Source organism: Salmo salar, chromosome 05 (genome assembly GCF_965601325.2).
Source record: "Salmo salar chromosome 05, fSalSal1, whole genome shotgun sequence".
Taxonomy (NCBI): Eukaryota; Metazoa; Chordata; class Actinopteri; order Salmoniformes; family Salmonidae; genus Salmo; species Salmo salar.
Genome location: NC_138295.1, coordinates 55,580,960 through 55,653,048, shown reverse-complemented (window position 1 = coordinate 55,653,048; position 72,089 = coordinate 55,580,960). Strand labels below are relative to the sequence as shown.

General features: G+C 43.3%; 1 protein-coding gene across 1 annotated transcript; it reads right to left on the bottom strand.

Moving 5' to 3' along the window:
* Positions 1–48,490: 48,490 nt before the first annotated feature.
* Positions 48,491–53,624, bottom strand: LOC106605134 (putative U3 small nucleolar RNA-associated protein 11). The gene is made up of 8 exons (XM_014200480.2): positions 53,244–53,624; positions 52,944–53,005; positions 52,701–52,803; positions 52,172–52,294; positions 51,754–51,847; positions 49,630–49,760; positions 49,249–49,359; positions 48,491–48,849 (listed from the first exon to the last, which is right to left on the bottom strand). The coding sequence occupies exons 1-8, from the start codon at positions 53,301–53,303 to the stop codon at positions 48,766–48,768; spliced, it is 768 nt and encodes a 255-aa protein (XP_014055955.1). The 5' UTR covers positions 53,304–53,624; the 3' UTR covers positions 48,491–48,765.
* Between the last annotated feature and the right edge of the window lie 18,465 nt (positions 53,625–72,089).

The window sequence follows — 72,089 nt, the reverse complement described above, 5'->3', positions numbered from 1 at the left end:
GACGTTGCTTCCAGAGGCAGTTTGGAACTTGGTAGTAAGTGTTGCAACTGAGGACAGACGGTTTTTACTTGCTACGCACTTCACCACTCTGTGGTCCCGTTCTGTGAGCTTGTGTGGCCACTTCACAATAACAGCACTTACAGTTGACCGTGGCAGCTCTTGCATGGGCAGAAATTTAACAAACTGACGCGTTGGAAAGGTGCCATCCTATGACGGCGCCACGTTGAAAGGCCATTCTACTGTCAATGTTTGTCTATGGAGATTGCATGGCCGTGTGCTCAATTGTATATACCTGGCAGTAATGGGTGTGGCTGAAATATCCAATTCCACTAATTTAAGGGGTGTCCACATACTTTGTATATATAGTGTACAAGGTACACAACAAAATAAATTATACCTATAATCAGCATGTGACTGATAGGTCCTAAACATCTCATTAAGGGGTTCTGTAACAGAAGATTCTATGCACATCCCAAATGGCATCCTATTCCCTAAATAGTGCACTCCTTTTGACCAGCTCTGGTGAAATGTAGTGCACTATGTAAGGAATAGGGTGCCATTTGGGACACTGCATGTGCTCAAAACCCAACTAAACGACCTGTCTAAATCACATATCCACATTGGGTCCACACTATACACCTGGGATTCGGGAGTTATTAGTTTCAGACCTGTACAAATAGTTTAACTGCAGAATAATGGTTATGATGTATTACTGGTCTCACAGTCTTCCCTATGTCCTTAGAGATCTCTCCCGCCAGCATCACTCATTATCTGGTGGTGAACTTAAAATGGTGCCACTTTCGGACATAAATCATGCAATACTGATCATACTTTTGTACTGGAATATGACTTTCAAAATCCCCACAAAAATCATGAAGCACAGCCTGGATGATGATCAAACTCCCCCATCAGTCGTCATCCAATAAGCCAGCTTCAACTGATGCAAACAGAGAAAGTGTATTATGCATACAACAAACACAGTACGACCTTTGGAACATCGTCAGCTGTCCATATGGCCAAAGTGCATGCTGAACATGCTGGACCTGAACTAAACGAGATGCACCATCTGTAATGCCATATAGGCCCGTATTGAAGTGTAGTTGCATGGACCCAGGAAGTGGATTTTAAACCAGCCCACAGCTGATGCAGTAGGAAGGTCAGCGATGACATAATATGACTAATTGCCTTTCACTAGTTCCCATTTGCTATTTAGCTCTGCTGTGTGGCATGGCACAGAATGGACATCACCAGCACTAAGGACTTCTGCGTACCAAATGGCACCCTATTCCCTATATCGTGCACTACTTTTGACCACAGCCCTATGCGAATCAATACACTATATAGGGAATAGGGTGCCATTTGGGAAGCACCATCACCTTACGTAACAACGTAAAACAAAAAGAAACTTGGTCAATGACGGTGGTGTGTCCAGTGGAAGGAAATGCAAGAGACATTTCACTCATTTATGACAGTTTGTCAGATATTTTCAGATGTCGTGGCACATGGTTTCATCTTGCCATTAGACTACTTTATAAAGGTGTGGAAAACATCTGATAAACTTCTAGTTGAGAGTTTAATGTGCCTGGTACTTTTCGGACTGGGCTAGTAGAAGATGTGTCAAACTAGCCCACCAGGCGAGTAACATTTCATATTTTCAGAACATTTCATATTGCAAAGATTTTGGACCTTTGGCTTAGTTGAATGCCATCGAGGCTAGTAGAAATTGTGGAGTAGTTATCTGTTTGGGTCATACAATAATCACCACCATTTTGGCTCATTAGCAAAGTCAGAAGTTACTTATCTCTCCTAGCCTGGTCCCAGATCTGTTTGACAATGACCATAGGTTGGACATAGAAAGACAGCACAAATAGATCTAGGACCAAGCCCATTCTCTCCCTGTTATCTCCTTCCCATAACATACAGTACAGACTGACTGGTGCCAAGCACCATTTCGAGAGTAGTGCTGGAGCCAGCATTGGGCGTTTGAACACAGCACACAGATGCCTGCCTGCCTGTCTGCCTGCCTAGCTCCTTCATCAGGGAGGTATCATCAAACACAGGAGATGTGGATTAGCGATGATTAGCAGGGATTAAAGCTGGTTAATGGTGGAAAAATACATTAGAAACCAGCGGCTCAGGGGGGGATTTTGCTCGCACTAGAGGATTTGCATTGATCCGCAGCAAATGAATGAGGATTAGCCGCATCTATCTGAAAACAGATAAATAACATTAAGCGTATTATACGGCGTCGCCTGTTATTAACAACATTACAAACAAGCACAACAATGCCGGCAATTATGGAAATAATGGGCTTGAATAATGCTCTTCAGTGCGATTCTCTCCCAACTCGCTGCGGAGGAGATATAGTAGCTAAGAGGATGCTGAAGACCGATGCTCCTGAGAAGGCTAAGACCCCCAATACTAGGTTGATACTACTACAAGGCCCTCAGGTATTCATTGTATGGTATTGCTTCGCACAGTAAAGTGCTTTTCGCATTACTGAGCCGAGCTGAACCGAGCAGAGCTGATTTGACCTGGTTACGCATACACTATATCTGGAATCATGCCGGAAAGGACAACGTGAAAAGAAAATATCAGAGCCAGCACAGTTCGGCTGGGGACAGCAGTACTATGGGGCGCTCAAGTGTCCATTGTACAGACTCTTTGGTGCGCTAAGTTAGCTAAATTGATCATTCAGGAAGACAGTCACTTTAGATGTAAATTTGATATTATTCACTCTGAACTACAGTAACAGACAGTGGCGTGTATTCATGGACGCCAGGGGAAGCCAGGCTTCCCCTAAACATTTACAAAAATATATATATATTTATTTTATCTCTCTTTGTTTAGTAATTTTCCTTCAATTTGCAAGAAGCCGAATGTATCTCACAGGAGAACGCATCTAAGCGAGCGAAACAGCGCCCCTCTGTCTCTCTACGTGTAGGCCATCTACCTGATGCTGTCTGGTCCAAAAGAGTATGACATTGTTGCCGCCCGTAGCATTAAAGGCAAGGGAAGCCAACGAGCATTTGGCCTCCCTTGATAAAAAAGTCAAAAAAATTGGCCATTCAGCGTTGAGTTAAACTGAGCGAGCTCAACATTGAATGGTTCTGGCGCACCCAAAAAGAAGTGTCAAGGGATTTTGGCATCACTCCTAGCAAATCCTATTAAGAGCATACGTCATTGACAGAAACATTTGAATTGTTGCATCTCGTTGTGTTGTTTTCCTCCTGTGGCTAGCTAGCTATCTAGCTAAAATTGTCCCTTTCCTAAATTAGCCATGGATGGAAATAGGGATTTGGACTTGTGGTTCTACTTAATTCTCCGTACTGGCCAATGATTATAACGGCGATTCCTATCCACCCATTAATTCATAGATTGTTGTGCCCCTGGCCTGAGAGGATGGAAGTTCAATATATAGCTAGATGTAGAAAGCTAATGTTAATTAAGTAATGTAGCCCATGAATGGAAGTTAGGCTAGTGAGCAAGCATTTTAGCCAGGAAGCCTAGGACAACTAAAAATAAAAGCGTGTACTGTATGATAGAGTGACAGACCATTTCGTCAACATGAAAGAGAGGAGGACGGCATTGGTGTTTCTCTAGAAGGAGGGTGAGTTAACATGTGTTTCTGCTTGCACGAACGAACGCACACACACACACACACACACACACACACACACACACACACACACACACACACACACACACACACACACACACACACACACACACACACACACACACACACACACACACACACACACACACACACACACACACACACACACACACACACACACACACACACACACACACACACACACACACATACACACACACACACACACACACACACACACACACACACACACACACACACACACACACACACACACACACACACACTCACAGAAATCAGAACCATGGACAGCCACATCAATTTAGCTTAAATAGTTTTTGGTATTTTTTAGTTGTCACTGTATTAGACTAAGCAGAGGTGATTTGATCATGTTGAAATGTTGAAGTTGAAATGGTGCTGGAATAGTAGGGGCAGCTCCTGTTTTCTTTGCTACCTGCGGTAACTCTCTGTGGTTCTAAATCAATAGTTGTTTAGTGATCCGAAAATGTCGGAAACATTAACTTGCTTGACCATTTGTTACATGCAATATGCTTTGTGGACTTCACTGGACAAAGGTTGCTATCTGGTTTTGTTATAAAACAAAGATTCTTATTGTCTCGGCCTTTATAGGCCTATACAGTATATCACAATCGCAAGGCATATGAATTAACAGGTTAAAGAGCAAACAATGAAATTATCACAACACGTAGGTTGTAATATGGCTTATTTTTTTGTCACAGTTAAGAGATTGAGTGGAAGAGAGACAAGTGGGAAAAATGCTCCATATAACCCTATCCTCTAGCCCAGGCAGGTGAGAGTTCCAGTGGGTTCCTCTCTCTTATCCTCACACTTCTCTTCCCCCTTTCTCACCGTTTATGTAATAAATGCTGCACTCCCACTTTGAGATCTACTGATGGGAGGAGGGTTTGGATGCAGAAAGATGGAATAATGCATTTTTTCATAAAAAATTGATTTTTCTCGCACCTCATGGTTTCTTCTCCTCTGAGTGACATGAAAGATGGGCAACAATGTGGCTACACAGTGAAACCCTAGTTACCATATGAAACGCTCCATAGACTCAGTGGTGAATCGGAAGAAAGAGTAAGGAAAGAAAAGTGCTGTGTTATTTATGATGTTGGGCCTGTAGCAGTGGAGGCTCCTCAGAGGAGGAACGGGAGGACCATCCTGCTCTGTAAATGTCAGGAAAATGTAAAATAATATTTTGTTATATAAAACTACACTAAATATTCACTTCACCAAATACCTGAACCTGTTGTGGATAGGGGGCAGTATTTTCACGGCCGGATTAAAAACGTACCCGATTTAATCTGGTTACTACTCTTGCCCAGAAACTAGAATATGCATATAATTAATAGATTTGGATAGAAAACACTCTAAAGTTTCTAAAACTGTTTGAATGGTGTCTGTGAGTATAACAGAACTCATATGGCAGGCAAAAACCTGAGAAGATTCCATGCAGGAAGTGGCCTGTCTGACAATTTGTTGTCCTTCTGTTGCATCTCTTTCGAAACTACAGTATCTGTGCTGTTACGTGACACTTTCTAAGGCTTCCATTGGCTCTCTAAAGCCTTCAGAAAGCGGAATGACGCGTCTCCTGTCTCTGGGCAGATAACAGGAGCAGAGTTTGTAAGTGGTCTGCCTGGGGACAGTGAGACTGGAGATGCGCGTTCACGAGACCTCGCCATTTTTTTCTTTCCCTCTTTGAATTAATACAACGTTGTCCGGTAGGAATATTATCGCTATTTTACTAGAAAAATAGCATAAAAATTGATTTGCTTCTAAGTAGGGTAATGGACTATTTTGAATTTTTTTGTCACGAAATGCGCTCGCGCGTTACACTTTGGATTGTGACCTGAACGCACGAACAAAACGGAGGTATTTGGATATAACTATGGATTATTTGGAACCAAAACAACATTTGTTGTTGAAGTAGAAGTCCTGGGAGTGCATTCTGACGAAGAACAGCAAAGGTAATCCAATTTTACTAATAGTAATTCTGAGTTTAGGTTGCCCCGACATTGGCGGGTGTCTGAATAGCTAGCCTGTGATGGCTGAGCTATGTACTCAGAATATTGCAAAATGTGCTTTCGCCGAAAAGCTATTTTAAAATCTGACATAGCGATTGCATAAAGGAGTTCTGTATCTATAATTCTTAACCTCTCTAGGGTAGGTGGGACGAAATCATCCCGCACTATTCAACAGCCAGTGACACATCAGAGCGCCAAATTTAAAACCACAAAATGTCATAATTCAAAGTTCTCAAACATAGGACTATTTTACACCATTTGAAAGACAAGACTCTCGTTAATCTAACCACATTGTCCAATCTCAAAAAGGCTTTACAGCGAAAGCAAAACATTAGATTATGTTGGGAGAGTACATAGCCAGAAATAACCACACAGCCATTTTTCAAGCAAGCATATATGTCACAAAAACCAAAAACACAGCTAAATGCAGCACTAACCTTTGATGATCTTCATCAGATGACACTCCTAGGACATTATGTTATACAATACATGCATGTTTTGTTCAATCAAGTTCATATTTATATCAAAAACCAGCTTTTTACATTAGCATGTGATGTTCAGAACTAGCAACTAGCATACACACCGCAAACTTCCAGTGAATTTACTTAATTACTCAGAATAAAACGTTCACAAAATACATAACAATTATTTGAAGAATTATAGATACAGAACTCTTTTATGCAATCGCGGTGTCAGATTTTAAAATAGCTTTTCGGCGAAAGCACATTTTGCAATATTCTGAGTAGATAGCCCGGCCATCATGGCAAGCTAATTTGACACCCACCAAGTTTGGCCCTCACCAAACTCAGATTTACAATAAGAAAAATTGGATTACCTTTGCTGTTCTTCGTCAGAATGCACTCCCAGGACTTCTACTTCAACAACAAATGTTGTTTTGGTTCGAAATAATCCATAGTTATATTGAAATAGCTCTGTTTTGTTCGTGCGTTCAGGTCACAATCCGAAGGGTGTCGCGCGAGCGCATTTCGTGACAAAAAAATTCTAAATATTCCATTACCGTACATCGAAGCATGTCAAACGCTGTTTAAAATCAATTTTTATGCAATTTTTCTCGTAAAATAGCGATAATATTCCAACCGGGCGACGTTGTATTCATTCAAAGACTGAAAGAACAAAATGGAGAATTCACATGAACGCGCATCTCCAGTGTCACTGTCCTCAGCCTGACCAGTAACAAATAGAGCTGCTGTACTTAGCCCAGAGACAGCAGATATCTCATTACACTTTCTGGCGCCTTCTGAGAGCCAATGGAAGCCTTAGAAAATGTCACGTTACAGCACAGATGCTGTATTTTCGATAGAGAGGCTAAAGAAGGACAATAAATTGTCAGACAGGGCACTTCCTGTATGGAATCTTCTCAGGTTTTGGCCTGGCATATGAGTTCTGTTATACTCACAGACACCATTCAAACAGTTTTAGAAACTTTAGAGTGTTTTCTATCCAAATCTACTAATTATATGCATATTCTCGTTTCTGGGCAAGAGTAGTAACCAGTTTAAATCGGGTACGTTTTTTATCCGGCCATGCAAATACTGCCCCCAGCCCCAACAGGTTCAAATAATTGTTATGTATTTTGTCAACGTTTATGATGAGTAATTTAGTAAATTCACCGGAAGTTTTCGGTGGGTATGCTAGTTCTGAACATCACATGCCAATGTAAAAAGCAGTTTTTTGATATAAATATGAACTTGATTGAACAAAACATGCATGTATTGTATAACATAATGTCCTAGGAGTGTCATCTGATGAAGATCATCAAAGGTTAGTGCTGCATTTAGCTATGGTTTGGGTTTTTGTGACATATATGCTTGCTTTGAAAATGGCTGTGTGACTATTTTTGGCTGGATACTCTCCTGACATAATCTAATGTTTTGCTTTCGCTGTAAAGCCTTTTTGAAATCAGACAATGTGGTTGGATTAACGAGAGTCTTATCTTTCAAATGGTGTAAAATAGTCATATGTTTGAGAAATTGAAGTTAGAGTATTTTTAAGCTTTTTGTATTTTGCGCCATGCTCTACCATTGGATATTTGGCGAGGCGTTCCGCTAGCGGAACGTCTGTCCTCAACACATTGTTTTGCAATTAAATTCTACAGTAGTCTCAACAGCACCCTCTAGCGTAGCACAATGGTGTAGCCGGAGGACCGTTATTTTCCGTCCTACTCTGGCTACATTAACCTGTTGAGGACAAACGTTCCGCTAGCGGAACCCCGTTCCGCCTGCGGAACCCCTAGCCAACAGCCAATGGCATCGCACGGGGCGAAATACAAAACCAACTAAAATACCAAAATTAAATTTTCTCAAACAATCAACTATTTTACACGATTTTAAAGATAAGACTCTCGTTAATCTAACCACATTGTCCGATTTCAAAAAGGCTTTACAGCGAAAAGCCGGAGGTATTTACGGAGGTATTTGGACATAAATATGGAGTATTTCGAACAAAAACAACATTTCTTGTGGAAGTAGCAGTCCTGGGAGTGCATTCTGACGAAGATCAGTAAAGGTAAGAGAATATTTATAATACTAATTCTGAGTTTAGTTGACCCCAGAACTTGGCGGGTATCTGTATAGCTTGCTTTGATGGTGAGCTATGTACTCAGAATATTGAAAAATGTGCTTTCTCTGTAAAGCTATTTTAAAATCTGACACAGCGGTTACGTTAAGGAGAAGTATATCTATAATTCTTTCAATAACTGTTGTAAATTTTATCAACATTTATGATGAGTATTGTTGTAAATTGATGTGCACATTCACCGGAAGTTTTGGGTGGGAATACATTTTCTGAACATCACGCGCCAATGTAAAATGTTGTTTTTGGATATAAATATGAACTTTATCGAGCAAAACATACATGTATTGTGTAACATGAAGTCCTATGAATGCCATCTGATGAAGATCATCAAAGGTTAGTGAATATTTTAGCTGAATTTTTGTTTTTTGTGATGCATGTCCTTGCTTGGAAAATGGCTGTGTGGTTTTTCTTGTGAAGTTTATGTCCTAACATAATCTAATGTTATGCTTTCGCCGTAAAGCCTTTTGAAATCGGACAATGTGGTTAGATTAACGAGAAGTTTATCTTTAAAATGGTGTAAAATATACTGCTCAAAAAAATAAAGGGAACACTTAAACAACACAATGTAACTCCAAGTCAATCACACTTCTGTGAAATCAAACTGTCCACTTAGGAAGCAACACTGATTGACAATACATTTCACATGCTATTGTGCAAATGGAATAGACAACAGGTGGAAATTATAGGCAATTAGCAAGACACCCCCAATAAAGGAGTGGTTCTGCAGGTGGTAACCACAGACCACTTCTCAGTTCCTATGCTTCCTGGCTGATGTTTTGGTCACTTTTGAATGCTGGCGGTGCTTTCACTCTAGTGGTAGCATAAGACGGCGTCTACAACCCACACAAGTGGCTCAGGTAGTGCAGCTCATCCAGGATGGCACATCAATGCGAGCTGTGGCAAGAAGGTTTGCTGTGTCTGTCAGCGTAGTGTCCAGAGCATGGAGGCGCTACCAGGAGACAGACCAGTACATCAGGAGATGTGGAGGAGGCCGTAGGAGGGCAACAACCCAGCAGCAGGACCGCTATCTCCGCCTTTGTGCAAGGAGGAGCAGGAGGAGCACTGCCAGAGCCCTGCAAAATGACCTCCAGCAGGCCACAAATGTGCATGTGTCTGCTCAAACGGTCAGAAACAGACTCCATGAGGGTGGTATGAGGGCCCAACATCCACAGGTGGGGGTTGTGCTTACAGCCCAACACCGTGCAGGACGTTTGGCATTTGCCAGAGAACACCAAGATTGGCAAATTCACCACTGGCGCCCTGTGCTCTTCACAGATGAAAGCAGGTTCACACTGAGCACGTGACAGACGTGACAGAGTCTGGAGACGCTGTGGAGAACGTTCTGCTGCCTGCAACATCCTCCAGCATGACCGGTTTGGCGGGGGTCAGTCATGGTGTGGGGTGGCATTTCTTTGGGGGGCCGCACAGCCCTCCATGTGCTCGCCAGAGATAGCCTGACTGCCATTAGGAAACAAGATGAGATCCTCAGACCCCTTATGAGACCATATGCTGGTGCGGTTGGCCCTGGGTTCCTCCTAATGCAAGACAATGCTAGACCTCATGTGGCTGGAGTGTGTCAGCAGTTCCTGCAAGAGGAAGGCATTGATGCTATGGACTGGCCTGCCCGTTCCCCAAACCTGAATCCAATTGAGCACATCTGGGACATCATGTCTCGCTCCATCCACCAACGCCACGTTGCACCACAGACTGTCCAGGAGTTGGCGGATGCTTTAGTCCAGGCCTGGGAGGAGATCCCTCAGGAGACCATCCGCCACCTCATCAGGAGCATGCCCAGGCGTTGTAGTGAGGTCATACAGGCACGTGGAGGCCACACACACTACTGAGCCTCATTTTGACTTGTTTTAAGGACATTACATCAAAGTTGGATCAGCCTGTAGTGTGGTCTTCCACTTTAATTTTGAGTGTGACTCCAAATCCAGACCTCCATGGGTTGATAAATTGGATTTCCATTGATTATTTTTGTGTGATTTTGTTGTCAGCACATTCAACTATGTAAAGAAAAAAGTATTTAATAAGATTATTTCATTCATTCAGATCTAGGATGTGTTATTTTAGTGTTCCCTTTATTCTTTTGAGCAGTGTAGTTGATTGTTTGAGAAAATGAAATTATGAGATTTTTTCTGTTTTGTATTTCGCGCCATGCTATTTCACTGGCTGTTGAATAGTGTGTCCCGCAGGTGGGACGGTTACGTCCCACCTAGCCCAGAGAAGTTAATGTATGTAGAGTCAATCACATACACAAACACAATCACATTATTACACATCAGTGTGATTTAAATCCTTGCTTGGACTAACTCATTCTTAGCTCTTTTTTCTAACTGTGTTGTGTTGTTGTTTCTTTTGTCTTCCTAGTCAAATCCTGTCCTGCCCTCAGTGGAAGAGTTGAGCCTGTGAACACCTCAACCACTGTCCTCCACTGAAGCCAAGCCTCAACTCGTGCCTCGTACCCTCAGCCAATCACTGCTGTGATCGCTTCCCAGCACTGTGTAAGTAGCCCTCTCATTCCCATTCCCCATAATATTTTATTATAAATGTCTTCATTAAATGTTTTAGGTTAAAATTATTTGTCTTTGATGATTTTTGAAACACGCTTTGCTGTCTCCGTGCGGTCCATGCCTATACCATGGGTCTCCCATCCTCCTCTATTTGTCAAGTCACCAGCCTCCGCTGGCCTGTGGCTATATGGTGCCTCCTTCATGCATACTCCCAAGGTATAGATCTACAGAGAGAGGGGTATAAATGCAGGTTTAAAAAGTTCCTCTCCCCCCTACCTCCCATCTCTCTTTTGATCTTCTCTGGGTTTTGAAGAAGAAGAGAAGACGGTATCCTGGCTTCATGACTGTGAGGGGTCCCTTTCAACCACTGAGCTGTCTTTCAGTGTGATAAACAATTGAGAGGAGAGGTCACGGCTATTACCAACCTTCCTATGGCTTGCAGGCTATACTGTAGATACAAGAAGAGATTCACAACTAGAGGAATGTTTGAAGTATTCAAAGCCACCTTTTTGACTAATTCAGCTAGATGTTTGGAGAATAGTAGTACTACTGTCCTGCCCTACAAAGGCAAACTGCAATAACTGCAAATTCGGTCAAAAATATTTGATCTGTTGTAAGGTCCAGGTGTAATATCTGATTAATGTGGTATTAGTTTCCTGACACAAGAACAAGCCAGACAATCAGAATAAATCATGAAGTACCAAATATTGTTCTCTGTCTGGACAGAAACAGACTATGAAGTCAGATTTTGTAGTTCAATATTTGACGTACTGCTCTTTGCATTTGTAGGGCAGTGTAGTACGCCATATAGCTACAACTGTATCTGTAAGAATAAGGAATAAGTGTAGGGAAAGTCCCCTTGCCCTCAGAGCAGCCTCAATTCGTCGGGGCATGGACTCTACAAGGTGTCGAAAGCGTTCCACATGGATGCTGGCCCATGTTGTCTCCAATGCTTCCCACAGTTGTGTCAAGTTGGCTGGATGTCCTTTGGGTAGTGGACAATTGTTGATACCATACCCCATTCAAAAGCACTTAAATATTTTGTCTTGCCTGTTCACCCTGTAAATGGCTCACATACACAATCTGTCTCAATTGTCTCAAGGCTTAAAAATCCTTCTTTAAACTGTCACCTCCCCTTCATCTACACTGATTGAAGCGGTTTTAAGAAGTGACATCAATAAGGGATCAAAGCTTTCAGCTGGATTCACCTGGTCAGTCTATGTTATGGAAAGAGCAGGTGTTATTAATGTTTTGAACACTCAGTGTCTAGTCTTACTAAAGAGCAATAGTAGAGAATGTTTGCGTTCATTACCCTGAATTCACTCCCTGACTCTTTGCCCCCTCTTTATTCCCACATGCTGAAGAGGAGGCCATTAAGACCGATGTACAAGGTTGCAAAATTAATCGTTTGCCTATAAGGCTTTTCTCCCCTAAGAGCCGCTTGAGTCGGACGTTAAAGGTTGCCCCCTTACTTCACCTTCAAGCGTGCCTTTTTTCCACGGCCATGAAGGAGTGACTTTAATCACAAGGTTTGCTGTGGAAAAGAAGAGAAGAAACAAAGGAATGAAAGAGGGGCTTCTTGGAAAAGATACGGCGGTAACCAATAAGAAGGTCATCCGGGTCTTGTGCACTATTTGTGCACAATTGCTCAGGGCCGATCCCCATCAAGGATGTTCACAAACATGGCAATCCAGATTTGTCAAATATATAGGCAGCCGCGACAACATGACAAATAACATCTTGTTGTTACACATGCTATGTGTGGGCATGCATATGTGTGCCAAAGGCCCTTCAGAGGTTCTATAGGAGGAATCATGCAATATAAGCTAAATACATAGAATTTACACACACAATTATAATACATAAATCTGAATGAAAGGTCTGAAGGTAATATCAAAAGCTACAGAGCATCTTTACAGTTCATAACCCGGACATTCGGTATATAATATCCCCCTAGACGAGTCTATTTACACACTGGTGGGTCAATTTAAGTAACATAATAAAAACATCCCCATCAAAATCCATCAGTTTAACTTAGAGATATCTGTTTTCTTTGCATGGGCATTCGTCTCGATCCTCTGCATCCGCCTATGGCAGTCTTCCGCATCTGCGGTGGAAGGTGGCTGAGCTACAGCTGTGTTTGTCAGACCATGTGACATCCAGAAAATCGTTCTTCGCACGAAAACGTCCGAACCATTTGGCCTACAAACTAATGTGACCCCACAAGTGTCACAGGACTTGTCTGAAGGTAACCGGTACCAGTTTAAAAAAATGAATGGAAGTATGGAGGTAGTTTTGTGCATACCCCAAAAAATGTGTTAAAATGTGTAAAAAAAAATGTGTGTGTGTGTATATATATATATATATATAGGGGGCATATATATATATATATATACAGTTGAAGTCGGAAGTTTACATACACTTAGGTTGGTGTCATTAAAACTCATTTTTCAACCACTCATGCATGACACAAGTGCATGACACAATCACTTGTGCAGGATACGTAATTTTTCCAACAATTGTTTACAGACAGATTATTTCACTTATAATTCACTGTATCACAATTCCAGTGGGTCAGACGTTTACTCACACTACGTTGACCGTGCCTTTAAACAGCGTAAAAAATTCCAGAAAATGATGTCATGGCTATAGAAGCTTCTGATAGGATAATTTACATAATTTGAGTCAATTAGAGGTGTACCTGTGGATGTATTTCAAGGCCTACTTTCAAACTCAGTGCCTCTTTGCTTGACATCATGGGAAAATCAAAAGAAATCAGCTAAGACCTCAGAAAAAAAATTGTAGACCTCCACAAGTCTGGTTTATCCTTGGGAGCCATTTCCAAACGCCTGAAGGTACCACGTTCATCTCTACAAACAATAGCACGCAAGTATAAACAACAAGAGACCACGCAGCCGTCACACCGCTCAGGAAGGAGACGCATTCTGTCTCCTAGAGATGAACGTACTTTGGTGCGAAAAGTGCAAATCAATCCCAGAACAACAGCAAAGGACCTTGTGAAGATGCTGGAGGAAACAGGTACAAAAGTATCTATATCCACCGTAAAACGAGACCTATATCGACATAACCTGAAAGGCCGCTCAGCAACGAATAAGCCACTGCTCCAAAACCGCCATAAAAAAACCCAGACTACGGTTTGCAACTGGACATGGGGACAAAGATCGTATTTTTTGGAGAAATGCCCTCTGGTCTGATGAAACAAAAATAGAACTGTTTGGCCATAATGACCATCATTATGTTTGGAGGAAAAAGGGGGAAGCTTGCAAGCCGAAGAACACCATCCCAACCGTGACGCACGGGGGTGGCAGCATCATGTTGTGGGGGTGCTTTGCTACAGGAGGGACTGGTGCACTTCACAAAATAGATGACATCATGAGGTTGGAAAACTATGTGGATATATTGAAGCAACATCTCAAGACATCAGTCAGGAAGTTAAAGCTTGGTCGCGAATGCTTCTTCCAAATGGACAATGACCCCAAGCATACTTCATAAAGTTGTGGCAAAATGGCTTAAGGACAGCAAAGTCAAGGTATTGGAGTGGCCATCACAAAGCCCTGACCTCAATCCTATATAACATTTGTGGGTGTCACATGCGTCGAAAGGGACAGACCAAGGCGCAGCGTGTTGAGTGCTCATCTTCTTTATTTAACGTATAAAGTGAACACTTAAACAAAAATTAACAAAATGACACACGACAGTTCCGTAAGGTAACATTGATACCAGTACCAGTATATATACAGTACCAGTCAAAAGTTTGGACAAGCCTACTCATTTAAGGGTTTTTCTTACATTTTTCTATTTTCTACATTGTAGAATAATAGTGAAGACATCAAAACTATCAAATAACACATATGGAATCACGTATTGATCAAAACAGTGTTAAACAAATCAAAATATATTTGAGATTTGAGATTCTTCAAAGTAGCCACCCTTTGCCTTGATGACAGCTGTGCACACTCTTGGCATTCTCTCAACCAGCTTCAAGAGGAATGCTTTTCCAACAGTCTTAAAGGAGTTCCCACATATTCTGAGCACAAGTTGGCTGCTTTTCCTTCACTATACGGTCCAACTCATCCCAAACCATCTCAATTGGGTTGAGGTCTGGTAATTGTGGAGGCCAGGTCATCTGATGCATCACTCCATCACTCTCCTTCTTGGTCAAATAGCCCTAATACAGCTGGAGGTGTGTTTCGGTCATTTTCCTGTTGAAAAACAAATGATAGTCCCACTAAGCGCAAACCAGATGGGAAGGCTATCGCTGCAGAATGCTGTGGTAGCCATGCTGGTTAAGTGTGCCTTGAATTCTAAATAAATCACAGACCGTGTAATCAGCAAAGCACCCCCACACCATCACACCTCCTCCATGCGTCATGGTGGGAACCACAAATGTGGAGATCATCAGTTCACCTACTCTGCGTCTTACAAACACACGGCGGTTGTAACCAAAATTCTCTGATTTCGACCGGTCTAATGTCCATTGCTCGTGTTTCTTGTCCCAAGCAAGTCTCTTCTTATTATTGGTGTCCTTTAGTAGGGGTTTCTTTGCAGAAATTCAACCATGAAGGCCTGATTCACGCAATCTCCTCTGAACAGTTGATGTTGAGATGTGTCTGTTACTTGAACCCTGTGAATCATTTATTTGGGCTGCAATCTGAGGTGCAGTTAACTCTAATGAACTTATCCTCTGCAGCAGAGGTAACTCTGGGTCTTCCTTTCCTGTGGCAGTCCTTATGAGAGCCAGTTTCATCACAGTGCTTGATGGTTTTTGTGACTGTACTTGAAGAAACTGTCAAAGTTCTTGACATTTTCCAGATTGACTGACCTTCATGTCTTTAAGTAATGATGGATTGTCATTTCTCTTTGCTTATTTGAGCTGTTCTTGCCAAAATATGGACTTTTACCAAATAGCGCTATCTTCTGTATACCACCCCTACCTTGTCACAACACAACTGATTGGCTCATATGCATTAAGAAGGAAAGAAATTCCACAAATTAACTTTTAACAAGGGACACCTGTAATTGAAATGCATTCCAGGTGACTACCTCATGAAGCTGGTTGAGAGAATGTCAAGAGTGTGCAAAGCTGTCATCAAGGCAAAGGGTGGCTACTTTGAAGAATCTAAAATATAAATATACACTGCTCCAAAAAATAAAGGGAACACTTAACCTGTTGGGGGTAGGGGGCAGTATTTACACGGCCAGATAAAAAACGTACCCGATTTAATCTGGTTATTACTACTGCCCAGAAACTAGAATATGCATATAATTATTGGCTTTGGATAGAAAACACCCTAAAGTTTCTAAAACTGTTTGAATGGTGTCTGTGAGTATAACAGAACTCATATGGCAGGCAAAAACCTGAGAAGATTCTGTACAGGAAGTGCCCTCTCTGACCATTCCTTGAGCTTCTTGACTCTGTTTATTGAAGACTGAGGATCTTTGCTGTAACGTGACACTTCCTACGGCTCCCATAGGCTCTCAGAAGGCGGGAAAAAGCTGAATGATGTAATTCCAGCCACTGGCTGAAAAACATTAGCGCTTTTGGCAAGTGCTCTATCAGAGGACAATGGGCTGAGGCGCGTGCACGAGTCGACCCCATATTTTATTTTCTTTCATCTTTGAACCTAAACACGCTTTCCCGGTCGGAATATTATCGCTTTTTTATGAGAAAAATGGCATAAAAATTGATTTTAAACAGCGGTTGACATGCTTCGAAGTACGGTAATGGAATATTTAGAATTTTTTTGTCACGAAATGCATCGTGCGCGTCACCCTTCTTTACCATTCAGATAGTGTCTTGAACGCACGAACAAAACAGAGGATATTTGGATATAACTATGGATTATTTAGAACCAAACCAACATTTGTTATTGAAGTAGAAGTCCTGGGAGTGCATTCTGACAAAGACAGCAAAGGTAATAACATTTTTCTTATAGTAAATCTGATTTTGGTGAGTGCTAAACTTGGTGGGTGTCTAAATAGCTAGCCCTGTGATGCCGGGCTATCTACTGAGAATATTGCAAAATGTGCTTTCACCGAAAAGCTATTTTAAAATCGGACATAGCGAGTGCATAGAGGAGTTCTGTATCTATAATTCTTAAAATAATTGTTATGTTTTTTGTGGATGTTTACCGTGAGTAATTTAGTAAATTCACCGGAAGTTTGCTAGTTCTGAACGTCACATGCTAATGTAAAAAGCTGGTTTTTGATATAAATATGAACTTGATTGAACAAAACATGCATGTATTGTATAACATAATGTCCTAGGAGTGTCATCTGATGAAGATCATCAAAGGTTAGTGCTGCATTTAGCTGTGGTTTGGGTTTATGTGACATTATATGCTAGCTTGAAAAATGGGTGTCTGATTATTTCTGGCTGGGTACTCTGCTGACATAATCTAATGTTTTGCTTTCGTTGTAAAGCCTTTTTGAAATCGGACAGTGTGGTTAGATTAACGAGAGTCTTGTCTTTAAAATGGTGTAAAATAGTCATATGTTTGAGAAATTGAAGTAATAGCATTTCTAAGGTATTTGAATAACGCGCCACGGGATTCAACTGGCTGTTGAGTAGGTGGGACGATTTCGTCCCGCCGACCCTAGAGAGGTTAAACAACACAATGTAACTCCAAGTCAATCACACTTCTGTGAAATCAAACTGTCCACTTAGGAAGCAACACTGATTGACAATAAATTTCACATGCTGTTGTGCAAATGGAATAGACAACAGGTGGAAATTATAGGCAATTAGCAAGACACCCCCAATAAAGGAGTGGTTCTGCAGGTGGGGACCACAGACCACTTCTCAGTTCCCATGCTTCCTGGCTGATGTTTTGGTCACTTTTGAATGCTGCCGGTGCTTTCACTCTAGTGGTAGCATGAGACGGAGTCTACAACCCACACAAGTGGCTCAGGTAGTGCAGCTCATCCAGGATGGCACATCAATGCGAGCTGTGGCAAGAAGGTTTGCTGTGTCTGTCAGCGTAGTGTCCAGAGCATGGAGGCGCTACCAGGAGACAGGCCAGTACATCAGGAGACGTGGAGGAGGCCGTAGGAGGGCAACAACCCAGCAGCAGGACCGCTACCTCCGCCTTTGTGCAAGGAGGAGCAGGAGGAGCACTGCCAGAGCCCTGCAAAATGACGTCCAGCAGGCCACAGATGTGCATGTGTCTGCTCAAACGGTCAGAAACAGACTCCATGAGGGTGGTATGAGGGCCCGATGTCCACAGGTGGGGTTGTGCTTACAGCCCAACACCGTGCAGGACGTTTGGCATTTGCCAGAGAACACCAAGATTGGCAAATTCGCCACTGGCGCCCTGTGCTCTTCACAGATGAAAGCAGGTTCACACTGAGCACGTGACAGACGTGACAGAGTCTGGAGACGCCGTGGAGAACGTTCTGCTGCCTGCAACATCCTCCAGCATGATCGGTTTGGCGGTGGGTCAGTCATGGTGTGGGGTGGCATTTCTTTGGGGGGCCGCACAGCCCTCCATGTGCTCGCCAGAGGTAGCCTGACTGCCATTAGGTACCGAGATGAGATCCTCAGACCCCTTGTGAGACCATATGCTGGTGCGGTTGGCCCTGGGTTCCTCCTAATGCAAGACAATGCTAGACCTCATGTGGCTGGAGTGTGTCAGCAGTTCCTGCAAGAGGAAGGCATTGATGCTATGGACTGGCCCGCCCGTTCCCCAGACCTGAATCCAATTGAGCACATCTGGGACATCATGTCTCGCTCCGTCCACCAACGCCACGTTGCACCACAGACTGTCCAGGAGTTGGCGGATGCTTTAGTCCAGGTCTGGGAGGAGATCCCTCAGGAGACCATCCGTCACCTCATCAGGAGCATGCCCAGGCATTGTAGGGAGGTCATACAGGCACGTGGAGGCCACACACACTACTGAGCCTCATTTTGACTTGTTTTAAGGACATTACATCAAAGTTGGATCAGCCTGTAGTGTGGTTTTCCAGACCTCCATGGGTTGATAAATTGGATTTCCATTGATTATTTTTGTGTGATTTTGTTGTCAGCACTATGTAAAGAAAAAAGTATTTAATAAGATTATTTCTTTCATTCAGATCTAGGATGTGTTGTTTAAGTGTTCCCTTTATTTTTTTGAGCATTATATTTTGATTTGTTTAACCCTTTTTGGTTACTACATGATTCCATATGTGTTATTTCATAGTTTTGATGTCTTCTACAATGTAGGAAATAGTAAAAAGAAAGAAAAACCTTTGAACGAGTACTGTTGTTACACACTGATCTGTTTCACCTGTGCTTGTGCTTGTTTCCACCTCCCTCCAGGTGTCGCCCATATTCCCCATTATCCCCAGTGTATTTATACCTGTGTTCTCTGTTTGTCTGTTGCCAGTTTGTTTTGTTCATCAAGCCTACCAGCGTTTATCCCCTTGCTCCTGTCTTTTTCTAATTCCTGTTTTCTAGCTTTCCCGGTTTTGACCTTTCTGCCTGCCCTGACCCTGAGCCTGCCTGCCGTTCTGTGCCATTGTCACACCACCCTGGATTATTGACCTTTGCCTGCCCTGACCCAGAGACTGCCTGCTGTTCCATACCTTATGGACAATGACCTGAATTACTGACATCTGCCTAATCTTGACCTGTCGTTTTGCCTGCCCGCTTTTCTAGCAATAAACTTTTGTTACTTCGACACTGTCTGCATCTCAACCCATTGCCTATATTCATATAATGTTGTTCACTATCCAAGGGAAGCATCACAGTGCGGGTGTGAAAAAACACAAATTGTAAATGGACCTTAAAGAGACATCCCAAAGATGATCCGGAATACTGTGCCTTGCCAACCTATTCACAAGTGCTGTGTGTTCAATAATTGAAGTGTGAAATCAATAACTCATGTCCTAAATGCTCACTTGTATTATCTATTAAGCTCTTTTCCAATGATATGCTCAGGGGTGAAAGTAAGGCGGTACAGTCCGGTACGTTGTCTCGGCAAAATAAATAGTGGGGGTACCCCGGTAAAAACTTGAGTGTATCACAATAATTAACACAAAATGCAAATAGAACTATAGGCTATTACACCATTATTTGACATTACCGCATGTCAGCCACATGAAAAATTGGCAAATTGACTTGAAATCGGGTGGTATACACTCGAAATTGCATTGTGGTTTGACGAGAACCCTTACATTTTGCCAAAAGCGGAGATGAGTGGCCAAGACTGAGACGTGCGTGGACAGCAGTGGACGCATCAATTCGGGCTACAAGTGTAGGCCTAATGACAATCCCAGAATGTTATTACAATACATGTTTAGGTGTTTTGTAACAGTTGTCTCTTTCCATTCATCAAATTGTGGGTGTGCACTGTTTTGATGCTGGAATAATTGTGAGTAGACGAACATGCGCGGGTAGCTTACAGGAACGCGGTTTTGAAGTGATTGTTTTACAGTCAGATGAAAACATCATGACTGGTTGTGGTGATGCCATATTAAAAGGTAATACATGTTAAAAGTTATATGACAATTCTTTACTAGGCCCACAAAATCATATGAAATGAATAGGGATTCTATATGTAATTCTATGATTACACCTATGGGCTCTATTCAATCCGGATTGCGGAAGTTCAGCTTTACAGCGTGATTGAAATTTAAAGGCAATGTTCCTGCTTTAGCGGAGTCTGCATTCACGTTGAACACTGCATATCTAGGCTCAATCGGAAATTACCTTTAAATTTCTATCAAGGTATCTGTAACGCTTCAGCCCCTAAACTACGGGAGAAAAATCATTTTAAAGAGACTTTTGAAGAGATATTGCACATTTTTGTACCACGATTTGTAAGAGACACTTTCTACCTTTTCCAAATAAAGTATTGTTCATTGTGAAACGTACCTGGTTGTCGGTCATACTTCCTGAAATTGCACTGGGGCGGCACAAAAATAACCTGAGTTTGACCAATATCTGACACCCACGCACGCACGTGCGCACACACACACACACACACACACACACACACACACACACACACACACACACACACACACACACACACACACACACACACACACACACACACACACACACACACACACACCAGTGAAAACAGAACAACAACAAAGACGACGAGCAAGAAAATAAATAAATAAGGAGGGAAGGAAAGAAGGGAAGAAAAGGAGAGGAAGAGAGAGACAGAGCAGGAGATGAAATGGAGACCTGCCGCTGAGCTCAAGGATGCTGCGTGCGACTCGGTAATTAGAAATGTACACAGATGATTTAGATGCAGCGATATGATTAGGAGGGGAGAAGAAGCAGCAGTCCCTGTCTTAGTCTTAATCAGCTCTACTTCTGTCAGATCCTCCAGGACCATGGGGGGGTGGGGGGGGGTTAGGTAGGGGAGGGACGGGACGGGATGGAAGGACAGACAGGTACACAATATTAGACTTCCCCCACCCCCATCACCACCCTGTGGCTAGCATGGAGAGACAGAGAGACGGACAGCAGACACAGAGACAGACACATGGGCAACAGGAAGCACAGACAGACTGAAAGAGAGGAAAAGATAGACAGAGAGGTAAAGAAGGAATTATATGGATATGGAGAGAGTTGGGCTGATAAATATTCAGAGTTCAAGACACTGATGAAAACTGATGATGGTGAAAATCCCAGAGCCCAAATGGACACTAATGCTTTGGAGAAGAACAGGGAAGGCCTAAGGTAGTAGCATGGGGTGAACTGAGACAGAGACCTGAAACAGGGAGGCATCATACAGCTTTGGAGGTCAAGTATGAGGATGGACAGAATATATCCCAGAAACAATGCACTAACACAAACACAGAGAGGAATCCCCTGTTCTGGAATCAGCTGTTTTACCCTTACTAAATTCATCACCATCACAAGGTCACCTCTAAGCACAAGGACAAAACCTTCCCTTTAAAAGCACTATCATATTCTGAAGGCATGGGGACATAATACAAAAGAGGAGATGGCCTCTTCTTCTCCTCGTAATGAGGACAGCCCAATTAAAAAAGGCTCCAGTCCTCCTACTCCTCCTCCTCCTCTCTCTCTTTATCCCTCCCTTTTTCCTCTCCTCCAGTGCCCTGTTATTGATCACCTTTCACCTCAGCTTTCAGCTGTGTCAAAACTACCATTTAGGGTGTTCCCCAGGGCTGCTCGTGAGGGCTGCGCGTCGATCGCACCCCGACCCATAAATCATTACAGGGCCTGTGAGTGTCTGACGCCCGGGGAGGGTGAGGGGGATGGAGGGGGGTGACATTCAGAGCCACCGCTTGTGGGACTCCCCCTTCACGGCCCCCTGGGTTCAGGGGTCAGCGGCGGCCCATGGATTAGGGACCCAGACGCCCCCGCCAGGCCCCGACACACACACACACACACCCTAAGGCCCAGCGGTGCCACCTTTTTGATTTTTAAATAAGACAAAGGTCAGGTGTCGAAGGCCGCCCCGGCCCCGCCTCATTGGCGTTCCCTACGTGACACATCCTCTTTATTCATGACTCTTAATTTCCTGGAGTTTAAGTTGCATATACAGCAGACAGGATGGAGGCAGGGGAAAGTTAACCAGACCAACCCTGAGAGGGAAGTTTACAGACAGGCAGAGTAACGTTTTTTTTTATGTGTCTAGAATTATCTGTTGCCTGGTCATGTTGCTAACTGGCCATTGTTATGACACCCTATCTGTCTGGTTGTGGATCTATCGGCCCATTGTTATGACACCCTATCTGTCTGGTTGTGGATCTATCGGCCCATTGTTATGACACCCTATCTGTCTGGTTGTGGATCTATCGGCCCATTGTTATGACACCCTATCTGTCTGGTTGTGGATCTAAGGGTCCATTGTTATGACACCCTATCTGTCTGGTTGTGGATCTAACGGTCCATTGCTATGACACCCTATCTGTCTGGTTGTGGATCTAACGGTCCCCTTGCTCCTCTCACCTCCTCCAGGGCTTGAGGCGCCTCACCGCCTGAGTACTCGTCTGTCTGCACGTTGGCCAGATGCCACCCCCTCGCCAACAACCCCTCCTTTCTCACACCCCTCCACCCCCAAAAAGCAGCACGTGACCAATCCACTACGGTGACTCAGCTGTTGCCAGTGCCCATCCCACTCTCTTCCCCTCTTCCCCCTCTCTCATTCTCCCCCTTTCTCCCCTCCCTTTCTGTCTTTTCCCTCTCACTCTCTCACCCCTCTCCCTCCGTTCACCTGCTGCTCCCTGCATTGTGGCATGAAGAGGTTATCCCACCTCAGTCTCAGTCCCATGCGGGAGGGCAGGGGACCAGAAAACGTGACAGATCTTTGGTTGGGAGGATACACACAGGCAGGGGTGGAAAGAGTACTGAAATATCCTACTCAAGTAAAGTACTGTTACTTTAATGAAATTGTACTCAAGTAGTAGTAAAATTACTGGTGTAAAATAAAATACTAAAGTAAAAGTAAAAAGTAGCTAATTTTAAAAGTACTCAGAGTAAAAGTAATTGAGTGACTTTCAAAATAAAAACGTTGACCTTGATAATTTGTTTATTTCGCTAAGGTTTACTGAAAGTTGTTACACATTATCTTTTCCGTACATTAAATTGAAAAAGGAAGAGAGTAAATTAATGTTCAGTAGGAACTACAGTGCCTTGCAAAAGTATTCAGATTTCTTCACATTTTATTGTGTTACAAAGTGAGATTAAAAATGATACACACTACCGGTCAAAAGTTGTAGAGCACCTACTCATTCAAGGGTTTTTCTTTATTTTTACTATTTTCTACATAATAGTGAAGACATCAAAACTATGACATCTGGCATATGGCATCATGTAGTAACCAAAAAAGTGTTCAACAAATACAAATACATGCTATATTTCAGATAATTTAAAGTAGCCACCCTTTGCCTTGATGACAGCTTTGCACACTCTTGGCATTCGCTCAACCAGTGAACAGTCTTGAAGGAGTTCCCACTTATGCTGAGCACTTGTTGACTGCTTTTCCTTCACTCTGCGGGCCGACTCATCCCAAACCATATAAATTTGGTTGAGGTTGCGGGATTGTGGAGGCCTGGTCATCTGATGCAGCACTCCATCACTCTCCTTCTTCGTAAAATAGCCGTTACACAGCCTGGATGTGTGTTGTGTCATTATCCTGTTGAAAACAAATGATAGTCCCACTGAGCCCAAACCAGATGGGATGACGTATTGCTGCAAAATGCAGTGGTAGCCATGCTGGTTAAGTGTGCCTTGAATTCTAAATAAATCACTGGCAGCTTCATTAAATAGTACCCGTAAAAAAACAGTCTCAACGTGAACAGTGAAGAGGCGACTCCGGGATGCTGGCCTTCTAGGCAGAGTTCCTCTGTCCAGTGTCTGTGTTCTTTTGCCCATCTTAATCTTTTCTTTTCATTGGCCAGCCTGAGATATGGCTTTTTCTTTGCAACTCTGCCTAGAAGGCCAGCATCCCGGAGTCATCTCTTCACTGTTGACGTTGGGACTGGTGTTTTGCGGGTACTATTTAATGAAGCTGCCAGTTGAGGACTTGTGAGGCGTCTGTTTCTCAAACTAGGCAGTCTAATGTACTTGTCCTCTTGCTCAGTTGTGCACCGGGGCCTCCACTCCTCTTTCTATTCTGGTTAGAGACAGTTTGCGCTGTTCTGTGAAAGGAGTAGTACACAGCGTTGTGCGAGATCTTCAGTTTCTTGGTAATTTCTTGCATGGAATAGCCTTAATTTCTCATAACAAGAATAGACTGACGAGTTTCAGAAGAAAGGACTTTGTTTCTGGCCATTTTGAGCCTGTAATCGAACCGACAAATGCTGATGCTCCAGATACTCAACTAGTCTAAAGAAGGCCAGTTGTATTGCCTCTTTAATCAGGACAGCAGTTTTCAGCTGTGCTAACATAATTGCAAAAGGGTTTTCTAATGATCAATTAGTCTTTTAAAATGATAAACTTGGATTAGCTAAAACAACGTGCCATTGGAACACAGGAGTGATGGTTGCTGATAATGGGCCTCTGTACGCCTATATAGATATTCCATAAAAATCTGCCATTTCCAGCTACAATAGTCATTTACCACATTAATAATGTCTACACTATATTTCTGATCCATTTAATGTTATTTTAATGGACAAATAATGTGCTTTTCTTTAAAAAACGAGGACATTTCTAAGTGACCCCAAACTTTTGAACGGTAGTGTATGTAATTGTAATATTTCCGTTTTTTAGATTTAATAAATTAGCCAAAATTTCAAAAAACCTGTTTTGCTTTGTCGTTATGGGTTATTGTATGTAGATTTAATCCATTTTAGAGTAAGGTTATAACATAACAAAATGTGGAAAAAGTCAAGGGGTCTGAATACTTTCCGAATGCACTGTATACGTGTTATCAAATGCTGTTCTTTTCTATTCATATGACGTTTTCTGGTTAATTGTATTGTTATTTATCCTAGATTCATTATGATGGAACTGAGCATCATGAACATGTTCCAAACATTTTATGAAGGTGTTATGATGGTGTTATAATGCGTTCTGTACTGTGAGCTTGTTGTCATAAGCCGGTGTCAAGAGACAAAAGATGAGACGGCAAAGTTGGGGGATGGTAAGAGTGGTATGAATAAGATGGGTCTAGATTTGGTACCCATTGTTGGGGGATCTTTACATGTCTCCCCACCCACTCTTTCCCCACCTCTGTCCCAATGGGACGACCCACTTCTCTGCCCCCTACTTCTTTCCCAGTGGGACGGCTCAGCCAGGGGGAGTAGAGTTCGGACGGGACAGGCCGTCACAAAGAGGATTAATTGGTGTGGCACCTCTTTGGTACGCATGGCCACAGCAATTAAATGGTGTCCCTAGGCCCTCGATCGGTGCAGCCATTATCATGTGGGTGACAACACTGCAAATTGGGCCTTTCTATTCAATATGTGGGCTATATGTGTGGGAATATGGTTGTACGTGTGTGTGTGTGTGTGTGTGTGTGTGTGTGTGTGTGTGTGTGTGTGTGTGTGTGTGTGTGTGTGTGTGTGTGTGTGTGTGTGTGTGTGTGTGTGTGTGTGTGTGTGTGTGTGTACGCAAGGTGCATGCAGGGAAGTGTACAGGTTGTGGAAACAGGACCAGAGGGAGGATAGGACCAAGGAATTGAGAAAGAGCAAGATGGAAGCAAGTAGGGTTTCTCAACGGGTGCCTCCTGAGATAGCCAGTGTGTGTATATTGTCTGTGTGTGTAGTATGGGGGGGATCTGGTGGCTTTTATATAGCTCTCTCTGTCTCTCCCACTCCCTCCAGCCATCAATTAGTTGGCTTGGGTTCGTGAAGGCCTCACGTTATTTCACACAAGCCTTTGTTTCTGGCGCATTGATTCGCTCTATCCTCTCTCTCTTTCTCTCTCTCCCTGTTTCTCTCTCCAACTATCTCTCTCTGTGTGAGCGGGCGCCCCAGCACTTGAAGGTTAAGATAAGACACAAGGCAGGTTACTCCCGCTCCTCCTCGCTTCTCTACTGGGTTTGGGCTCGGTAGGGCCAGGGCCTCCCTGGGTAAAAAGGGCCTGAAGCAAAGTCCAAAGAGCTTTTAAACAGAGGAACACAGATGTGGCCACTAAGAGCAGAGCCCGTATTCACAAAGCATCTCAGAGAAGGAATGCTGATCTAGGATCAGTTTTTCCTTTTAGATCATAATGAATGTGACTATATGGACAGTGGGTACCTAATCCAAGATTCACACTCTGAGACGCTATGCGAATATAGGCCCAGAGCTCCAACATATAGCTCCATCAGACTCACTCTTCAAAACACTACATTTTTTTCAGTTTCATTTCCAATTGTGATTTAATACAATGATTGTAATAGAATTTCAATTACCTTTCAGCTGAGTCCCAGCAATGCAATGAAGTGCAGTAGTATGTGAGCAGGACTGCTTGTGCACTGTTTAAATAAAGGGACTTGCGTGAGGTATAAATTTGCCTTTACTGTGGTATTGTGTCCCTGAAATCAGACAGTGTGTGTCTAATGAGGGGCTAGACATCACCACCCCTTAGCCCTCCATCCCCACTCCCCCACCCCAGACACTGGGACAGGGAGAGGGGGTCCAAGGCGGGTCCCAGCCCCATCCATCACAGCCTCTGACCCACCCCGCGGTGCTGAAAAGACCATGGTTATCACTCACCCCTGACACGGCCATCGATGGTCCCCCTCTCCCTCACTCTTTCTCTTCCTTTCTCCTCCACTCATTCTCCCATTGCTACAGTCACACCGACTGACCTTTCACCTCCTGTCATCTCTCCCACCTACATCCATCACCCCACCTCCAAAATGCCAGCACACTCAACAGATTGGTGTTTATTGGACAGAATTAACCAATTAGAATACGATCAAATGTCGGGAAAACCCCAGCAGGAACCAATCACAATGGTTAAAATACGAGGACACCATTTTGAATGCCATCTGGTTATTAACCAATCAGAATAAGACAAAATGCCAGAAAACCCCACAAGAGACCAATCACGATGCTCAAAGTAGTGAGACGAGAACGCCTTTTAGAAAGAGCTAATGTGAGTATACATGTCACGGGTGTGAGAATTTGCATGTTCAATTTCAGAAGCATTTCTATTGGATGATTAACCTGTCACTCGTTTACTCGATTAAATTTGACATAGTCGGCAGGATATTACATACAGTACCCGATGTTGAGTTTGGTTGAACTCTTGTGTTTGTTTATGACTGAAATCAGTTCTGCAAAAGGAGTGTTATGTTTCGAGAGCACTCAAGCTGTTCTGAGTTGGTGTTCCCAGTGACAAAGGCCTTATTGTCCCCAAGCCCTGTCCCCTTTATTACATATGTATGTGTTGATTGCAGGAAAACAACAATGCAAGACCATGGCATTACAACTAACAATAACAGTGATGGTTGCTCTCCTACTCGGCGTTGGTTGGTTGATTATCCGGGCAGACCCCGGTGTGCCGTCCAACTGGTGTGAAATGCCACCAGAAGGGCCAGCTTCAGAATATTGTGAATGGGAATTGAAGTTCATCTCTCATGAATGTTTCTGTTATACATGAGATTAATGTTGAAATGAGAGTTTTGAAGTCAATGTTTGGTCAAACAAATGAAAACCTTGATTGTGTGTGAATCTACAACATGGTCTCATTAAAATATGTCATAATAGTGCTGTTTAATCTTTGCGGTTATATGTCATGTAAACTGACATATTCGTTATATGTCATTTCCATATTCGTTTTATGTCACTATAATGACGTATTAGTTAGAATGTTGTGAGTACATGAACAATACTCTACATTGGGCCCATGCTGGGTAGATGTGTTAAATTGATACAGTGCCCGCAGGACAATGGGCACACATGACGTCCTCAATCTCAGGGTTCAGAGGTCACCTAGGCCACCCACGTCAACAAGCTGTCACAAGTGAGAGTGGAATGCGTCAGTCCAGACCAAAACCTTAGCTCTGCCACTCCTCGCCCCGCCATCACGATACACCCGAAACTATGCAACACCCCCGTCAGCACTTAGTCCTAAGACCCCTTAGTCCCAGAGACCTCCCCACCCACTCTTTCTCCCCCCTCTGTCCCATTCACGCAAAACAACACATGGGCGTACGTAGACAACAGCCATCACCCGCAGCAGAGGCTGATGAATGGCTGCTGTTGTGAGCGCGGCGGGGAAACGCGTCGGAGGCCTGGCCTACGCACAGCAGCCACTTGAATGGGTGGAATTCAAGATGGCCGAATAGACGAGCCGATGCGCGCAGGCTGAAAACAATGCACCCTCACACTCTCTACTCTTCTCTCACTTTATCTTCCGTTCACTCTCTCTCCTCTCTTTGACACTAGCTTCTCATTATTTCATTATTCTCCTTCCTTTTCTGTATTTTCTGCTCTCCCTGTCTTTTGTAGTTCCATTGTAACACCTAATTTCCTCAATATGGGGATTCAACACCTTAAATGTATGGTTAATCAAAAAAGGTTACATTGATTGGCCCATTTCTTAAATAATAGGTCCAATAGAAAAGAGAAAAATGCACGTAAGTTGGATTTGAAAAGCTGCGATTTTCCTTTCTTCTTGGTGCTTACAATGAGAAATAGCTGAAGCATTGAAATAGAGCAACAGAGAAGGAGTGAGAAGGGAAACCATGCTGTAATTGATTTGAAGTGGTAATTTTATGATTGATCTATTGATTAGCTGTCTTAGTGGTCCTCCCCTCACCCAGTATTCCTACCCCCCAACGGTATCCTACATCCACCATATGACCACAAAGGAAGAAGAGACAGGGGGATAGGACAAAAAGCTACTCCCATTAAACATCTGTCATACTATCCTAAAATGTACACACTAACCCAACAGTTCAAGGGTGACAGATGTACCTCAGGTCACAAAATTGTGGTAACTATTTCCATTTAAGTGGTTATAGGTCAACTCTCTCAGATTGCAGGGGAAAACAGCAGACAAGAGAAAGTCGAGAGGAATTAAGTCCAGAGAAATTAGGAAGATCAGTCATGTACAGATATGAATTGTAAAGATATAGTATTTCCTTGGGTCAGGCACCTCAGATGTAGCCATCTCCACTGGCAAGCACCTGATAGTGAAGAGAGGACAGCCAGACTACAGAGCGCTCCATTCTCTTTCCTCACAGACAGATACAGTACATCAACACTACCCCAGCACCGTACAGACATGGAGGAAAAACGGAAAAAAAGAACAACAGGAGATTTCAAGACGGTAAAGAGCAGCATGTTCAAAGAGACTGAAAAAGAGAGAGAAAAAAGGAGTCTTGTTTTGAGGGGCCATTGTTCCTTGGCTGGGTCCTGGGCTGTGGCGTAGGCGGACCAGTGTAGATTAGAAGGAAACATTATCTCTCTCTGCACTCCGGCCGGGGCCAGTTTACTGGCACTGGCCCCGGCTCCTCTTGGTAATTGAGTCTCTGAGTGGCCCTTGTCCACCACAAACAAAGTGGTGGCTTGTTGGAGAGGGCAACTCTCTGAGGGTGACTCCCTGCTCTCTCCTCCCCTCTGGGCCTAGACCCGCCACAGGGCTACCGGAGTTCAAGCGTGGCCACGTGTTGCCCATTAACCCTCCCACAATGGACCTCTTGAGTCACAAAATTTTGGGTCCCATAAAAACATTATTGTCCAGCTCCTGGGATCATTTGTTCACTCCACAAAGGAATAGAGAAAACCAAAATGTTAACCCGGCCGTTCTCGTCCGGGCGCATTTTTCAAATACTGCCCCCCCCAAACCCCCGCCCCGTTGGACCGCTTTGCGCCCACGTCGACGTCCTTCCCAGTGCCGGTGCCCACGGCGCTCTGCCTCGGTGCCCACGGAGCTCTGCCTCGGTGGGCATGGAGCTCTGCCTCGATACCCACGGAGCTCTGCCTCGGTGGGCACGGAGCCCTGCCTCGGTACCCACGGAGCTCTGCCTCGGTGGGCACGGAGCTCTGCCTCGGTGGGCACGGAGCTCTGCCTCGGTGCCCACTGAGCTCTGCCTCGGTGGGCACGGAGCTCTGCCTCCGTGGGCACGCCACCGGCGCTGGGAAGGAAAGGTATGTAAAAGGTTGCCTGGGAAAAGATCGGCTGCTGCCTGTAACGTGCCATTTTGTCGTTCTTTTTTTGCCCATAAAAAAACGAACCGTTTTCTGTTATCTGCAACCATCACCAGGTGGTTTGATTTATAATTTTTTTGACCCCTTTTTACTGAACTTCCCAGAAATAAATATCCTGTCCCTTTTCAGATACGTAAGTATGTGAACCCATCAGGGTTAGCCTCTGATGGTCATTCTCCTTCTCTCTTTAAATACGACCACTTTATATGGCTGAGGTACTTTATTGTGTGTACCTGCCTGCTGAGTGAATGGGCAAGGTCATGCCACCCTATTAACCATATTAAAAACCTGGCCCATTATGGTAATTCAAGTTAAGGTTGCTTAGCGCCCATCAATTAACCCTGATGGATGACTCTATGATTAGCAGTGAAAGGTACAGTGCTGCCTACACGCTGCTTTGCTTCCACAATCCTCTTGACGGGTACTGTGACCTCAGTCACGTCCACTCAGGTCAGTTCCCAGCTAAAATGTCTGGTCACCTCACGTCTGCATTCCCTGAACGTTAGTATAGAGACGTTATAAGAAGGTTAAAATGGCGGGTATTCAAAACATTTCCCAGAGAGTTCATGACCGAGATTCCCTGGGATCTTCGTTAACACATTCTAGAAATGTCAAAAACAAAGAATATAGGAAAATTATCTCCAAACATTGCTATACCCATTATGGCATGACCTTTAACTAAAGTTGATCACATTCATGGAACACTGTCATGCTAACATTGACCAAATTGTGACCTCTTTTCCTACGTTACCTAGCATTGTAGGAACCTTCACTGTTTGCTGGGGTTGGACCAGAATATCTGTTTCCTAAATTGGAAAAAGAGTCACATAAAAACCCTGAAAACTGCTGCAGACCATGCCTCTGTCACACACGTTCTATAAACTCAACAAACATTTTATCAACTCATGGTAAACAAAGTGGTGTTTCGTGATCTAGTGCACATAGGGGTAATATTACAGCAAAGGAAGCACTTTTCTCCCAGGCATGTGCCAGATGACATCAAAATAGTAGTATATCAGGAGGTACGGTGGAGTGGTTGGGTCTCTGTTCTAGAAAGAATGGGACTGTGTCCTAAATGGCACCCTATTACCGATGTAGTGCACTCATTTTGACCTGGGCCCATAGTGCACTATGTAGGGAATATGGTGCCATTTGGGATGTAGCCTAGGAATGGGACTTTAGATACTAAGATGATTATAGTAATGATACCCACCTCCCTTCAAGCCTTGTTTTACATCTTCGGCTGAACTATAACTGAAGATACACCACTGACAATGACAAAAGCATCAAACAATTTCTCCTAGAATAAAAATATAGTGTTTACAATCGGGAGGCTTGTCCTGTTTGTGTGCTAGAACCCCCCTCCCCCTGCTGACACACACACACCGTTCTCCACCCCAATCCTCCTCCCCCATCCTCCTCTCAGAGCGGCCCTGACTGGGTCCTTCTGGGAGGAGAGCGCATTCTCCTTTCATCCCCTGTTAGAGGACAAACATCAGTCCCATCTCGCTGCCCATCCATATTCATGAGCCTCTTATAAATATCTGATAGCAGCCTCGCTACAGCTGTTTAGCTCCGAGAGCAACGTAGTGAGCCCTGCCTACATGCACACACACACACACACACACACACACACACACACACACACACACACACACACACACACACACACACACACGCACGCACGCACGCACGCACGCACGCACGCACGCACGCACACACACACACACTGAGACACACACACACACACAGTGAAGACGGAGACACACAGGCACACACACAGTGGTCGGAGGAGGCCTGATCTCGGGCCTTCATCTCCCCAGTGCTGTGCCTGCCGTCGTGGCCCCCTGATAGCATCGGCTCATTGTCGGGGTATCGCCGGCGCTATAATTAAAGTGTAAGTGTGACCGCCAAATGAGAGAAGAATCCTTAAGTGGCGTATTTACCTTCCCCTCTGACAGCCCTGGTGCTTATCAGAGAGCTGGTGTTTTAAAGGAGCCGGGAGAGAGAGACAGGGGCTTCTCAAAGACCTAGCTATCGCCAGAGTCGGCACACACACACACACACACACACACACACACACACACACACACTCACGCAGGCACGTACATACACACACACAAACACACACACAACACACACTTGAATGGTTGTTTCTCATCTAAACTAGAGGAGAGGATTTTCAAGTGTAGCTGCCTTCCTTGGAGGCTTTTCAGAATTTCTACATAACGCACTTGGGTAGTTTGTAACTATACTGAACAAAAGAAGAAACGCAGCATTCAACAATTTCAAAGATTTTACTGAGTTACAGTTCATAGAAGGATATCAGTCAATCGAAATAAATAAATTAGGCCCTAATCTATAGATTTAACATGACTAGGAAGGGGCGCAGACATGGGTGGGCCTGGGAGGGCATAGACCCACCCACTGGGGAGCCAGGCCCAGCCAATCAGAATGAGTTTTTCACCAAAAAAGGGCTTTATTAGAGACAGAAATACACCTGAGCACCTTTTATTTTGGATCATGAGAAATGGTTTCTGTGCTACTGACTGTTAAGTATCATGTAGGCTACAATGGGCACGTTCATTTTGCAACGTTTTGGCCCAGGTGGGTGGAGATTTCACTTTAGAACAAATGGAATGATGGAATGACCTAAAGTGAGCAAAGTCCCCCCACACAGGGAATGCCAATCTAACGCAGCCAGTACCTTGAGATGTAACTGCAAAGTGCAACAGAACATGAGGTTAAAATAATGACGTTTTTTCTAAACAGAGTTACAGTTACTGTGTTGTTAGCCATATTAACCTTGGCCTATTCACATCATTTCCAATAAATATCAGTGCATTTTATTCCCTGTTTTTTATTTCCCTATAGCTTTATGATTTGTGATGAAACGCCTTGCAACCATTTACAATGCAGAACTCATCTGAGAGGAAAACAGAAGGGCTCTCTTCCTCAGGCTTCAGATTAAAAAGGTGATATGCACACGGCATACCTTCATATCTCTGCTTGTGTGCTAGCCTAGTGGATTCCTATCCTTATCACATCCCTGGAACTGATACAGAGTGAGAGAGAGAGAGAGAGAGAGAGAGAGAGAGAGAGAGAGAGAGAGAGAGAGAGAGAGAGAGAGAGAGAGAGCGGAAAGAGAGAGAGACAGGGGAGGGTGGGTGGGTGGGTCGGAGAACGTGAGAGAGAGAGAACGAGGAGAAGAAAGAGAGAGAAAAGGGTGAGGGAGAGAGTGAGACACACCGAGATCCTGAGAGGGAAAAGAGAGAGAGAGAGGGGCTGAGATCCTGATCCTGAGAGGGAAAAGAGAGAGAGAGGGGCTGAGATCCTGAGAGGGAAAAGAGAGAGAGAGAGAGGCTGAGATCCTGAGAGGGAAAAGAGAGAGAGAGAGGGGCTGAGATCCTGAGAGGGAAAAGAGAGAGAGAGGGGCTGAGATCCTGAGAGGGAAAAGAGAGAGAGAGGGGCTGAGATCCTGAGAGGGAAAAGAGAGAGAGAGGGGCTGAGATCCTGAGAGGGAAAAGAGAGAGAGAGAGGGGCTGAGATCCTGAGAGGGAAAAGAGAGCGAGAGAGGGGCTGAGATCCTGAGAGGGAAAAGAGAGAGAGAGAGGGGCTGAGATCCTGAGAGAGAAAAGAGAGAGAGAGAGGGGCTGAGATACTGAGAGGGAAACGAGAGAGAGGGGCTGAGATACTGAGAGGGAAAAGAGAGAGAGAGGGGCTGAGATCCTGAGAGGGAAAAGAGAGAGAGAGAGGGGCTGAGATCCTGAGAGGGAAAAGAGAGAGAGAGAGAGAGGGGCTGAGATCCTGAGAGGGAAAAGAGAGAGATAGAGGGGCTGAGATACTGAGAGGGAAGAGAAGCAATCTGGAAATCAAATGCCACCACAAACTGCCGAGTGTTCGCCGAGGCACAGATATGGGCGACAATGACAATATTCAAAGGTGACATTGCAATCAGGGGGACATTGGACAAACGCTGGCAACAGTTTGAGTCTTACAGGAGGGTGACTAGGAACACAACCAACTGTACTTCTGAGGAACTTTCTGTTGGTTTTCATGTACAGATACTGCTTCCAGTCTCCTTTACTCCAACTCATTAGAAACATTAGAATTGCTGATGCATGCAAGAAAAATTCATTTTGCTTCGGTCTCAACAATATCTTTGTTCTGTTTCCAATACAAATAGAAGGACATTTAAATATTGTGCTCTCCCTCTCATGTATGTGTGTACGTGCATGTGCTGTCTGAATGTGTGTGTGAGTTTGCGTCCACCTGCACGTTTTTTCACTAGGAGTATTTTGAACTTAAAGTTAAGCACCACTGTACCCTGGGGACCAGAATAATACTACAGCATCAACATAAACCAGAGGAGGGGCGAGTAAAGTGGTGAAATGTACACTACAGCAGTGGTTCCCAGACTGAGGGGTCGGCAGGGGTGTCCTCCCCCCAAGAAAAAATATATATATACATATATGTATATATATATTTTTTTTTAAAGGAACTCAGTCCGGCTTTAAACATACTGTTGAAAGTTGTAATAGTAGAATGTAAAAGGTGCTATTTATAACTCTTCCACATCAACTAGCCCATGTCAGCTAATGTTTTTTTATTTAGGTTTTTTAGCCCATAGATATTGTTGTAATTTTTTTGTCACTCAAATATCACATGAATACACATTAGACATGGCAAAATGTATAGAATTGCAAGAAAATGTGCTTTAAAACTGTAACGTTTTCTTTGCACCCCATGACAAAATCTGTAGAATGGCAGGAAATAAGCTTTAAAGCTGCAAAAGTGTCTCCACCAACCAGAGGGATGTGAACAGCTTGTGTCATGAACAGTGCTTGTGCCCATAGAAATAGACGTGGCGTGCGCGTAGGGGGTGCATGGGATTTTCCCCAATGCTGGAAGGGGGGGCCCTGAGTGAAAAAGTTTGGGAACCCCTGCACTATAGTATAACTAAGTACAAAAAGAACAACACAGAGGAGTGGTACTGAAACTGAGGGAGAATACGCAATTACAAGAAATACAAATACTCACTACCATGAGGGTGGAAGCAAAGTTAAGAGAGGGGAAGAATAAGGGGGCAGGGGTAAAGAAGAAGGGGTATAAGCCAGGAGCTGGAGAGAGACAGAGGGAAAGTAAAAACGGGGGATTTGTGAGGAGGGGAAGATGAAACAGAGGGAGGATGAGCGGAGTGAAAGCAGACAGAAGGAGAGTGAGAGGAAATTAGCTGAGAGGTGCCGGGAGGGAGAGTGGGAGAGCATTACAGACACATACAGAGAATAGAGGATAATAGAGAGTGAGAAGTGGGGAGATGAAGGAGGGAGAAAGCATTACACACACAGAGAGAGAGAGCGACAGAGAGGAGAGAGTAGAAGACAGAGAAAGAGAGAGAGGAAGTGTTTCTAGAAGCTAGCTAACGTTGTTTCTCATTACTGATGCAGAGCGCCTTCCTTGGCTTCTCTCCCACACCTCCCGGCTCATTACAGCCTGGGCACTGGCTGCCAGCGCGCCCCCATCCCCTACCCCACCGTACCCCCCCCCCCCCCCCCCCCCCCAGCCCCTATAATCACGCCCGCAATCACAGCCTCTAATTAGGTTAATTAATTTGTATCAGCCCTTGTAGGGACTTGGCTGATGAGGCAGCCATAATAGCGTTAGCGCTTGCCTCCTTCTCATAAAAGAGAGAAAGAGAGAGATAGGGGGAATAAGCGTTGTCTATTTAAGACTGAGACAACCCCGCCGCCTGTGACGAGACAGGACCATAAACCACGGGGGCTCGTCCCACCAAGACCCCCCCCCCCCTTCCCATACACACATCCCACCCTCCCAACCTGTCCCTACCCCCAGTACTCTTAATATTCATAGACCCATGGTGTGATATCATCCGTTGATGCGTTCATGTCCATTGGGATGGAAGCATTCCCATATTGGTGTTTGGTGAGACTGAGACAGAGAGAGAGAGAGAGAGAGAGAGAGAGAGAGAGAGAGAGAGAGAGAGAGAGAGGAAAGAGAGAGAAAGAGAGAGAGAGAGAGAGAGAGAGAGAGAGAGAGAGAGAGAGAGTGAGAGAGAGAGAGAGAGAGAGAGAGAGAGAGACAGTACCATATGATTATCATATCATGTAGTGAGCCTTGGTGCTTGGTGGACATCTTTGGCATCGTTGTGATGTCGTCAGAGACCTCCGAGGCATCACATTACACTCATCAGGACACTGATGAACACACTCTGATTAAAACAGAGACCTGATTACAGCAATCACACCCGTGCTACGGTGTCGCTATGCCCTGCACACACACACACACTTAGACATAACCACAAACACATACACACAAATGCCCACACAATCTGAGAGAAAGAAAGAGATTAGATCATGTCATGTCAGATCATGATGAAAATTAGAGTAGAGTATGGAGGGGGGGGGGGGGGGGACTCAGTTAGAAAGTGGAAAACAAAAAACAACTAGACTTTTCCCTCGGAGCACTGATGCTTCTACAGGACCCTGGTAAGGAGGCCTGAGTGTATGTCTCTGTACCAATGACAACTCTCTCGCTCTCTGGGGTGTTGACGCTCTCTCTCTCTGAGACAGACACCCAGACAGACAATGACACAGGGGAGCCGGTAGACAAGGACAGATCCGGTAGTTAAAACGTAATGAACACGTCCCTGAGGCACACGCCCCACGTCACAGGAGAATGATGGACTGACGGTAATACACGGGCAGATGGGTGCGCTCCATGCTCAGTTCTACACCCCCCCCCCCCTCCTCCCTCCCGCCATACGTCGCTCCCCCCGGCCCATCCTGTCCCGTCACCCGCAGCGTACCCCCTGTAGGTCTGATGGGGCGCTGGCGGTGGCAGGGGGGGGGGGGCTATCGTGATTTAGGCTCCCATGCAAATTTAATCAATTCAAGTACCTCTCGCCAGCCAGCCCCGTGGCTCATTAGAGGCAATTTAAAGGGGGATCTGTGATCCCCACCTCCTAACACACACACACACACACACACACACACACACACACACACACACACACACACACACACACACACACACACACACACACACACACACACACACACACACACACACACACACACACACTGAGCATACACACACATTCATGTGAGCATGCACACAACACTGTCAAGATTTTTCTTCAGACGTCTTCCCTCTGGCACGAAGCCATCCTGAGAGCCAACCTCCGCCCGCCCCCCTCTGTCTTTCCAGTATCCACCACTTCAAACACACAGTGACACCAAACTCAAGTTAAAGGGAAGAGATTTAACCATAAAGCCTAGCTAGATACTCTCCTCCTCTCTCCATTTCATTCTTTACCCCCCCCCCCCTCCCTCCGTCCTTCTCTCCTCGACCCCAGGCTAACTCTTTCTTCTCTCTCCTCTCTCTCACTCTCTTCTCCTCTCCTCCTCCCTATCAGTCTCTCCGGTGTAATTGGAGGATCGATTAGCGCTATCCTTAACCATCCTTAACCTCTCCTCCAATGAAGGCTGTCTTTGAGCCAGAGCAGAGCTGAGCAGGTAGAAACTCTAGCGGAGTGGTAAAGTGTTGGGTCCTGCAGGGATCAAGTGCTAGTCATGGGCTCCCGAGCGGTCTAAGGCACTGCATCTCAGTGCTAGAAGCATCACTACAATGTCTGGTTAGATTCCAGGCTGTAACACAACCGGCGGTGATTGGGAGTGCCATAGGGCGGCGTACAATTGGCCCAGTGTCGTCCGGGTTAGGGTTTGGCCGGAGTAGGCGGTCATTGTAAGTAAGATTTTGTTCTTAACTGACTTGCCTAGTTAAAATAAAGGTTAAATAAATAAATGAAATAAAAACTCAACGCAGGCCATGAGGGCCAAAAATAGAAACGGAACATGTAAAGTGTTGGTTTCATGTGCACACACTTGTACATTTCTGTTATTGAGCATTTCTCTTTTGCCAAGATCCAGCTGATAGGTGTGGCATATCAAGAAGCTGATTAAACAGCATGGTCATTACACTTTAAAATGTGCATGTTTTGTCACGCAACACAATGCCAGTTTTAAGGTAGTGTGCAATTGGCATGAAGACCGCAGGAATGTCCACCAGAGCTGTTGCCAGCGAATTTCATGTTAATTTCTCTACCATAAGCTGACTCCAATGTTGTTTTAGAGAATTTGGCAGTACATTCAACCGGCCTCACAACCACAGACCACGTGTAACCACGCCAGCCCAGGACCTCCACATCCGGCTTCTTCACCGGCGGGATCGTCTGAGGAAGGGTGCAGAGAGGGTTCTGAGGAGTATTTCTGTGTGTAATAAAGCCTTTTGTGGGGAAAAACTCATTCTGATTGGCTGGGCTTGGCTCCCCAGTGGGTGGGCCTGGCTGACAATTGTGTGGGCCCCTGCCCAGTCATGGGAAATCCATAGATTAGGGCCTAATTTATTTATTTCAATTGACTGAACTGTAACTCAGTAAAATCTTTTAAATTGTTGCATGTTGCGGTTATGTTTTTGTTCAGTATATGAGGTTTATATGAAATGTCAGGTTAAAGAAGGATTTTTAATACTTGAGACAATTGAGACAATGTATGCCATTCAGAGAATGGTCCACCACCCAAAGGACATCCAGCCAACTTGGCACAACTATGAGTAGAATTGGAGTCAACGTGCGCCAGTTTCCCTGTGGAACGCTTGACACCTTGTAGAGTCCATGCCACGACGAATTGACCTGTTCTGAGGGCAAAAAGGGGGTGCAACTCAATACTAGGAAGGTGTTCTTAATGTTTTGTACACTCAGTATAAAATCAAGCCGTATTTGATGATGGCTATTGAACACAGACACTTAGCTTAACACAACCTAAAGGTGTATGTATTATTCCACAAAACATGACTGTATAATTAAGTAATACGGCCCGAGTGGGTGTGGTCTATGGCCAATATACCACGGGTAAGTGCTGTTCTTATGCCCGACGCAATGCGGAGTGCCTGGATACAGATCCTTGGCCGTGGTATATTGGCCTTACAGTATACCACAAACCCCCAAGGTGGTACCTTACTGGTTACCAACGTAATTACCAAGTCCCCCCCTCCCCCATTTGCTCTTACACTGCTGCCACTCGCTGTTTATTATCTATGCATAGTCACTTTACCCCTACCTGTACAAATTAACTCGACTAACCTGTACCCCCGCACATTGACTCGGTACCGGTACCCCCTGTATATAGCCTCGTTATTGTTATTTTATTATGTTACTTTGTAATTAATGTTTTACTTGAACTGCATTGCTGGTTATGGACTTGTAAGTAAGCATATCACAGTAAGGTTGTATTCGGCACGTGACAAATACAATTTGATTTGATTTGCTTTGCTTTGAATTAGAGCAGTAAAAAAATGTTTTTGCCATACACATAGTATACAGTCTGATATACCAAGGTTGTCAGCCAATCAGCATTCACGGCTCAAAGCACCCAGTTTATAACAGCACATGTTAAACTGGTATACAGTAATCCTACATACACACATATTAAACTGGTATACAGTAGACCTACATACAAACATATTAAACTGGTATACAGTAGGCCTACATACAAACATATTAAACTGGTATACAGTAGGCCTACATACAAACATATTAAACTGGTATACAGTAGACCTACATACAAACATATTAAACTGGTATACAGTAGACCTACATACAAACATAAGAAACTGGTATACAGTAGGCCTACATACAAACATAAGAAACTGGTATACAGTAGTCCTCCATACAAACATGTTAAACTGGTATACAGTAGGCCTACATACAAACATATTCAACTGGTATACAGTAGACCTACATACAAACATAAGAAACTGGTATACAGTAGGCCTACATGCAAACATATGAAACTGGTATACAGTAGACCTACATACAAACATATTCAACTGGTATACAGTAGACCTACATACAAACATATTCAACTGGTATACAGTAGACCTACATGTAAACATATGAAACTGGTATACAGTAGACCTACATACAAACATATGAAACTGGTATACAGTGGGCCTACATACAAACATATTAAACTGGTATACAGTAGACCTACATAGAAACATATAAACTGGTATACAGTAGACCTACATACAAACATATTAAACTGGTATACAGTAGGCCTACATACAAACATATTAAACTGGTATACAGTAGACCTACATAGAAACGTATAAACTGGTATACAGTAGGCCTACATACAAACATATTGAAGTGCAATATACCAGAAACAACGTTATATAGAGCTGTGAATAGAGACTTGTTGCGTCACTCTTCCTCTTTTAACCAGGCTGCACTTTCATGCTCCTAAAACAGTTCAGAGTCAGTGTCATGCCCTGCAGCTGTGTAAATGACATAGGGCACACCCCCACCCCATTCCTCACCCCCTCTTATAACTGGTGACACGCAAGACCTTAACAAACCTCCGGGGTATCAGGGTGGGGGGACACAGGATGCCCTGTGCATGTCGGCAAAAAGAGCTCAAACTACCAAACAATGCAGAGGAAGAGGAATGTTACGTCAATATCTTTAAAATCGGAGGATCACCCTCCACCCACCGCCCGCCCTGCTACCCCACCATCCCACCCCAGCCTCCCCTCTCCAGGCTCTGGCTGAATGAAAGGCGGGCTTCAGGGGGAAACAGTGGACTGTCTGTTGCGGACGGACAGAGGGACAGAGGGGTCCCGGAACTGCGCACACAGCGGTGTGACCGCTGTGGCCCATGCCGCCCCCTCCTACCACCACTTTCACCGCCCCTGGTCCTGGTCCCCTGGACCTGAAGGTCCTGACGAACGCACACTCCTCTGGTCATGTGACGCAGAGAGAAAGGGGTAGGGTGAGAGGAAGGAGAGAGGGATGGAGTAGGGAGGAAAAGAGAGAGTAGGGAGGGAGAGGAAGAGACCGATAAAGGGCGAGTGAGTAGGGAGAGAGAGAAAGAGGGAGGGATGTCAGTCACACCGCCACCAGGTAGAACAGGACCCATGCACAGAGGATCAATATTGAAATGCCACACAAGGATTCACGTTAAGCAGCTCTGTGGCTGTGTGTGTGCTCGTGGGTCAAAGTGCGCTACATCACCTTGACTTATTTCGATAATCTTGAATATTATTAAATATTGCCCATGAAAATTTGAATTCCAAATCTAGCCAGAAGGCAACACTTCTTATTTAGTATTTGTGGAACCAAAATATTCCATCGGTCTTGTTTAATTTTGAAAAGTTTCACCTATTTTGACTGTTGAGTTGTGTTAAGGCTATGGTGTCCATATTAAGACTATGTTGAGTTGTGTTAAGGCTATGGTGTCCATATTAAGACTATGTTGAGTTGTGTTAAGGCTATGGTGTCCATATTAAGACTATGTTTAGTTGTGTTAAGGTTATGGTGTCCATATTAAGACTATGTTGAGTTGTGTTAAGGCTATGGTGTCCATATTAAGACTATGTTGAGTTGTGGTAAAGCTATGGTGTCCATATTAAGACTATGTTTAGTTGTGTTAAGGTTATGGTGTCCATATTAAGACTATGTTGAGTTGTGTTAAGGCTATGGTGTCCATATTAAGACTATGTTGAGTTGTGTTAAGGCTATGGTGTCCATATTAAGACTATGTTGAGTTGTGTTAAGGCTATGGTGTCCATATTAAGACTATGTTGAGTTGTGTTAAGGCTATGGTGTCCATATTAAGACTATGTTGAGTTGTGTTAAGGCTATGGTGTCCATATTAAGCCAGCCTCAGAGTCAAAAGAATTGTAGCTGCTTCATGTGAGGCCTAAACTAAAACATCACTCCCCATTTCCTTTTGGCCTCTCCTTAACAGCCGTCTCCCCTTTGCTCTGGTCAGCACCGCAACAGCCAGACCCAAGCTCAGTCCTCCACCCCCCAGGCCCGTTGACATTTGTGCAGGGCTCCCTCCGTCCTCCCGTGGGTCCCAGGAGAAGCTGATGGATGGGGCCTGTTTATGAAGCTGCTGCCACCACAGTGATCAATCAAGCCTGACTCAGAGTGATCTGGGCTCAGGGCCTGCAATCTTCTGTGTGTGAGAGAGCTCACACACACACACACACACACACACACACACACACACACACACACACACACACACACACACACACACACACACACACACACACACACACACACACACACACACACACACACACGTACAACCACACACTGCAAATTTCTTGCAGCTCCTTTCCTGATGAACACACAAACCCGTACACGTTCACAGTACATACAAACACGCACAAAGGTGTGTACATCTAGAGTGGGATGTTTTCCTTTGAGTCGATTTGAATTCTTGATACAGTAAGGCTGTGACTTGTGACTTTCGCCTGAAAGTCAGCTGTGGGTACAGTTCTCACCTGATCCCAGACCAAAGTTGTTGGACATAAAAAAAAACTAATGAGAGGGCAAATATGAGAACTTGGTAATGAGATCAAAGGAGGTTAAGTTTGTATTGAGTCGAGTAGGCAGAGCCAAGTAAATTGGCAGGTTAAATCTGATTATGGAAACTTTCCATCAGAACTTGTGTTTACAACTTTCAATAGATACACTGTGTGTACAAAGCATGAACACCTACTCTTTCCATGACATAGACTGACCAGATGAATCCTGGTGAAAGCTATGATCCCTTATTGATGTCACTTGTTAAATCCCCTTCAATCAGTGTAGATGAAGGGGAGGAGACAGGTTCAATAATGATTTTTAAGCCTTGAGACATGGATTGTATGTGTGCCATTCAGAGGGTGAATGGGCAAGACAAAATATCTAAGTGCCTTTTATATGGTGCCAGGTGCACTGGTTTGTGTCAAGAACAGCAACGCTGCTGGGTTTTTCACTCAACAATTTCCCGTGTGTATCAAGAATGATTAACCACACAAAGGACATCCAGCCAACTTGACACAACTGTGGGAAGCATTGGAGTCAACATGGGCCAGGATCCCTGTGGAATGCTTTCGACACCTTGTAGTCCATGCCCTGACAAATTGAGGCTGTTCTGAGGGGAAAAGGGGTGGGGGTGCAACTCAATATTAGGAAAGTGATCTGAATAGCTACACTTTTGCATATTTTGGACGCTGAACCAAAACCAAAATATAATATTAGATAAAGGGAACCTGACTGAACAAATAACACAACATAGTAATACTTTTTTAAATGTATTTAATAAACAAAGTTATGCAACACACAATGCGTGAAAAAGTAATTGACCGCTTACACTCAATAACTGGTTGTGCCAGTGACTGCAACCAAACGCTTCCTGTGGTTGTTGATGAATCTCTCACATCACTGTAGAGGAATTTTGCCCACTCTTCCATACAGAACTCCTTTAACTCAGTGACATTTGTGAGTTTTTGAGCAACAGTACGTTTCAGGTCCTGCCACAACATCTCAATCAGGTTTAGGTCTGGATTTTGACTAGGCCATTCCAGAACTTTAAATGTGTTACTTTTCAGCCATTCTCATGTAGACTTGTGTTTTTTGGTTCTTACTGTGTGGAATGCAGGTCTACATCAGAATGTCTGAAAAGCGACACATTTAATGTTCTGGAATGGCCTAGTCAAAGTCTAGTTAAAGCAGTTCTACATGGAAGAGTGGCCCAAATATCCTCCACAGGGATGTGAGAAACTGATCAAATCACATTTTTTATTTGTCACATGAGATTTTACTGTGAAATGCTTACTTACGAGCCCTTTGACAACAATGCAGTTACATTTGTAAAAAATGTAAAAGGAAATTGTAACACAAAATAACAATAACGAGACTATATACGGTACCGAGTCAATGTGCAGGGTTACGAGGTAGTTGAGGTAAATGAGGTAATATGTACATGTAGGTAGTGTGACGACCCTCCCACGCTGTCTGACGAATTCTCTCTTTGCTCTTGTTTTCTGTCATAGAATGTTGGTGGGCGGAGCCGGGAGGTTCGTCAGCGAAATGGAACACACCTGGGCTCGGGCTCGTCCCGGGGATATATACATCTTTCCCACATACATTGAGAAAACTCTCTCCACGCAGACACACTGTTGTATTTTTCATTGTGGCATTTGGGGTTTCTTTGTGTTAATTTGTTTTGGCACTTCTCAACACCCCTCATTATCACCATATATGCACGCATCCACTCACTTACAATACTGACTACACATACCATTGTTACTTGTATATAGTTGACTTTATTTAATAAAAATGTTTGTCATTTCATTATCTCCGCGTTGTGTCCCTCTTTGTTACGGGCAACGAGACGGTTCGTAACAGTAGGGTTAAAGTGACAATCAGGCAATCAGGATAGATCATATACGGAGTAGCAGCAGCGTATGTGAAGTGTGAAAGTGTGTCTGAAGGAGTGGCGTCAATAAGCATGTGTGTGTGTGTGAGCTTGTGTATTCTATATGTTTGTGTATGTGTGTGTTAGAGTGTCAGTGTAGTATGTGTGAGTGTGTAGGTATAGTCCAGTGAGTGTGCATAGAGCCGGTACAAGAGAGTCAACGCAAATATTCCGGGTAGCCATTTGATTTACTTTTCAGCAATGTTATGGCTTGGGATAGAAGCTGTTCAGGGGCCTTTTGGTCCCAACCAGTTATTGAGACTAACGGCCCTGCTACACTATAGCCATTGGGTGTCCGGCGTTGACATCAGCCGTCAGACGTTGAAGAAATGCTCCATTGAAATCAATGAAAGCTGCTTCACTGCCCGAGTTGTGCTCGCGTTGTGCCACATCCAATGGCAGTGTCCAAGCGCAAGAATCGCTGAGGTTCAATTCTCGATGGCTGACGCACACATTCATTCGATCTGGGTAATGTGTCGTACTGGATTGCTAGTACAAAAAGTGAATTGCTTTGCCACAATTTTTGCAGAATTATTTTATTGCCTTGTTTAAAACAGGATGCATGTTGTGGAATATTTTTTATTCTATACAGTCTTCCTTCTTTTCACTGTCGATTAAATTAGTATTGTGGGGTAAGTTTTCTCCTATCACAGCCATTCATCTGTAACTGTTTTAAAGTCACCATTGACCTCATAGTGAAATTCCTGAGCTGTTTCCTTCCTCTCCGGCAACTGAGTTAGGAAGGACGCCTGTATTTTTGTAGTGACTGGGTGTATTGATACACCATCCAAAGTGTAATTAATAACATCATGCTCAAAGGGATATTCAGTGTCTACTTTTTTTTATTTTTTATTACCCATCTACCTATAGGTGCCCTTCTTTGTGAGGCACTGGAAAATCACTGTGGATGAATCTGTGTATGAAATTCTCTGCTCGACTGAGGGAGCTTAAAGATAATTGTATGTGTGGGGTACAGAGATCAGGTACTAATTCAAAAAGGATGTTAAACACTGTGTGAGCCCGTGCAACATATTATGTGAGTTGTTATGCAAATATTTACTCCTATTTAGGGTTGCCATAACAAATGGGTTGAATACTTATTGACTCAAAACATTTCCCCTTTTCATTTTTTATTAATTTGTGAACATTTCTAAAAACATAATTCCAATTTGACATTATGGGATATATTGTGTGTAGGCCAGTGACAAAGGGTCTACATTCAATGATTTAAAAAACAGGCTGTAAAACAACAAAATGTGGAAAAAGTGTGTGAATACTTTCTGAAGGCACTGTAGCTAGCTACATTGACCATCTAGGTTCACAATGTAAAAAGCAACTTGTGAAATTAGAGGATCATTTAGTACAACCACTAGCAACATTTTAATGAATATTTACAAAAAACTGGCACAAAGCTATTGTACTTGCGCATAATCGATGAATATGGTACAGTACAGTAAGGGAAAATAGAATAAAGAGGCTCTTCCCCTCTGCTCCTCTCACCTTTCAAAACAACATGCTCTGTGTAGCACGTAGAATGTCACAGTAACGCGACGCTGATGGCAAAGCAACGCTTATAGTGGAGCTGAAGTGTAAAGGGGCAATTCATTTTTCACACAGGGGATTTGGGTGTTGCATAACTTTGTTAATTAAAATAAATAAAATAATTATTAACAGTGTTATTTATTCACTCAGGTTCCCTTTCTCTAATATTAGGTTTTGGTTGAAGATCTGAACATTCAGTGTCCAAAAAATTATGCAAAAATAGAGAAAATCAGAAAGGGGAAACAAAACTTTTCACAGGTATAATGGCAGCTATAAAAACTGGACCAGTCAAAAGTTTGGACACACCTACTCATTCAAGGGTTTTTCTTTATTTTTACTATTTTGTACATTGCAGAATAATAGTGAAGACGTCAAAACTATGAAATAACACATGGAATCATGTAGTAACCAAAAAGTGTTCAACAAATCAAAATACATTTTATACTTGAGATTCTTCAAAGTAGCCACCCTTGACTGACAGCTTTGCACACTCTTGGCATTCTCTCAACCAGCTTCCCCTGGAATGCTTTTCCAACAGTGCAGCACTCCATTACTCTCCTTCTTGGTCAAATAGCCCTTACACAGCCTGGAGGTGTGTTGGGTCATTGTCCTGTTGAAAATCAAATGATAGTCCCACTAAGCACAAACCAGATGGGATGGCGTATCGCTGCAGAATGCGGTGGTAGCCATGCTGGTTAAGTGTGCCTTGAATTCTAAATAAATCACTGACAGTGTCACCAGCAAAGCACCCCCACACCTCTTCCTCCATGATTCACGGTGCGAATCACACATCCGGAAATCATCCATTCACCTACTCTGCGTCTCACAAAGACACGGCGTTTGGAACCAAAGATCTCAAATTTGGACTTATCAGACCAAAGGACAGATTTCCACCGGTCTAATATCCATTGCTCGTGTTTCTTGGCCCAAGCAAGTCTCTTCTTATTATTAGTATCCTTTAGTAGTGGTTTCTGTGCAGCAATTCAACCATGAAGGCCTGATTCATGTAGTCTCCTCTAAACAGTTGATTTTGAGATGTGTCTGTTACTGAAACTCTGTAAAGCATTTATTTGGGCTGCAATTTCTGAGGCTGGTAACTCTAATGAACTTATCCTCTGCAGCAGAGGTAACTCTGGGTCTTCCTGATTGACTCAAACACATTAAGAAGGAAAGAAATTCCACAAATTAACAAGGCACACCAGTTAATTGAAATTCATTTAAATGCATGCCAAGTGTGCAAAGCTGCCATCAAGGCAAAGGGTGGCTACTTTGAAGAAACTAAAATATATTTTGATTTGTTTAACACTTTTTTGGTTACTACATGATTCAGTGTGTTATTTCATAGTTTTGATGGCTTCACTATTATTCTACAATATAGTAAATATTAAAAGTAAGGAAAAACCCTGGAATGAGTAAGTGTCCAAACCTTCAACTGGTACTATATTTACCTATGACAATTCTGACTAGTCTTATTTATACTGTTATGTAGATCATAATTGGTCTTTAAACGACGCAAAGAAAATACTAACTACACTATAACGTTATTGAATTGAGCAGTCCTGAGCGGCGAGAGCAAGTCCAACTGTACTTACTTCAAATCTGCCATCTAGACCCTCTGCCAAAATAAAGGAAACACCAACATAGAGTGTATTAATTGGGCGTTGGGATACCATGAGCCAGAACAGCTTCAATGCACCTTGCCCTAGATTCTACAAGTGCCTGGAACTCTATTGGAGGGATGCGACACCACTCTTCAACAAGAATTTCTATAATTTTGTGTTTCGTTGATGGAAAGCGCTGTCTCAGGCGCCGCTCCTGAATCTCCTATAAGGTGTTCAATTGGGTTGAGAACGGGTGACTGAGGCGGCCATGGCATATGGGTTACATAGGTTTCGTGTTCATCAAACCATTCAGTGACCACTTGTGCAATGTGGACATAGCCATGGAAGCCAAAATAATGCCCAGAATAATGGCCTGCCCAGTATTTTTTACATGACCTTTAGAATGATGGGATGTACATTGCTTAATAAAATCAGGAACCACACCTGTGTGGAAGCACTACCTTTCAATATACTTTGTATCTCTTATTATATTTACTCAAGTGTTACCATTATTTTGGCAGTACATTCCATGACATTGATAAAGTACACTAGTGCCATCTACTGGTAGTATAACTGAACAGCATGACATTGATAAACGCTCACATGAACCTATAAAGATGACATTTGACAGACAAGATTGAGGCTTTAGAAATGTGTCTCAAAACAATTTATTCATACAATAATCAAACTTATATCCTTTGATAAATATGTACAAAAACCACGCATTGCTGCAATCATAGAGATGAATCTACAACAACAATTGAGAGTGTATTCCTTTGCCATTTCACTTGTCCATATCCACATGAATTGCGCTAGGCAATCCAAAGTCCACATTACTGTCCAATGGAGACCGACTGGTGATTGTATAACAGGCCACAGAAAGGTCCGGTTGATGATGCGTTTCCTGTTCAAAGAGGTTGACCTTTCTCAGCGCTTCCTCTTAGCTTCAAACTTGTAGACAGCGGAGGCATTGATCGTCTCGTTGCTCACCTTCACCTTCTTGTTCTTATCCTGGACAGAGGAGACACCATAGAGATGTAATACTTTTGCACATTCTTATCATTTAGTGTGCCACCGTATTCTGTGGGAGACACACACAAGCACAACGAGGACCAAAGAAACCTCCTATAAAGTTAACAAGCAGGCTGTTCTTTCTAGAAGTAGATGCCCCCTTTGGGACAGTGGATAGAGTCGAATAGATTAGAACAGAACACAATTTAAAAGCCTAGAATTAAGCACAACTTTTCCACCAGAGGGGGGGAAACGTACCTTTGGCTTTGCTAACATGTGAAGCGCCTAGAAATACCCCATCAATACAATTATCATGAGGAAATCCATGTCTTTCCCAACGACCGTCTTAAGCATTACAAATAATTACGTTTATATGGCTTGTAGTCATCTCCTACTCACGTGTAGGTTTTTGCGTGTCTGGATCTTCTGGCCAATGACAAACATCTTCATCTCCCGGTCAATCCGCTGGGACAAGATCTTATACTGGTGCCTCCTCTGTCTGGCCAACTTCTGCAGAGAGGAAAACACACACAACCATCAATACATGCAACCGAGAAATACTCTGTACAGAGTTGAATAACCACACACCACCATAATTGATAAATGTGAGAAATCTTGTGAATTCATGCTAACAAAAAGGCCTTAAAATGAGAGACTGGAATGGTCAAAAAAAAAATTGCAAACTCGACCCACCAGGTGCCCTGGGCGAGCTAAAACGAATGTACCCATTGCTGAGGATCAGTGTGGCTATCAGGCTACACAGGGACACTCCTGACTGACCTTTATCACGAGAGGCTCCACGGCACCCTGGATGGTCTGGCTCTCCAGCGTATGGAGGGTGGGCCGGTTGTACACTCTGTCCACCAGCTCAGGAACTGTATCCAGGTGGCTGGCCAGGTCAAAGTCTGCTACTGTAGTGGAACACAAAACCAGGAGATATCAGGGCTCTGTCAGTTTCAGATGGTCTTTAAAAACAGTCTTCAGTTAAAAGGAAAGATTCACCCATTTTGAATGTTATTTCGTATTTGTGCATCTCTGAGCGATGTTCTATAGATTCCCGGGGACATATCATGTTTTCATGTGTATCGGAGCTACCTGATCCCAGATCGGCTCTCCTATTCTTAGACGCTTTATGAATATGGGCCCTGATTCCTAGGTGTACAAGAAGAATGTCTGTACGTATGATGAAAGTGGGAGTTAATGGCCTTCTGTATGAAATATCCAACGCAATACTACAAAATAACACTGCTCAGTGTGTATATACAGTTGAAGTCGGAAGTTTACATACACTTAGTTTGGAGTCATTAAAACCTATTTTTCAACGCCACAAATTTCTTGTTAACAAACTATAGTTTTGGCAAGTCGGTTAGGACATCTACTTTGTGCATGACAAGTCATTTTTCCAACAATTGTTTACAGACAGATTATTTCACTGTATCACAATTCCAGTGGGTCAGAAGTTCACATACACTAAGTTGACTGTGCCATTAAACAGCTTGGAAAATTCCAGAAAATGATGTCATGGATTTAGAAGCTTTAGAGGCTAATTGACAACATTTGAGTCAATAAGAAGTGTACCTGTGGATGTATTTCAAGGCCTACCTTCAAACTCAGTGCCTCTTTGCTTGACATTATGGGAAAATCAAAAGTAACCAGCCAAGACCTCAAAAAAATGTATAGATCTCCACAAGTCTGGTTCATCCTTGGGAGCAATTTCCAAACGCCTGAAGGTACCACATTCATCTGTACAAACAATAGTATGCAAGTAGAAACACCATGGGACCACGCAGTCATCACACCGCTCAGGAACGAGACGTGTTCTGTCTCCTAGAGATGAACATACTTTGGTTCGAAAAGTGCAAATCAATCCCAGAACAACAGCAAAGGACCTTGTGAAGATGCTGGAGGAAACAGGTACAAAGTATCTATATCCACAGTAAAACGAGTCCTATATCGACATAACCTGAGAGGCTGCTCAGCAAGGAAGAAGCCACTGCTCCAAAACCGCCATTAAAAAAAAGACATTACGGCTTGCAACTACACACGAGGACAAAGATCGTACTTTTTGGAGAAATGTCCTCTGGTCTGTTGAAACAAAAATAGAACTGTTTAGCCATAATGACCATCGTTATGTTTGGAGGGAAAAGGGGGAGGCTTGCAAGCCGAAGAACACAATCCCAACCATGAAGCACGGGGGTGGCAGCATCATGTTGTGGGGGCACATTGCTGCAGGAGGGACTGGTGCACTTCATAAAATAGATGACCTCATGAGGCAAGAAAATTATGTGAATATATTGAAGCAACATCAAGACATCAGCCAGGAAGTTAAAGCTTGGTCACAAATGGGTCTTCCAAAATGGACAATGTCCCCAAGCATACTTCCAAAGTTGTGGCAAAATGGCTTAAGGACAACAAAGTCAAGGTATTAGAGTGGCCATCACAAAGCCCTGACCTTAACCCTATAGAACATTTGTGGGCAGAACTGAAAAAGCGTGTGCGAGCAAGGAGGCCTACAAACCTAACTCAGTTAAACCAGCTCTGTCAGGAGGTATGGGCCAAAATCCACCCAACTTATTGTGGGAAGCTTGTGGAAGGCTACCCAAAAAGTTAAACAATTTAAAGGCAATGCTACCAAATACTAATTGAGTGTATGTAAACTTCTGACCCACTGGGAATGTGATGAAAGAAATTAAAGCTGAAATAAATAATTCTAACTATTAATCTGACATTTCACATTCTTAAAATAAAGTGGTGATCCTAACTGACCTAAGACAGGGAATTTATACTAGGATTAAATGTCAGGAATTGTGAAAAACTGAGTTTAAATGTATTTGGCTAAGTTGTATGTAAACTTATGACTTCAACTGTACAATGCTTGGTGTTTGTATTGATGTATTCCTCTACCTTCTTGCTTTGAGTCCAAGTAGAAGGTGTGCCCGTTTTTCTGTTTGCCATCAGCGTCCAGGAGATGGAGTTCTGATTTCAACCTCTCAATTTTCTGAAGGCAATTCAAAACACTTAAGCCTGCACTTTCACCACTGTATACCATCATTGACAACTTCAGTGATTAAACAGAGCGAGCACAAGAAAGCAACAGTCTGCACGTTGCACTCCACGGGATAAATTAACAGTTGATGTTGTTCAATTGCTTTTCATAGGCTCTTATTTGTGCTGACTGGCATAGATTCCCCTCACAATTTCACACTGTACATATTCACAGCCCATTCATTTATCTAATCATACAGCTAAAAGGAAATAAGTTCATTCAAGAACATAAGGAACAGTTTATTCAAGTTTAAACGGCACCACACTGAGCTCTTACCTTGCCCTCAGCCACTCTCTTCATCTCTACATATCTGATATCCTGCGTCCTCATCACCTTCCTCTGTTCCTCTGTATTCTCCTCCTCTGTTCCTTTAGCCTTATTTGCCACATGCACTCCATCCTTTCAGAACACAAGAGGACCAGAGATGAGGGGATTTTATTATCAGACCGCAGAAATGGCACAACCATTAATCTATCACGTTTTACATTCATTCTTATACCAGCAAGGATGAAATATGGACATGGTATGACAGTCAAACATGAAATGACCGTATAAGCTAGCTATTGTATTAGCCTGAGTGCCAGTCTGTTTGTGCCATCATGCCAACTGATCATCACACCTGACAATGAGCATGGGAGTTGGCAAGTGCACAAACAGATCTGGGACCAGGCTACTCCTGTATAACCTGGTCCCAGATCTGTGAGGTCTTACTCCGTTGTGTTTGGCTTGACAATGACCAGAGGAGTTGACAAGACAGCACAAATCTGGGACCAGGCTAGGCAACAACCAACGAGTGATGATTTACCTTAAGCTGAGAGCTGACCATCTTAAAATAGAACTCATCAGGGTTTTTGTCCAAGGCTTTTTTACGCAAAGCAGCAAGGGTGTTCTGTTTCTTGTGGTAGTCACTGAAAATGTCAAAACAAAGCGTATAAGATCAGCAACCAAATCAAATCTGTACATGGACCACAGATATCTAGCTGTGTAGCTTATGTGACAGTTCAGCAAAGGTGTGTTACTAGAATAAGCATGAATTAGATCGACTTACTCCGCACGAAGTTTGTAATCCTTTTTCTTTTCAAGATGTCCCAGATGTTTTCTGAAAACAGGCTGTGGCACAAAATGAAAGATTATTAACATTAGTTATTACAGTAGGCAACAGGAACCAAATTCACATTGTCATTAACTAGTTAGCAACATAATGCTACATGTCAACAACCACCAATCACACCAGTCAATACTTTACACATTGGTAGCTGTACAAACAATAGCATTGCTACCTGGAAAGTTAACGCGTTAGCTAACTAGCGATAGTGACTAGCTAACGTAACAACTATCTCATCCTTACCTGGGATCTTTCTTTGTGATTTTTTTGTTGGGATTTCAATGCCTTTCTAAACGACGACATATTGCCAATTTTCTAAGTAAAAAATCTATAATGTAGACAGTTCTACCTAAAACAATCAACTGCCTGACTAACTACAAAACCAAGATGCAAATGCCTCAAAATTCTCCCCTAGTAAAACACGTGGGTATACAAGAAGCGCTACTTCACTTTTCATTTAAGAAGATTCGATATTTCTTCGCTCTCTGCTGGCAACCATATGTGGTACAAATCAAACCTATGATATTATGGTGAGCTCTCTTGATGTTATGGTGGGTGAAATGAGTGATGACGAAATATTAATATATGTTTAGAATTTCCGTTAGTGTCATTATTCATATCAACAAAATACACAACATCAAACTTTTGTTGAAATTATCAGATGTGGTTGTTGCAATATTCGCAATTAAACAGTAGGTGGCAATGTTACACACATTTTGACAATGCCCTGATGTTGAAGGTACTACGTGATAGGTGTTTGGGTATGATGATGATGAGTCAAGCTCCTGTACATGTCATCTTTCTGATAATGAATGTCCTAATAAAGATGATATAACTAACCCCTTGGTCCTAAGGACTACCTTCTAGTATTCAGCAGAATATGCTCACTAAACTGAGGGGCTTAAAATATCTATTTTAATGCTATTATATGCGTATATTGTTATTAATGTCATTTTTCAGCGTGAATTTAAAAAGTATCTTTAACTTTCGTTGTTGTGAGGATAATCAAATAAAAATCAGCGATAAGACAACCAAATTAGCCATTCAGCCCAGTAAACCCTTAAAGTTTTACTGTGTTGAAAGTTTTCCGTTAAAAGTTTTACTGTGTCTTTAAAATATCAACTTTGGCAATCTTTCTTCAAGCAGACCAAGGCAGATGCCAACATCCTGTTACAGAGACACTGAGCACACATCACCACATTAGCTTTATATGGACTTTGTAATCATCGGCATCCAACACTGGGATCGTCCAGTCTGGTCTGTTCGGTCACATGCTGCACAATGCCAGGCTTGGAACCAGGAAGAGCTCCATAACAAACCCAGGTCACTGCGCTAGTCAGTTTATATGTCTTGGCCATAGTTTTGATGCTCCAAATTACTTAAGTCACTGTAATGAAGGCCTGCTTTTGCCAAATAAGTTGTTTAACACGAACAGATAATAAACTCAGCAAAAAAAGAAACGTCCTCTCACTGTCAACTGCGTTTATTTTCAGCAAACTTATCATGTGTAAATATTTGTATGAACATAAAAAGATTCAACAACTGAGACATAAACTGAACAAGTTCCACAGGCATGTGACTAACAGAAATTGAATAATGTAACCCTGAACAAAGGGGGGTCAAAATCAAAGTAACAGTCAGTATCTGGTGTGGCCACCAGCTGTGGCCACCAGCTGCAGTGCATCTCCTCCTCATGGATTGCACCAGATTTGCCAGTTCTTGCTGTGAGATGTTACCCCACTCTTCCACCAAGGCACCTGCAAGTTCCCGGACATTTCTGGGGGGAATGGCCCTAGTCCTCACCCTGCGATCCAACAGGTCCCAGATGTGCTCAATGGTATTGAGATCCGGGCTCTTCGCTGGCCATGGCAGAACACTGACATTCCTGTCTTGCAGGAAATCATGCACAGAACGAGCAGTATGGCTGGTGGCATTGTCATGCTGGAGGGTCATGTCAGGATGAGCCTGCAGGAAGGGTACCACATGAGGGAGGAGGATGTCTTCCCTGTAACGCACAGCGTTGAGATTACCTGCAATGACAACAAGCTCAGTCCGATGATGCTGTGACACACACCCCAGACCATGACGGACCCTTCACCTCCAAATTGATCCCGCTCCAGAGTACAGGCCTCGGTGTAACGCTCATTCCTTCGACGATGAACGTGAATCCGACCATCACCCCTGGTGAGACAAAACCGTGACTCATCAGTAAAGAGCACTTTTTGCCAGTCCTGTCTGGTCCAGCGACGGTGGGTTTGTGCCCATAGGCGACATTGTTGCCGGTGATGTCTGGTGAGGACCTGCCTTACAACAGGACTACAAGCCCTCAGTCCAGCCTCTCTCAGCCTATTGTGGACAGTCTGAGCACTGATGGAGGGATTGTGCGGTCCTGGTGTAACTCGGGCAGTTTTAGTTGCCATCCTGTACCTGTCCCGCAGGTGTGATGTTCAGATGTACCGATCCTGTGCAGGTGTTGTTACACGTGGTCTGCCACTGCGAGCACGATCAGCTGTCCGTCCTGTCTCCTTGTAGCGCTGTCTTAGGTGTCTCGCAGTACGGACATTGCAATTTATTGGCCACATCAGCAGTCCTTATGCCTCCTTGCAGCATGCCTAAGGCACATTCACGCAGATGAGCAGGGACCCTGGGCATCTTTCTTTTGGTGTTTTTCAGAGTCAGTAGAAAGGCCTCTTTAGTGTCCTAAGTTTTCATAACTGTGACCATAATTGCCTACTGTCTGTAAGCTGTTAGTGTCTTAATGACCGTTGCACAGGTGCATGTTCATTAATTGTTTATGGTTCATTGAACAAGCATGGGAAACAGTGTTTAAACCCTTTACAATGAAGATCTGTGAAGTTATTTGGATTCTTACAAATTGTCTTTGAACGACAGGGTCCTGAAAAAGGGACGTATCTTTTTTTGCTGAATTTATGTTTGTGTTTTTCCAACATGAGTTCTTTATGTTTCCTGCTGGAGTCCAGACCCCGAATATGACTCATATCCAAATCAATGGTTTCAAATAACCTGTGACAAACATCAGTGACAAATGCCTCTGTTGATGGACACCTGAGTGGATCTCTCTCCTCAAATTTTTACTCTCACGTTCCCCTGGCAATGTTTCCGTTTATGATGTGGGAAACATGGAAAATAGGTAATTTACAGTACCAGTCAAAAGTTTGGACACACCTACTCATTCAAGGGATTTTCTTAATTTGTACTATTTCCTACATTGTAGAATAATAGTGAAGACATCAAAACTATGAAATAACATAGAATCAGGTCGTAACCAAAAAGGTGTGAAAGAAATCAAAATATATTTTAGATTTGAGATTCTTCAAAGTAGCCACCCTTGACTTGATGACAGCTTTGCACACTCTTGGCATTCTCTCAAACAGTTTCATGAGGAATGCTTTTCCAACAGTCTTGAAGGAGTTCCCACATATGCTGAGCACTTGTTGGCTGCTTTTCCTTCACTCTGTGGTCCAACTCATCCCAAACCATCTCAATTGGGTTGAGGTCGGGTGATTGTGGAGGACAGGTCCACTGATGCAGCACCATCATTCTCCTTCTTGGTCAAATAGTCCTTTCACAACCTGGAGGTGTGTTTGGTCATTGTCCTGTTGACAAACAAATGATAGCCCCATTAAGCACAAACCAGATGGGATGGCATATCGCTGCAGAATGCTGTGGTAGCCATGCTGGTTAAGTGTGCCTTGAATTCTAAATAAATCACAGACAGTGTCACCAGCAAAGAAGCCCCACACCATCGAACCTCCTCCTCCATGCTTCACAGTGGGAACCACACATGAGGAGTTCATCCGTTCACCTACTCTGCATCTCACAAAGACACAGCGGTTGGAAGCAAAAATCTCAAATTTGGTCTCCCCAGACCAAAGAAGAGATTTCCACCGGTCTAATGTCCATTGCTCGTGTTTCTTGGCCCAAGCAAGTCTCTTCTTATTGGTATCCTTTAGTAGCAATTCGACCATGAAGGCCTGATTCACGCAGTCTCCTCTGAACAGTTGATTTTGTATATCACCCCTACCTTGTCACAACACAACTGATTGGCTCAAATGCATTAAGAAGCAAAGAAATTCCACAAATTAACCTCTTAGACCTCTTGGATCACGTTTAACAAGGCACACCTGTTAATTGAAATGCATTCCAGGTGACTACCTCAAGAAGCTGGTTGAGAGAATGCCAAGAGTGTGCAAAGCTGCCATCAAGGCAAAGGGTGGCTACTTTGAAGAATATATAAAATATATTTTGATTTGTTTAACACTTTTGTGGTTACTACATGATTCCATATGTGTTATTTGATAGTTTTGATGTCTCACTATTATTCTACAATGTAGAAAATAGTACAAATAAAGAAAAACCCTATAATGAGTAGGTGTGTCCAAACTTTTGACTGGTACTGTATGTCAAAATATGTGGGGCCACAGTGCATGAACCAGAACCATGTTGGAAATTACACACTACCCATCTCTTTCGCACAAAAATAGTTATTATTTATACATTCCATATACAGTCACGGGCATCGAAAGCATGCTCTTCTCCTCAGTGACGTGCTTTCATGGCCACATCATTCCATGGAGAGGATAAGGGGGTACAACACCTCCTTGGGGAACACCGCTCTCTCTCGCTCCACTTCCTGATAGAATAATCCAAGGAGAGACCAGGCAAAGCCACAGTGGCACCAGATCCCCAATCCCTAATCTCATGTAGACTCTCACTTTGAGAATGCTATGGAAAAAGATCAAGAAGGAAGAGGGATATTCCATTATTCCACAAACCATCTTTTTTTCTGGGTTTGCACTCTCTGTGCTCTATCCCCCATGACCACAAAGAATGTGTTTAATATGTGTGAGATTTGCCCAGCGAGCAGAATATTCTGCGGGTGATGAAGAAACCTCTGAATGGGTTCAGTGTTTCCACTTTATGTCACTCACTTGTTTTTCATTTTCATCTCTAATGACCCTACTGTTCGGGGTCCACCTCGGGACCACTGTGATATACTAGTCCACTAACATGAGTATAATTACCAAAACACAGACAGCACTTTAGGATTTATAGGTTAAATAATGTCTGCGTAGATTTTGACTAATCAGCACTACAAGCCCAAGGCCTGTTGAATTATTGTAAGGGGTAAATAGTAGAATGAAGATTGTGAGTCATAACAAGTAGATCCTAGAGTGGGAGGACAAGAGCATTAGTCAAGGGTCAGGGATTTCGGAATACCCTCATGGTGGCAGATCAAATCAAACTTTATTTGTCACATGCACCGAATACAACAAGTGTAGACCTTACCATGAAATGCTTACTGACAAGCCCTTAATGAACAGTGCAGTTCAAGAAGAGTTAAGAAAATATTTACCAAATAAACTAAAGTAAAAGAATAATAAAAAGTAACACAATAACATAACAATAACGAGGCTTTATACAGGGGGTACCAGTACCGAGCCAGTGTGCGGGGGTACAGGTTAGAGGTAATTTGTACATGTAGGTAGGGGTGAAGTGACTATTAATAGATAATAAACAGCGAGTAGCAGCAGTGTACAAAACAAATGGGGGGGGGGGGGGGGGGGGGTCAATGTAATAGTCAAGTGTCCATTTGAATAATTGTTCAGTAGTTTTATGGCTTGGGGGTAGAAGCTGTTAAGGAGCCTTTAGGTCCTAGACTTGGCGCTCCTGTACCACTTGCCGTGCGATAGCAGAGAAAACAGTCTATGACTTGGGTGACTGGAGTCTCTGACAATTTTATGGGCTTTCCTCTGACACCGCCAATTATATAGGTCCTGGATTGCAGGAAGCTTGGCTCCAGTGATGTACTGGGCCGTACGATTTACCCTCTGTAGTGCTTTACAGTCAGATGCCAAGCAGTTGCCATACCAGGCGGTGATGCAACCGATCAGGATGTTCTCGATGGTGCAGCTGTAGAACTTTTTGAGGATGTGGGGACACATGCCAAATCTTTTCAGTCTCCTGAGGGGGAAAAGGTTTTGTCGTGCTGTCTTCACGACTGTCTTGGTGTGTTTGGACCATAATAGATTGTTGGTGATGTGGACACCAAGGAACTTGAAACTCTCGACCCGCTCCACTACAGCCCTGTTGATGTTAATGGGGGCCTGTTCGGCCCGCCTTTTCCTGTAGTCCACGATCAGTTATTTTGTCTTGCTCACATTGAGGGAGAGGTTGTTGTCCTGGCACCACACTGCCAGTTCTCTGACCTCCTCCCTATAGGCTGTCTCACGTCTGGGTTTCTCTTTGTAGTCCATAATAGTTTTCAAGCCCTGCCACATCCGACGAGCGTCAGAGCCGGTGTAGTAGGATTCAATCTTCATCCTGTATTGACGCTTTACTTGTTTGATGGTTCGTCTGAGGGCATAACGGGATTTCTTATAGGTGTCCGGATTACTGTCCCGCTCCTTGAAAGCGGCAGCTCTATCCTTTAGCTCGATGCGAATGTTGCCTGTAATCCATGGCTTCTGGTTGGGATATGTACGTACGGTCACTGTGGGGACGACGTCGTCGATGCACTTATTGATGAAGCCGATGACTGAGGTGGTATACTCCTCAATGCCATTGGATGAATCTCGGAACATATTCCAGTCTGTGCTAGTAAAACAGTCCTGTAGCGTAGCATCCACGCCATCTGACCACTTCTGTACTGAGCGAGTCACCGGTACTTCCTGCTTTAGTTTTTGCTTGTAAGCAGGAATCAGGAGGATAAAATTATGGTCGGATTTGCCAAATGAGGGCGGGGGAGAGCTTTGTATGCATCTCTGTGTGTGGAGTAAAGGTGGTCTAGAGTTTTTCTCTCTTCTGGTTGCACATGTGACATGCTGGTAAAAATGAGGTAAAACTGGTTTAAGTTTGTCTGCATTAAAGTCCCCGGCTGCTAAGAGTGCCGTTTCTGAGTGAGCATTTTCTTGTTTGCTTATGGCCTTGTAGAGTTGGTTGAGTGCGCTCTTAGTGCCAGCATCGGTCTGTGGTGGTACATAGACGGCTATGAATAATATAGATGAGAACTCTCTTGGTAGATAGTGTGGGCTACAGCTTATCAGGCGAGCAATACCTCGAGACTTCTTTAATATTAGACATTGCGCACAAGCTGTTATTGACAAAAAGACACACACCCCCACCCCTCGTCTTACCAGACGTAGCTTCTATGTTCTGCCATTGCATTGAAAATCCATCCAGCTCTATATTGTCTGTGTCGTCGTTCAGCCACAACTCTGTGAAACATAGGGCAGCCTGATCTGAGTCCTCTTTTCCTTCGTCTTTTCTTCACGCAAATGACGTGGATCTGGGCCTGTTCCCGGGAGAGTAGTATATCTTTCTCGTCGGACTCAGCGAAAAGCTTCTTCCAGTCCGTGGTGAGTAATCCCAGATCTGATATCCAGAAGTTATTTTTGGTAAGAGATGGTAGCAGCAACATTATGTACAAAATAAGTTTAAAATAATCCAGATCTATGGCCTGTTTGGTTTTTAATATGACCCTGTAAAAATAACAGCAGTGAAATAAGCCTGCTGTACAGTGGCTGAGTTCAGGACTCTGGTCCTGTCCCCGCTGGCCCTGACCATTGCAGGGCCTTTTTTACATCAGGCCGACCCCGTCAGAAAAGTCCTCAAAAGGAGTTCCTTAGTGTGGTTCCAGATCTCTTTGTGCTGTCTTTCTAACTCCTATGGTCATTGAAGTTGGCAAACAGCCCAAACAGATCTGGGACCAGGTTAGGAGTTTAACATTTTAGTCCCCCAACCAAGACCACAGTATTTTTCCAGTACAATTACTTTACGTTTCTATGAGGAGACCCAGCCTCTAAGACATATAGTGCGAGACATAACATTCTTCCTGTCTTTTCTCCCCGTCTCTTCCTCAGCTCCTCGAGAGCCAGCAACAGTGAGTGCACCCCTGGACCTGATTCCCACCCTCACTCCCCGACCACAAATTCCTATAAAACGTAAATCATCTACAATTAACTGTTAAGTCTGCTGCTTAATTTCTCTGCTTGAGGTTGTGGTGTATATTACTGGATTACCTGTTATATTATGGAGCCTCAGAGTGAGGTAGAGTGGGTGGTGGATGTTGTAAGTCTCCAAAATATGTCTGCAATCCTGAGGTAAAGACAGTTCATCTCAGGCTTCAGCTCAAGCAGCTGTGAGCTCTAGGCCTAGGGTTCTCTTATTGTCTTCTACTTATGCATAGCCTACATTTAATTTTTGGACAAGCAACCAATTGGATATTGCGTTTGGACAAGCAACCACCACTTCTTAGACATGGTCAAAAATACGTGGTCTTAGACATGGTCTATAGATAGCTACTCTAGCCTATGGTGACCCATTATGGCTAACTTTCTTGGCAGATGCGACAACACCCTTCAGAAATGAACATTTATTTTTTGGGACATTTTATTTGACACATACAGTACATGACCGTCACCTGGCTGAACTCATAACAGGTCATACCAGGTCGTATTCCAAACCGCATCCAAATCTGATTCGAAATTGAATCTAAAACTCTAAATCTAAATCAAAGGTCAAAATGTGTCCTGACATTACTGGATGCTGGTGGAAAATTGGCACTCGTGTTATTTTTGCCATGACGGTTCCCAACCCGACACCACACACACACACAAACACGACAGGCTGGGTGCAGAACAGGGTCAGTCGCAAAGCAACACCCCTGGAGCAGTTTGAGGGATAATACCTCGCTCAAGGGCACAATGGTTGTACAATAGGTGGTACCTGAGATAAATGCCAGCCTCCGATTGCCAACTCACTCCATATTTTCCCATCAGCACTGGTAATCCCCCCCCTCAATCAGGAAATGTATCATACTCATATCTCTAGAGTCATAGGGCTTCAATTAAACTCTGTGCTTCTTTTCCAAAATTGAGACAGAGAGTTGTTCTGTGTTGGGGTATAATATGGATCTCAACATTTCTCAACATCTCTGGGAAGAAGATCACTTTTTCCCTGTGTGAATAGAGCGGCTTCTATTCTCTAATTCGTTGTGCAGGACTGACAGGCTTCCACCTAGGTGTGTAAAATAAGAATTTATAATTAGGGGAGTGAGGTGTTGAGAGGTCCTGACAGTATCAGAGACACACTCTTCCAATTGTCTTGCCTTTGAACCGTGAAGACTGAGGAGTCTCACATGTCTTAGGAAACATGTGAATTCTTCTGTTTATCAACCCTCATCCTTTTAAGAAATGTGACACAATAGTTTTTTCCATAAGGTTTTGCAACCCATGATGCAGGTTGTAAAATATGAATAGGGTTTCTAATATGGTTTACATCACATGTGTGTCTTCTTTATCCCATTAAATACAGTATACTGAATCTAACAGTAACATGCACACTCTTGGTAAGGACCCTGATTTAATGTCAAGACCATATCCACCCAGTTACTTTTCCAAATGACACTATCTTGTTTTCCATCTATGTACATTGACGATTTCGAGGCAGCACTCAAAACACTTTCTTTTAAAAGCTGCTATTAAGAATAATCCAAGCAGTGCTCAAAACTATTTCCTTGTTCCTTTTTTTAATTATTATTTGAAAACCATAGATTTATTTGATCACATCCATCTTTTTCTTGACCAAGTCCTCAGTGAACTGGTACCGTTGGCACCCAGTTGGCACTCATGCCTAGTTATGTAAAACGTGTTTGGACTGAGTGCAGAACCATGTGAAACGGTGATCTGCTAGAGCTAGCCTAGGCACTTGTCTCCGTGTAGTCTAAATAAAATGTGACGATCAAAACACACCAGTTCAGACCAGAACAATATCATGGTGTAGGGTGATGCATGTGTCAACATCATGTTCTACAGGCTCAGCACAGCTTGCTGATGAAACACTTGGATTAACCTCTCCTCTATTCCTGGGAGTGTATAAAAAAGTTTCTAGAAGTGCTGATCTAGGATCAGGTACCGTCATGTCCTTATAATGTTATTCATTATGATCTAAAATGCCAAACTAATCCTAGATCAGCAATCCTACTCAGAGACACGTTTTGCATACTGGCCCAAATCTCAGGTGAGTATTTCATTTCTACCCCAAGGACATACAGCTGTTGACATTTATATTGAGAACGCTCCCTCTTGTTGACTCATATAGACAAGATGAGACAAATGAAAAAAAGAGGGGAACAGAAGACAAATCTTACAAAACAGGAAGTGAGATCATTACCCATATTGGGGCAAAGTGCGCCAGATAGATTATGCCTGAGTTAAGAGAAAGAACAGCTGTTCAGTTTTGGGAAAATAAGAGAAAGTACTGATACTGGTCACACACACACATACACACATATAGGTTTCAGTTTAACACGTGTAAAAGCTATCAATAAACTTACAACAAGAAAAAAACGTAATGAAAGAATGACCAAAGGATAAGAAAGCAATACCAATCCCAGAGGGCCTATTATGCACTTGTTGACAACATTGGATGAACTCTACGCAATGGCAATTCAAGTCCATAACACAAAAGTATACAGTAGTAGGCTTACTGTCCATATTGTTGTGCAGGTTTGTTTGTCAATGTTGTGTATAAGCTAGGCCTACTTGTTGTCTGTTATCCCCACCTACCTGTTATGTGTGTCTAGCAAAATAATGATATCAGCTGTAGCCTAGATTGCAATCAAATCACCATTTCCATTAAGATATTTTTGGGAGAACTTGCATCTGTGTAAGGTGTGAACATACTTTGCTTGGGCTAATTGAGTGACTATCAGTGACTGACATAACAATAGAAAAACTGCTGAGGCACAACCAAATGTATTAATTGCACCTTGTGTATTCTACTATTAGAAATGGCACCTTGTGTATTCTACTATTCTTACTCTCAACAGTAAATTGAGACCCCGACTTTTGGAAGGGAATTCATCGCGGGCCTACAAAAGGGGGGCTGCCAGTTTCCCATCCCTGGCCTACATGACCAAAGCACAGCACAGTCCGGAGGTTCGAAGTTAGAGGGGGGAGCTTTTTCTCCAATATCGGGGCGGAGTCTTGTGACTCACCATCAACTTCCTCATAGACAGTAGAGCCGGTGAACTGTCTCACACTTCAACATTGTACAGTTAGAGATCTGAGTAGACTGCAGTGAAAAAGGAACGGGAAAAATTGTACAGTATAATAATCTGCCACTGGAGTAGCGAGCGGCAGAAATTCTCATCGTTTGAATGTCTGGTGACACAGCGCGAGAGGTGGGCTTCGATTGTCAAGTCGCAAAGGTGCATTCAACAGCAGATATAACGTCGGGTAAGCGCGATCACCCATTCTACCTACAATAGTGAACTGCACACTTTTCGCCATCATATATCCACTGTTCTTAGGTAGACCTACGTAAACTCTAGAGTCGGCCTACACACACGTTTATTATTCTTTGCACATGGATTTACTGATGAAAACCATTCTTTCTTTTTTATCATTCTATTGTGCCATTTTGAGTCCCATTCATTACGCATTTTAGCCTGATGTCAGTAATGTAGGCATAATATGCATTTATTGAAGTAAATACGTTTAATTTGAACTTTTCAGTTTTGAACTTTTCATTTGCAATGTGAGGCAGAAAATAAGTTAATCAGTGCTCCCGGATTCTGAATGAATGAATGAATGAATGAATGAATGAATGAGAGATACAGCAATGCATATAAACCATGTCAGGAAAGGAAGAAAGGAACATCTGACAATTTAGAAATAGCCTACTTTGTAGCAGTTTTGTCCATATTATACTAATGAGACTAAGTGACCTGAGAATAACTGGAAATTGAGACTAAACTATACTTACAAACTTCAGCTTTCTACTGGACAATGCAACAACGGGAGTTATAAAGTAATTCCATAACAGGATGTACGCTTTTGTTGTCTCACGTCAAGCATAAGAGCCTCAGAATGGGATCTTGTGCCTAATGATATGTCAGTTTCCATATGACGTTTCTACTTGTCACATTTCTAAAGCAACAAATGGTCAATAGCTCCCACCTAAACCGCTCCAATTTATATCCTCATAAGTATAGTAGGAAAGGTGACCTAGTAGGCTATATCACTTCATTCGTGGATTTCTCCAAGTCTCAGTTGGTTGGAGAGATATTTAATATGTCTACACATTGTTATTATGTCTACTAACTTAGTATTTAACCATGTCTTCTATACAAGGGTATGGAAGTGCTGAGATAATTGGAGGTTCTGTAGACTTTGTAGTGTCCCTGAACATGCTCCAGTTGCACTGAGGGAATATGAACATTCTTGCCACTTAGCACCTTCAGTAATTACACACAGTGATAACTGGGACTGAAGACAGAGGGAGCCATGAGTGGAGAAGAGAGGGAACGATTGCAGGGAAAAGGGGACTATTCTTGTCACAGGGAGTGCTGGCCTGTCTAGTGCCCACAGATGGGTTGCATCCCAAATGGAACCCTATTCCCTACAGTGGAGGCTGCTGAGGGGAGGACGGCTCATAATAATGGGTGGAAAGGAGCAAATGAAATGAAATGACATCAAACACATGGAAACCATGTTTGATCCCATTCAACTGATTCTGTTCCAGCCGTTACCGCAAGCCCGTCCTCCCCAATTAACGTGCCACCAACCTCCTCTGATTCCCTACAAAAAATGCAACACACAGGGCCCATATGGCTCTGGTCCAATGTAGTGTACTATGTAGGGAATAGGGTGCCATTTGAGACGGAGCCATGAAATACTTACCACCACTATTCCCTCTGTTTTTTCCTGGCTTTCGTGCTACATGTCGTACCCCAAGGCTGTCATCAGGACTGGCATGCCTGGGGCATCCTGGCACTGATGGAGGTAGCTAGCTGAGCAGTTCCCTCCTCATTGATTCAGTGGTCAGTCCCCAAGGCTGAGCAGTTCTTGGTTAGAACACTTCTGGAATCAGTATGGAATAAGCAGGAAAACCTGGGAATTTTGAAACCCTAGTCATGTTGCTGTCTCATCTGTAACACGTGTGAAACGGCAACATTGGGTGAGAAAGGGAAGATGTGGTCACTGGAAGATAAATCATACCCTTAAAATAGCTGTGTCACCAGGCTTACTGTGAGTTCCAGACCGACTAGGAAAGGCGCCAGCGCAGTTGGTTCTCCCTTGCATGCTGCCTGCCTCCTGCTTCACCTGGGACAACTTTAGAGATCCCTGTTTTCCTACACTTAAAAGACTACAATAGCCACATGCTGTTGACAACCAAAGCAACCATTACTGCAGTTGTTTAGCACTTAACCCATTTCCTGTAGTTTGTTTCATGTAATCATTTTATTTAATTTCTACTTCAAGTGGCGGACACTTTGTTAATAACATGTATTAAATAATATGAAATAATGTCATTAAAATAAGTTGACTCACCCACATAAGTATACCTGGATGCACATGTATCAACTTTGAAATATGTTTTTCTTTGTTTGGCTGATGGCTAGGCTAATGTGGATTCTACCTAAGCGCAGACATGGCAGTGGTAATAGCCTGCAATTCACATCTCCCATGTAGATGGCAAAAATGTATTTAACTCTCAGTGCCCAGCCTCTTTCCCTCCAAACATTGTTCATTTAGCAGCATTGCTGCGTGAGCTAGGCGATGGAGACCAACTACAGCGCTGCTCAATTCACCGCCCTTTCGCCGACTCAGGCAGTGACTCTTCTTCCGTTGGCGGCATCATTTAGGTTGGCCCCTAGGTATAGTTTTGTTTTGGCTATGAACCGAGCGCGAACCGGCAGAGTTCCCACATTGGTTGTTGCGTCACCTTGCCTTAGCCGAAGAATGCACCCTTAACCCCTCTCACTAAGGTGTCAGAGGTCTGACAAACTACACTCTTCTTTGAAGGAGCCTCTCTTCTGGGTGTGTTGGTACAATATAACAGATGCTCAAGCTAATTTATAAATTGGCACCATTCCAATTACACTATATATACAAAAGTATGTGGACACCCCTTCAAATTAGTGGCTATTTCAGCCACACCTGTTGCTGACTGGTGTATAAAATCAAGCATACAGCCATGTAATCTCCATGTACAAACATTGGCAGTAGAATGGCCTTACTGAAGAGCTCATTGACTTTCAACGTGGTGCTGTCATAGGATGCTCCCTTTCCAATAAGTCAGTTCGTCAAATTTCTGCCCTGCTAGAGCTGCCCCGGTCAACATTTAAGCGCTGTTATTGTGAAGTGAAAACGTCTAGGAGCAACAATGGCTCAGCCGCGAAGTGGTAGGCCACACAAGCTCACAGAATGGGACCGCTGAAGCGCATTTGCAGCACTCACTACCAAGTGCCAAACTGCCTCTGGATGCAACGTCAGCACAATAACTGTTAGTTGGGAGCTTCATGAAATGGGTTTCCATCGCCAAGCAGCCGCACACAAGCCTAAGATCACCATGCGCAATGCCAAGCGTCTGCTAGAGTGGTGTAAAGCTCGCCGCCATTGGACTCTGGAGCTATGGAAACGTGTTCTCTGGAGTGATGAATCACGCTTCACCATCTGCCAGAAGAACACTACCTGCCCGAATGCATAGTGCCAAATGTAAAGTTTGGTGAAGGAGGAATAATGGTCTGGGGCTGTTTTTCATGGTTAGCATGTCTACGGGGTATGATCTTTGACCCTCTCTAGGGTTCTATAAAATCAGTGTTGTGGAGAACGAGGACGGATTCACAGAATCCAGACATTAAAACGGAATTCAACAATATTAAAACATTTATTGAACATAGGAAATCAACTAAATGCATTAATATGCCAAAGATTATCATAAGACATGAACAAAATGCATCAGTGATTCATATTTTCCCGTAAGCTTTCTGAAGAGGCAACGGCACAGGAATCCACCTGTCTGAATTTGCGCATTTGTCTACCACTTTGTGTAGCCGTTAGTGATGATGCTAATGTAAGACAACCTCTTCTGGTAGATGGAAAGGTTCCCAAAAACCTTCTCAATTAAATGTTAACTACAAAGTAGCCTATGCCTACCTGGCAGAAGGATAACATGATTGTTTGTATCAATCCAGTGGCCATTTGCTTTGTAAAATCTGCAGTCACATGAGCATTACAGAAACATTGCTAACCAAATGGTCTCAGGATGGTGCACAGTTAAATTTAAAGGGTAACTACACCCAAAAACGAAATTGTCTTCGATTTTTTTCCAGACCTCAAAAGTGGTCTCCTGATGTGGTTTAAGCATTGTTGTGGACTTAGAACACCCAATTTTGTTGTTTTCTATTACAAAGGTGTGATTTTGAGAGCAAAAAGCAGGGAAAAACAGAAACCTGGAAAATAAACACTTTTTTTGGGGGGGACTAACTGAATCGGGCATAATATTTGACAGATTTTTATAGGGCCCTACCTATGTAACTCCAAAATGACACAGTACATTATTTACCATTCATTTCTCTTGGGCACAAAATAATCTGAAAAACAAACAAAACAAACGGCAAATGCATCCAACAAGTTTGTAGTCACAAGCTTAATGTAGTCATTGCATGCTAGGGATATGGGACCAAATACTAAACTTTTGACTACTTTTATTTATAAGAATCTTTAGTAGTGACGGGAAGTTCGGCTCTTTTTACTGACTCAGATCTTTTTGACTCGTTCAGTCAAAAGAACAAATCTTTCAACTCATTTTGTTCAATAGAGTCAGTAATGCCCAGAACACGCAGGACCCCTTACCAGTGAACAATGAACTGAAAACTCTAAAGAGTCATGGTTCTGCCATTCATCATAAGGGGCTTATTGGAGCTGTCATTTGTCACTGAGACTTGTACATTGTTTAAAGCACAATTACATTTGTTGTTTGCGAGGCATTTGAAGTTGTGGCCGCAACCAAACTAGATTGTGAATAACTCTTGGCAGAATGCATTGCTTGATTGCCATGAGTGTGATTGGCACCATATCATTCGTGAATTGCAGCACCCCCAACGATTCATTCTCGAGTTCGAGTTTGTTGAGCAAAGGCTGTGTGTACTGTATGTTTTGGTTCTTCAAATCTGTCCATAACATTCATTAATAAATTAATTGCATTAATTCTTGCACCCTGCGATAAGTTATCCGTTCTATACATGTATATCATTTTTAGTGTGTATTTTACCCACCTTTTTCTCCCCTATTTCGTGATATCCAATTACGATCTTGTCTCATCACTGCAACTCCCCAACGGGCTCGGGAGAGGCAAAGGTCGAGTCATGCGTCCTCAAAAACATGACCCGCCAAACCGCGCTCCTTAACATGCACCTGCTTAACCACAAAGCCAGCTTCACCAATGTGTCAGAGGAGACACCGTTCAACTGACGACAGAAGTCAGCCTACAGGCGCCCCGCCCGCCACAAGGAGTCGCTAGAGCGCGATGAGCCAAGTAGTAAATCCCCCCCCCCCCGGCCAAACCCTCCCCTAACCCGGACGACGCTGGGCCAATTGTGTGCCGCTCTATGGTACTCCCGGTCACGGCTGGATGTGACACAGCCTGGGATTGAACCCAGGTCTGCCGTGCCACTCGGGAGGCCCATGTATTTTCTTCTTTATGCTGCCAGCAGCATGAAATGTTTCCCTGCGCCCATATATGACAGACAGCTGTTGGTCAGAGCACGGCTCCTGAGCCACTGAGCTGAAGGAGTGCGTATTAAGTAATTCAAATGATGAACTGTTTGCGAACTTCACATCACTTGTCAGTGTCAATCATTTTGATAAAAAAAAACTTGTTAAACAATCTCTCTCTGAGCTATTTTATTAGTGTAAAACAGTTTCCCATTTTTTTTTTTTTGCATACAATATTATTTGAATCATTTATTTTATACAGTCATTATTGCTCATCTTTTATCAAGGGTGTCAATCATTTCTGACCCTTCATGGACAGTGGTAGTTCAGCTCAAAGCCATGTACTATTGTCAACTTTGAAATAAAACAAATAGCTCTTCCTCTCACTTGTACACCACAACTCAACTTCCTCCTATGAAGAACTGTGTATCTGTAGTGTCCTGCTGTGCCAACAAGGCCAGTCTGATGGTTTTACAGTTACTTTTTTCACAAGAGGGCAATAAAAGCCAAAAGGTAACAGTCCTTTATGTAGTGTCTGGCATTCCTGCCTTGACCCACCTTATGGAGTATATAATATATCATGTATTTTTTTTCCTCTCTCTCTCTTTCCTCTTTTCTCTCTATGGCGTTTTAAGAGATCACATTCTGTTCCCCGGGCGCCGAAGACGTGGATGTCAATTAAGGCAGCCCCCCCCCGTACCTCTCTGATTCAGAGGGGTTGGGTTAAATGCGGAAGACACATTTCAGTTGAATACATTCAGTTGGACAACTGACTAGGTGTCCCCCTTTCCCTTTCCATTTGGAGGTGTCTTTGTTTTGCTGAAGGTTAGCAGTTCTCTGTTTTGGAGTGGTGCCATGTTTAAACTTCAGTGGGACCATAATGACTTGTAATCAAATGTATCAGTCACATACACATTTTTTGCAGATGTTATTGCGGGTGTAGCGATTTGCTAGTGGGTGGGTTTGGGGGCTGACAGTTTCTAGCTCATAGTACAACGATGACGGACAATCCACAGTCGATTGCTCGCAGGTTGTTAGAGACTGGAATGTTGAATTGTAGTTTTGACACAGCACACCTTTCTTTCCCTCTTTCTCCAACTCTGTTGTTGAGGAAGCTACTGGAATCTGTTACTTTTTGCGGTCTGCTTGCTGTTTATTTGCTGACTCTCAAACACTCTAAGGGGAATCAGTATTTCGGTATGTGAAATATTGGTTAAGATGGGCAGTTACTTTAAGACAGATGTAAAAGCTACCCAGGCAATTTGAACACTAGTTCTTCAGAAAATAGAACATTATAAAGGTATTGAGCACGCAAGTGATCCTAAAATGAACCTGTCAAGCATTACCTCCAAAGCAGGCCTTTCTTTCTGTATCCTATATCCTCAAACCCCAACAGCCATTTCCCCCTTCTTCCTGCCTTCCTCTGGTAGTCAGACTAGCCACTAACCAGGCACCCTTCAATTGAGTATGGGGGTGTGGGGCAGGCAGCTGGAGTGTGTCTGGCCTGTCTGTGAATGAGTGGAAGTGACCTCATGTTTCCTGCATGAGTGGGGGTGGGTGTCCAGGTTCTGCAGTGTTATTGTGAGGGGGCACGGCTTCCTCCAGCGGCTATTTTGTTGGTAAATGGCTGAAATCCGATTCTGAGTTTGACCCCCTGGGGGAGGCAGCGTATGTTTTGAAAAATTAAATTAAAAAAATTGTCACCTTTTATTTAACCAGGTAGGCCATTTTGAGAACAAGTTCTCATTTACAACTGCGACCAGGCCAAGATGAAGCAAAGCAGTGCGACAAAAACAACAACACAGTTACACATGGGATAAACAAAAGTACAATCAATAACACAATAGAAAAATCTGTATACAGTGTGTGTGCAAATGAAGTAAGGAGGTAAGGCAATAGTGAAGTAATTACAATTTAGCAATAACACTGGAGTGAAAGATGTGCAGATGAGGATGTGCAAGTAGAAATACTGGTGTGCAGAAGAGCAGAAAACAAGGACAAATATGGGATGAAGTAGGTATGTAGTTGGTTGGAAGGCTATTTACAGATGGGCTGTATACAGCTGCAGCGATCGGTAAGCTGCTCTGACAGCCGATGCTTGAGGTTAGTGAGGGAGATATGTCTCCAACCTCAGTGATTTAAAAAATATATATATATTTAAAAAGCATATATTTTTTTTTCTTTTCATTTTTTTACTTTTTTAAACATTATTATTATTTTATATATATATTTTTTTGCAATTCGTTCCAGTCATTGGCAGCAGAGAACTGGAAGGAAAGGCGGCCAAAGGGGTGTTGGTTTTGGGGATGACCAGTGAAATATACCTGCTGGAGCGTGTGCTAAGGGTGGGTGTTGCTATGGTGACCAGTGAATTGAGATAAGGCGGAGCTTTACCTAGCAAAGACTTATAGATGACCTGGAGTATGTAGCGAGGACCAGCCAACGAGAGCATACAGGTCGCAATGGTAGGTAGTATATGGGATTTGGTGACAAAACGTATAGCACTGTGATAGACTGCATCCAATTTGCTGAGTAGAGTGTTGGAGGCTATTTTGAAAATGAC

Bases quoted from the DNA above. Each gene is read 5' to 3' on its own strand.
- LOC106605134 (XM_014200480.2), bottom strand. From the start codon at position 53,303: ATGTCGTCGTTTAGAAAGGCATTGAAATCCCAACAAAAAAATCACAAA. The intron at 51,848-52,171 runs GTAAGAGCTCAG...AATTGCCTTCAG, and splicing joins AGAGAGTGGCTGAGGGCAAG to AAAATTGAGAGGTTGAAATC. The intron at 49,761-51,753 runs GTAGAGGAATAC...GTTCCACTACAG, and splicing joins CTTGGACTCAAAGCAAGAAG to TAGCAGACTTTGACCTGGCC.